Here is a 50,528-nt window from a genome sequence, read left to right as displayed (position 1 = left end):
ATAGGAGAAGAGGGGGGAGGAGAACGAAACAGAAGGAAAAGGTGCTCAGCACAATTGGAGAGGACGGCAGCAGGCGCACAAGGCTAGAAAAGGACAGAGGACTGTCCCACGGAGCATCACACTCCGGCAGCCGCCCACAAGCCCCCCCTCACGGCATCAACGAGCTGAGCGGGGAGGGGGGCACCACGAGCGTAGCTCTCATCCTGTAACTACACTTAGGTAATTACACTTAGGTAATTACACTTGGGTAATTACCAAGCCACCAACGGGCCGGACAGGGAGGGGGGATGCAATAATCAAAACTTTATTTACATTATATATATTACAGCAAACTTTAAATATAAAAATATTTATTAGAAGTTGAAGAAAATTTTAATAAACCGATTTTTCATATTAACCTAAATTTTTTATAAAATTTAAATCTGTTCTAGTAGTAGGCCTACACTAGAACAAAATTTAATTTTGCATTTATTTATTTATATATACAAAAGTTCCTACATTCTTGTACTACATTGGTATATAGTTTACAATAATCTTAAATCCTACGTAATTGGTTCAGGAAGGTTCTTATCGGTTTTCACTAAAATTTAAAAAGTTTCAATTTTTCAACTTTGAGAACATAATTTGTGAAAGTACATCTATGCCAAAGGGCGCAGGCATATATTCCTCTAGGTTGTGTTTACCAATGGTGGTCCACATGCTTGTCGGCCGCGGCCGCGGCGTGGGAGTGAATAACGGTTCCGCATGTAAAACTTCAGAACTGGTGAGCGTGCTTCTATTATCTTCTGTTGACCATGCTGTTGCTGGTGCTGCTGCTACCCAATCTGGCTGTGGCACGGTGCTCCCAGTCGCACCCTCCATGCCCCAAGTCTCACCCTCCATGCCCCAAGTCTCACCCGTCGTGCTCCCAGTCTCAACCGCCGTGCTCCCAGTTTCAACCGCCGTGCTCCCAGTCTCAGCCGGCGTGCTCCCAGTCGCACCCTCCATGCCCCAAGTCTCAACCTCCATGCCCCAAGGCTCAACATCCATGCCCCAAGGCTCAACATCCATGCCCCAAGGCACAGCATCCATGAACAAAGTCTCACCCGCCGTGCTCCAAGTCTCACCCGCCGTGCTCCAAGTCTCACCCGCCGTGCTCCAAGTCTCACCCGCCGTGCTCCCAATCTCACCCGCCGTGCTCCCAATCTCACCCGCCGTGCCCCCAGTCTCACCCGCCGTGCCCCCAGTCTCACCCTCCTTGCTCCCAGTCACAGTCTCACTCTCCGTGCTCCAAGTCACAACCTCCGTACCCCCAATCTCACTCTCCGTGTTCCCAGTCTCACCCGCCGTGCCCCCAGTCTCACCCTCCTTGCTCCCAGTCACAGTCTCACTCTCCGTGCTCCCAGTCACACCCTCCGTGCTCCCAGTCTCACCCTCCGTGCTCCCAGTCACAACCTCCGTACCTCCAATCTCACCCTCCGTACCTACAATCTCACCCTCCGTACCTACAATCTCACCCTCCGTACCTACAATCTCACCCTCCGTACCTACAATCTCACCCTCCGTACCTACAATCTCACCCTCCGTACCTACAATCTCACCCTCCGTACCTACAATCTCACCCTCCGTACCTACAATCTCACCCTCCGTACCTACAATCTCACCCTCCGTACCTACAATCTCACCCTCCGTACCTACAATCTCACCCTCCGTACCTACAATCTCACCCTCCGTACCTACAATCTCACCCTCCGTACCTACAATCTCACCCTCCGTACCTACAATCTCACCCTCCGTGCCTACAATCTCACCCTCCGTGCCTACAATCTCACCCTCCGTGCCTACAATCTCACCCTCCGTGCCTACAATCTCACCCTCCGTGCCTACAATCTCACCCTCCGTGCCTACAATCTCACCCTCCGTGCCTACAATCTCACCCTCCGTGCCTACAATCTCACCCTCCGTGCCTACAATCTCACCCTCCGTGCCTACAATCTCACCCTCCGTGCCTACAATCTCACCCTCCGTGCCTACAATCTCACCCTCCGTGCCTACAATCTCACCCTCCGTGCCTACAATCTCACCCTCCGTGCCTACAATCTCACCCTCCGTGCCTACAATCTCACCCTCCGTGCCTACAATCTCACCCTCCGTGCTCCCAGTCACACCCTCCGTACCCCCAATCTCACCCTCCGTACCCCCAATCTCACCCTCCGTACCCCCAATCTCACCCTCCGTGCTCCCAGTCACAACCTCCGTGCTCCCAGTCACACCCTCGATGCCCCCAGTCTCACCCGCCGTGCTCCCAGTCACAACATCTACCATTGATGCAGCTCCCTTTTTCTCATAATTACCGGCCTCTGTTTCCACGGTTGTGGCGGTGGTGGAGCCATCCCTTGTGCCGTTAACCTTTACTTCTGTTCCTCGAGTGGTTCTTCTCATGCTAGTTTCAGTGGACCGATATATTTCTTTAGTTACATTAGTTCCCTCTGTTTTAGTCCCATTAGCTGTCCCAATTGTGCCGAATACTTCGGTTCTCTCATCCTTCAGAATACCGGGCGATGACGAAGGCGTCACGCTTGTGACCTCTTTCCGAGTTGAAAGTGTCGAAGTTTTACTCTTGGTCTTCTTGCCAGTCGTAGAGGGAGGGGGTGAAGTGGTGACTTTGGGTACCCGCTGAACAGCTCTCCCAGATGCCCATCTGAGGAGCGCCACGCTCTGCTGCGTCTCCACTGAGCCGACGACGGACTGCATCACCTGTGAGGAGTGAACACTTCCACAGTTTCTGTTCAATATTAAAACAATAGGGGCCTTAAATCTAGCACATTTGTGATTCTAATCTAATAGATTATATAAAGTAAAAAGCAAAACTGACAACTCTGCAACAAAACTAAACAGACAAAGTTTGCAAGCTTCCATTTTAATATTATACACGCATTAGCCATTAAGCAATCCTATATAAATATATCTGACAAAAATTATGCGTCATGTCATTAGCAGAGGTCACTAATATAACATATATCCAAGCTTTCCAGCTAAAAAAAAAAACTGAACGAAAATTATAAGGTTAAAACTTTGATCAGAGCATTTGCCGTTATTAAAATAAGTAATTATCGAAAGAAGGCACCAAACCGGGAAGACTATGTAGCACCATCAAATGTGCAGGATAATCAGAGGGCGCTAAATATCACTATGGATGCCAATACGAGAACTAAAGCGCACAAGGGGGAACTTCAAAAGGTATCTTACTCACCAAGGATGCTATCGAGGGACAAGTGACCACGAGGTACGAGCGGGTAGCAAGACACACTAACTTCCTGGAAGTCTAAGACATTCAACAAGGATATGCACGACAGTAAGAGGGACAATGCGGTTTGGACAATAAGGACCAAGGCAGCGGTCCATTAAGTGCCCACGAGTTAAACGCGCATGTCCAACCAGAGTAACCTCGTAACGCGCGTAACCTCACCAGAGCCGTTTCCCGCCGACGGTTATGGTGGTAAAAAGAAGGCCATGGCGACACTTCCCTTAAGAGCACGCAGCTTGTTACCAGTAACAGAAGACCAACGACCCTGCCAACGGGCAAGGACTGAGGAATGAATAACTGGGTAGAAGTCTGAATAAGGAACACCTTTATGCGAGACGAGACAAGTGCGGACAGCTTTCTTAGCGGCAGCGTCCGCACGCCAATTTAATAAACCAATATGCCTGGGAACCCTGCAAAAATACCAATGTCTTAAATCAGCTGGAGATAGACTGCGAATGTTTAATTTCGACTACCACAAGATGGACAGAATTAAAAAAAAAAATCTTAAAGAGTCGTGAGGGCACTGCGACAGTCTACTATAACAAGAGGAAGATTGACAACGAGAAAGCAGTTGAAGAGCATGCAAAATAAAGTCCTGCCGTGAAGATGCTAGTCTTGAGGCAGGCGACACATAGGTGTGGTTAGGAATAACAACGGTAGCCGACACCGTCTGCAGATTTGGACCCATCTGTGCAGACTGAAATGGAGCGGAAGTGTGAAGTGTTCAAGGAAAAGGCATTTTAGAAGTGTAGGAGGGGTAAAAGCTTTAAGTCACGAGGGTCAAAGTTTTAGAAAACTTGGAGAATCCTCCATGGGGAAAGAACGGAACGACACGAGAAATACTCCAAGAAAGACAATCTTGTAAGCGAGACAACCGTACAGAAAGAGGGAGGTGGTGAAGGGGAACCACAGGTACGCTAATGTACTTTGACAAAGGTCAAAGTACATTAGCGAGTTTTTTTTTTTTTTTTTTTTTTTTTTTTTTTTAGGGACTATGCAAGGTAGCGATCACGGCTGTCCTGGAGAGATATGACCCCAGTGTTTACATACAAGCTTAGGGTAGGAGTAACGAAAAGTACCAAAACCGAGGCGTAACCCAGTATGGTGAAGAGCCTCAAGACATCGAAGAGTAGGAGACGCAGGCGAGTATGCAGGGCAACTGTAATCGAGTTTAGACAGTACGAGAGAGGCATGTAAAGAGGAGACTGTGCCTATCCGCGCCCCAAGAAGTATGGGACAAGACCTTTAGTTAGTTAAAAGCCTTAGAGTATTCAACTCTTGAGGCAAGATATATGGGACGATCAAGATAAAACGAGTGTCAAAGATTAACCCCAAATGCTTAGCAGAATCTTTGTACACAAGGGGGATGATCATAAAGCAACAGAGGGACGAAGAACGACCTACTTCCAAGCAAGTCATAGCACAAGTTTCAGTTTGAGAGAACTAAGCTATGATTGGTGGCCCAAGACGACACGGCATCAATCTCAAGTTGAAACCACCGTTGAAGGAAAACAGAGTCATCACCTCGACAGCAAAGGGTAAGATTACTGTAAAGGGGTAAGAGTTGGGACAGAATATGGTATCTTAAGGTGGTGTCTTGCCTTTTCCAGGTCAAAGTACAGCAACAACGGAGGTCTTCACAGCAAAAGCAGTACGAATATAGACCTCCAAAGTTTACCAAGACATCAGTCGTGTTGCAGTACTTGCGAAAGTCAAATTGAGAAGGGGAGAGGTGGCGATAGTGTTCCAAGAACCACATCAGACGGACATTGACCATACGTTCAAAGAGTTTGCAAACAACTCATAAGGGCAATGGGGCAGAAGTCCTTTGGGGATGTTCCTAGAGACCCTGGTTTCCGAATAGGAACAACCGTCCTGAGCCAGGCCTCAAGGATTGACAACGGCTCCCACATACGTTATACACATACAGTAAATACTGAAACGCGCATGGAGATGGCGGAGCATCTATGAATGTCATCTGAGCCCGCTGCCGTAGAACCGGAAGCCAGAGACGAGTGCAAAAACCTAAGGGATAAGATTCAAGAAGGGGTTTACGAATAAGAAAAGATTGAGGAAGATGAGAACCGGAGCTAACAGTCAAAAAGTGGGAACCCAGTTCGATTGCGACCGAGACTGGATCCACCACAATAGAACCACGAATGTAAAGGACTGGAGAAACATCTGGAACAAGCTTACCCACTATCTTGCGAATTTTCTTCCAGATCTGGGGCAGAGGAGTATCGGTCGTAATGGCGGAGACGAGATTTCCAACTTTCATGTTTAGCTGTACGGATGGTCCTATGGGCCACCGCACTCCTTCCAAAACAATAAAAGAATCGGCCGTCTGTCTGCGTCAGTGTTTCTTCCATACTGCATGCTCACAGCAGACAGACCGAGCAGTCTACAGTCCGCCAGGCAACGCACTTCCGCGTGCTCCGGGAGGTAGAGCGAGGAATAGAGTGAAGGGCAGTCTAATACGGTGTCAGGAAAAAGGATGGGGGGGGGGTGGGGCCACGAGAGAGAGGCAGAGCGGAGAGGTCAGAGTAGCATGGAGGTGAATAGATTCCAGTCAGCCTTGGGGAAACTGCTACCTAGGGAAGGAGGTGAGTGAAAGGAGAAAGGTGACCAGGATGGAAAATGGTTACTTATGAAAGTAATCAAGAACCCACCATGTGAAATCTAAAAGAGAAGATGAACAGTGATCAAGAAGAGGGCACGAGTGTGGGAGACAACACGAGTAGGTTCACCAGAAGTCAGAAGAGAAAAGAGGACAAATGGTTCGGGAAGGCGACCACGGGTGTTTGTCAGTGGATATGCCGACAATTAAAAATCACCCAACAGGACCACAGACTCTGGTAAGGAATCCAACAGGTGTTTAAGATTATCAAGAGAAAATGGGACATTAGGAGAGAGATAAATGGAACAAACAGTACAAGGAAGATATAAAGGCAAAGAACACTAATACCAAGGAAGATCAGGGTCTGTGAAATCGGGGCATAGGGAAATCTAGCAAGGACGAAGGAGTCAGGGAAGCGGGAGGATGGACCAGAGGCGGGCTGACAGAACCCAGATTGGGAGAAAACATTGGAGAGGGGCAGTGAAGAGAATTAAGGGACGGGGGGGGGGCGCCAAACACATCAAGGGTAGCAAATGAAAGTGAATCGAGGACCAAGGGAACCTACATAGCTGCGACAGGGGACTACCACCGAAATGTGAGGGGACGCAGAGATAGAGTCGGAAGGTGAGGAAGAGGAGAGGAGAGGAGCCAGGCTTACGTTTCTGACTTAAGGAGATAGGGTTACCAGCAAGAACGTACTGGGCGACAGCCTCCGAAGTCTCAACAGAATGAGAACGATCAACATTAAGAGTGCTGGGAGGAGGTTGGACAACAGCCTTGACAGATAGGCAGGAAGGGAGGGAAGCCAAATGACGCAGGGGATGGGCAATAAGAAGGATGAGGGGGAGGGAGAAGGGAAAGGGCACAGGAGACTGGGAAGGAAACACTAGACAGAGAACCAGGAGGAAGACCCTCTGGTTCAGAATGTGAAGGAGCAGGTGAGGTGTTAGTGGGGGTGTCCGGGTCCAAGGCCTGGTTACGGGACTGAGAAAGAGGAAAATGACAAGTGGAACGCAACACACGAGCGCAAGACTTTACAGCAAAAGAGGGGAGTGCGTACTTTGTGTCTCGCCTCTGGAAAAGACAAACTATCGCGGTGTTTCAAATTGAGGATGGCTTCTTCAAATTTGTAGTGCACACATGTGAGGGAGAAGGCAAGATGGGCGTCACCATAATTGATGCAGTGAACTTGGGAAGAAGAGCACCGTCTTGGAGTGATGCGAGTCTCCACACAAGGAGCATAGACTCGCACCGTACTTGTGCATTTGAGGGCACCATGCCCAAATTTCCATAACCTATTGCAGAGGCGAGGAGAGGAAAATGTACTCCTGAACAGAGAATCTGGCACCAGCAAGAATTATGGAAAACAGAAGGGACCTATCAAAAATAATTTTCACGACTCACAGGCTGGCTGACGTTCACTCGACAAGAGGGTTGAGTGAACGTATCAACCTGGAGGATAAAATGGCCTTGAACTTCAAGCACATTTTTAATATCCTCGTGGCAGTCTTTCGGTCCTCTAACCAGTCGCAACATAGTGAGGGAGAACTGTCAATGCTGGCATTTAACCTGGCATTTTAATGAGATCCTAAAAGGGGTCTCCTCAATGCAGAGCAACGAGGCCAAGCAGGCAGCTGCTTCCTGAGAAAGGGCTGTGGAGGGAGAAATCATCAGGACATGTTGAATCAACATGATTTAAATCCAAATGTTTAGACCATGTAACAGGATCAAACAAAGCTTGAAAGAAGAACTGGAAGGAATCGTTGGGGTGCGGAGGGAACGGCACCGAGCACCCCCAGTAAGAGGGGGTGGGGGTAAAAGACAGTTGTCAATGAGAGAAGGAGCCACGCCAGATGAGGTAGCCATCACTGGGGGCTAGGGGCTCAAGCCCGCCACACATTTGGGAGGGGAGCAGAGAGGGGTGGTCAGGAGGGTAAAAGAGGCAGTTTGGTCTGGGCCCAATGTAGCGGGGGATACAAAGCCCGGCCTTCCATTACAGCCCAACTCAGGTGCCTGGTCACCCACCCCATGAGACTGAGAAGTTAGGTCAGTCATCAGCTTATGAACAAAAAAATTCATCCACGAATAAACCCTCATACTCACCATGGCACCACTATTAGGGGATAGGACACCCGGCAAGATGCCCCCCCCCCCAGGGGTGCATCGTAGGTATACGCCCCGCAATCGCCACAAGAACCGTCAGTCCGTCGAGATCGGGTTCAGCAACGAAGGCAAAGATTAACAGTAAAAGCGTCCTTTGCTCAAACCGTCGGGTAACAGTTATATGGACTAGTGCGCGCCTCCCCAAACACCCGGGTGTCAAAACAGAAGTAGTCTGAAAGAGTAATCAAGAATGGCAAAAATTCTGCGGGAAATGACAATCAGAAAGGAGACTAGTAGGGAGGAAAAATTAAGCACAAGGAAGAAGGAAAGGTATCCAGCACAATTAGTGAAGACGGCAGCAGGTGCACAAGGCTTCAAGAGGACAGAGGACCGTACCACGGAGCATCACACCTGGCAGCCGCCCACCAAGCCCCCTCACGACGACATCGGGCAGGAAAGGGAGGCGTGTCATTAACAAAAGAAGGCACCAAGCTGGGAAGACCGTTTAGCACTAACGTAGAACAGCGAGTCAAGAATGTTGCTTGTGACACGTGTTGCTTGTGACACGTGGCACTTTAAGAAGCACCATGGGAGGCTTGTTAGAACATACTAGTCTGGGTCTGTTTAAATCTCTCCTCATTGTCCAATCTTGTTTAAACTTGTTAAACCTTTTGTTCTATGAGGCAGCCCATTTTTCTTAACCATATTTCTAAACCAATTCTTCCCAATATCTAAACTTATTTACCTATCAAAATATTGTAAACATTTAATGGCAATAGTTAAATGACGAAGAAATTCTTATAGAAGATAATACATGTATAAATTTATTGTAACGTTCACTTTCCAGATCGTGAAATTAAATAGGAAAGCGGTAATTTGTCAATATCAAGGCGTATCATTGCTTCACTAGTTGCCACATCTTGATACAAATGGGATTTCAGGTAAAACAAAGTAATGACATTGCAAACCGTTTACACTTCAGGAATTCCCAGCCAATATTATCAAGAATCTAAAAAAAAAAACAGGAATTTAGGAGAATTCTTGATCACGTACAGTAATTCATAATATAGATGCATCAGCGTCTCCAAGCAATGGGTTTGAATAACAACCCAAGTATCAAGTAAAAGATTTAACCGGAAAATATGGACAAGGAAAACGGGCCAAGAACCCACTGGCTGTCAGCAAAATTCAAATAGAATCTAGTACAGGCAGGAGTTAAGAGTGATTCCACTTAAAGTTTCTCGCAGATTTAAAAAAAAAAAAAACTTACACATTTCCTAATATGAAAATCTTTACCTTATCAAGCTGTGCCAAGTGGTCCTTGACGAGGGTGGCCGCCTTGACGCTGACCATCACTATCTTGGCCAGGGTTCCGTCCAGGAGGTCAGCGTGGAGGTCCACCCGGTAGCAGCTGCATATCGCCGTGACCAGAACCCCAGCTAAGGAAGCCATGTTATCCTCCACACCAGACGCCCACGCAATATCTTCGGTCAAACTCAACTGAGGGATATTCTCTGGCACCGTGCAAGAGGAATCTTGCCACATCTCTTGCAAAATATAATTCGCAATTAAAGTAACGGAATGACCTTTCAATTTGTTTGAAAGACTTATGTGCAAAGGATCATAATTATCTCTCTCGGTTATTATATTATCCGTCATCTTTAATTTTTTGTGCCAATTTCCTTCCTTGCTGACAATGAGAGGCGCCGCCTCGCCACTGCTGTCTGCTCCATCTGGTACATGCAAAGATGGCAAAGGCGCTTTCTCATGTGCCATATTTACTAAATCTCTTATAATTTTTAATTTCTCTATATTAATATTCATCATCTGTACAATCATTGCCCGAGTTTCTGGCGTCGGGGAAGAGGGATTTGGCGCGTTTAGCACTAGTGGTGCAATGTTGACGGGCATCTTTGTTGATAGTTCATCTTCCCGAATAAATTTATCAGTTTTAACAGTATCTGAATTCTTGAGATACTGTTCAAAGTCGCCAACGGTGAAGTAAGCACTATCTTCCAGATCTTCAGTAGGTTTATGTCTCGTCATCTCCAGATTATAGGGGTCAGACTCGTGGGTTGTATAATCAGTAGCCACAGTGTGTGGGGTGGTCACCGGGTCACCAGCAGGCTCATCATCATGGGTAACGCCGCCCGCCAAACCATTCGTTGCTACGCTTGACGTTACCAGTTTATTTCCATGCGTGTTGGGCGATGGTTCGCTGAGCGAGGGAGACGACCTAAACAATTGGTTTATCCAAGAACTTATATCCGAGATCTGAAACAGTGAGGGCAGATCTTCCCAAGATTGTCCTTCGGTAATAATAGTTGTGGCAGCGTCGTCGTCTTCCTGTGTTACAGTCTCTAATTCAGACTTTGGGTCTTTACCAGACACACGACACTGACACCCACTTGGTACCAAGGCCTTCACCAGTCTCAGTACACTGGAATTTAACGGGTCTTCGGCATACAGATCTTGCATTTTCATTTTCTAGAAATAAAAACTTTTAGTTAACACAACAAATAACTAAAATAGATTTGTAGTTTCAAGTTCAGTCTGACTTGTAAAGTATCACTATGCATGTACATCAATACAATACGGGAGGAGGGGGGGGGGGGGTTACATTCTAGGTATATAAATGTATACCGGTACTTTATAAATTTAAGTCTGGATAAAAAAAATCTCTTTAAATATTCCATTATTATTCACACGTATCAATGGCGCATCCGTTTTTTTTATTATCTATGGTTGTAGGCCAGACGCTCGGGGCTGGCCTCCAGCAACCTCCCACATTAAGCATGTTGGGTATTGGTGTCACAGGCCAGTCGGGTTCGGCTCTGTTTCGACTTAAAATATTGACATCTAAAAACACCCCCCCCCCCTCCCCCTCCTTTACCCGATTTTAAGCGACATTCGTTTTGTTAACACATTTATTTAGCAGCGAGTTTCTACATATTTTGAAGGGGAGGGGGGGGGGGGAATGAGGAGGTCGGGAAGGAGACTGAGCGAGGGAGAGGCTTTGAGAGACCGGGTTACCCCTCCAATACTCTTATAAACCAGCATGTAACATTATACCTACATCTGAAGCTCTATGCTAGAACTGCTAATAATCCGGGTCTTGCAAAATTATATAAAACAATTTTCAGGCGAAAACCTGTCTGAAACTACTGATGTTATCCTAACCGAGCCCACGTTAATATTTAGAATAGGCTAAATATTTTACACAATCACACTATTGACAAGTGTCAAGATTAAGACACTTGTACAGTATGGAAATGTGATCGTTTTTCTAAATAGTTTAAAAAGACTAGTGCACATTTGAAATCATTGATCAAAAAGGCCTCGCCTGAATGTTATCACTTTCTCTATAACTTTATTTAGTTAAGTGTTGTATCGCCATTATGTGTTGTCCCCGTTGTAAATTTGGTATGAATTTTAAGGAGTCAGAATTATCAAGGCCGTGAAGGTCACCAAAATATTTATATTCACGGAGAAACCAACTCTCCACTTTTACCAATATAAAATTTTGTGCTGGCAGCTAAACGTGACGTTACCTGGAAGCATTCTACTGTCTCCGAGCGAGGGCCAGGGAGGGAGCAGGTGTGCTGTGTACAAAAACCCGCCAAGACAGGTTGCATATACCCATGTATGTCTTGCACCACTGTGAAGTTCTCTCCTGCAACGGTGTTATCACGTTACTGCAATGGAACTAAATTATCAAGGCAATAACATATTGAAACCAGAGAAATAAAGGCAAACCCATTGATTAAGACATGGGACAAGCATCATTATCTTTATAGGAATAAGTAAAGCAAGACCAATTATATCTATATCTAAATAAGAACCTTACCTGGCCTCATTCTCAGCTTAACCTGTCAAGGCTAAAACAAGACTGTAGGTAATTAAATGTGTAATGGAACAGTTTCATATGGAAGACGATACATAGGAAAGGTTCAGGTTAGGTCTGTGCAGTCTGAAAAATCTAGTAGAATAGTCAGAAGATTCTAAAGAGCAGGTATATATATATATATATATATATATATATATATATATATATATGCATTTTAGAGTTTACGTTAGAGATGATACAGATGGATATGATAGAGCTGCATAAAGACTAAGGTGCAAAGGCAATCCGTCCCATGTCTATCTTCATTCAATCCAGCAGTCGACCCCACAGACGCGTTCAAAATACGAATTCTCACAAATAGTTATATATAATAGCATGCTGTGCATATTTAGGTCTAGGGAGACCCGGGTCTCCACACAACAGTCACATTGACACACCGCACTTGTGCACCTGAAGGGATCATGGCCAAATCTCCAGCACCTATTGCAGAGCCTAGGAGATGGAATGTTCTACTGAACAGAACATCTGACACCAACAGGAATGATGGAAGATACCTATCTAAAGTGACCGTCACAACGCGAAGAGGCTGACGACGACCACCACCACCGCGAGGAGGTCGAGTGAACGTATTAATCTGGAGGATAGAATGACCTTGGGCCTCAAGGATTTAGCTAATGTCCTCGTGGCAGTCTTTCAGTTCTCTATCACCTGTCACAACATTGTGCGGGAGAACTGTGCCAATGCTGGCATTTAACCGAGCATTTTTAGAGATCCAAACAGGGGTCTCCCCAATTGAGGACAACAAGAGTAAGTAGGCAGCCGCTTCCTAAGAAGGGGCGGCAACAGGGGTATCAGTGCGGGTGGGGTTAAAAGTGACCGTTTCCACCGAATCAACGAGGTGTTTATGGAGAAATAACCAGGACTAGGAGGAGCCAACATAACCGAGATCAAAATAATTAGTCCACGTGGCAGGACCAAACCAAACAAGGAATGTAGTAGAATGGAGAAGGAATCGTGCGAGTGCCGAGGCGACAACGCCGAGCACCCCCCCCTACCCCAGTAAGAGGGGGTAAAGGACGCAGTTGTTCAAGCACGTTTGAGAAAATACACCTTAAAAGGGATAGATACATCTGGTGATGAGGCGGTCACCACTGGGGGCTTGGGGATCAACCCTGCCACAGAGGTGGGAGGGGAGCAGCGAGTCTGAAGCACAGGGCTCAAAGTAGCGGGGGCTAGAGCCCAACCTTCCAGGACTGACTTTGGGGCCTGGTCGCCCACCCCAGGAGCCTGGGAAGTTAAATGAGGGTCAGTGAATGGCATAACAAACCGGTAAAAAGTTTGTCTACGAATAAGCCCCCATACCCACCATGGAGCCATAATTGGAGGATAGGACACCAGACAAGACGGGCCCCGGACCCCGCCGGCCCCCGCCGCCCCCCTCCTTTCAGGGGTGCATCGTGAGTATACTCCCCGCAATCGTCATTTTAAGAGTAGTCAGTCCGAGATTAGGCTCAGCAACGAAGGCAAAGATTTACGATAAAGTGTGTCTTCGCTCGACAACGTCGGGTACCACAGTTCTACGGGTGAGTGTGTGCCTTTCCAAACACTATTCCTCAAAAGGAGGCTCCTGTTTTGACGCCTCCCCGGGCGTCAAAACAAAAAAAAAACACCGAAAAAGAAATATCGACATCAGCATCACACTTCGGCAGCCAAGCCCCCTCACGACGGCAACGGGCTGGAAAGGGAGGGAGTTACTACATAAAAACGGACTGGTACTAGGTAACATTTGGTAACGGCTAGTTCTAGGTCATCTTTCAGTGACTGACCTAGAGAAAACTAAGGAAAGTGCCGCCTTTCAAATGTGGTTCCCTCCTAACCGCTCCACAAATTCCGGCTGTCCAAGCCTACAGTGTGGGCTCCTGTATCAGGTTAGGTCCACGTCGGTATTTGAACGTTTCTCTGAAGTGCCAGCCAGTTCCTCCATTGTTAGGTTGTGGGCGCCAGGTTCCAGACCTGCTCAGACGAATTGGTCCTTTATGGATTTCTCTCTCCTCCATTCAATCATCTGTGGGTCTTGTGGGAAGTTCACCCAGGAGGGGTGTTCACCGTATGTCTGCCTCATCCAGATCCACATGTCCGAGAGCTTCCGCCGCAGATTACCCGCGAGACCAGGAAAAAATAAGGTCGAGAGACTACCCTTTATCCTCCACTCGAGGGGCTGGGGGCTGGAGCAGCTGTATTCTAGTCCTCCCTCGTAGTTTCTCCTGGGCATGTTTCAGCATTTCCTCTGGGTATATTCCTAAACATCTCCCAAAGGTCGTCTAATTGTGGGTAGAGGGTTTCGTCTCTACTGTTTATCCTCCATAGCGTAACCCTAAAGAAAAAGGTACATTTCTTTAGGGCTAGCGGTTAGCATGAATCTAACTTCAGATGTGTGAAGGTTCGTCGGCTTATAATAGTAGGCCTTAGTGTGTAGTGCCTGGTTGTCGTCCTCGTATACTGTGGTGTCCAGGAAATTTATCGTGGTATCGCTGTGCTCTAGGTCTAGGGTAAACCGTTTCCATGGACTTTTGGTCCAGGAGAGAGAGAAAAAAAAATTCGTGGGGTCCCCCCCCCCTCCACCTACCATAATTCCAAAAAAATTATTACACATCCATGTATATGTATATAATATATAATAAAAAAAATAATAGGGGTGGTAGGAGAGGAAAAGATTAAAGTATTCAGTGAGAATCCACAAGGTCTTCTCTTAACACTATTTTCTTCTTCGAGGATGTGGGTCCCTTTAATTAAACCAGTGGTGGTACCCCTAAATTATAAATATAATATATAATATATATTATAATTATATATAATATATAAATATATATTATATATATTATATACAATGACTTTTTTGGAATTATGGTAGATGAGGTCTGTTATACCACACGTTTCCTCGAAATCTTATTTCTTGATGGGTTTACCCACCCAGCTCTGAATCTGTCGATTGTCCTGCCCTCCCTGGCTTGCCCTCGAGTCATCTCTTTGGCGTGCTCGTCTCAATGGGCTGCTCCTTCGGTTTAGTTCTGTGGCCTGGTTGGGGTTCGTAGGTTTAAGGGGGGGGGGCATATTGTCGAGTGTCCATTTCTTGATACTAGCCATTTCGTAGGCTAGTATCATCGTCATCCGGTAGCTCGAGTACCGACCTGGGGTCTGCCTGGGCTTCTTACTGCTGAGGATGTTGGTTCACAAGTTGCCCTTGGTTCAGCGCCCTGTTGACAGCGTTCAACAGGCTCTGCATTGTACCTTCTTGGAGGTTCGAGAAAAACTAGTTTTACTTGTGCGACGTTTGCCCTTATCTCATGAGGCGTCCGTCGTAGGGTCTTTCCAGGTCACACAGATCACAGTAACGTGATGCATCAAATAACCAAATCCACAAGGGCCGTGACGAGGATTCGAACCTGCGTCCGGGAGCATCCCAGACACTGCCTTAATCGACTGAGCTACGACAGGGTAAAAGGGTTGAAATCGAAGTTCAGGAGAACTTACTGGATCCCGTAGCCTCTCCAAGGCACAAACCGAAGAAGAGGGAGAACGGCCTATTGACATAGCTCGGGTGCAGGGGGGGGGGGGTTGTGTAAAAGCCTGGTTTGTGCCTCGGAGAGGCTACGGGATCCAGTAAGTTCTCCTGAACTTCGATTTCAACCCTTTTACCCTGTCGTAGCTCAGTCGATTAAGGCAGTGTCTGGGATGCTCCCGGACGCAGGTTCGAATCCTCGTCACTGCCCTTGTGGATTTGTTCTTCCCAGATGTCTCCGCTTCAGGGCCATCTTCCGTCAAAAAACCTTCCCATAGGGTGGTCTAGCTGCTTCTCGTCTCTACCTTTCATTAGGAGGGGGGCTACAATGTGCTCAATTTTGGTCATTTCCCTTGGGTGGGGAGGTAGCAGAAGAGCAGCGCCATGGACGCTCTAGCTTGTGTTAAGTTTACCCTATTAATGAAACTGCCGAGGCCTGGCAGGATCGGGAGACCTACAGAAAAAGTTGAAAACGTAGCTGCAGGGCCAGGTGGTCCGGGACTATTTCTAGTCTGGTTAAGCACTGAATGTGAGCGAGCGAATGTCGTTTAGGTACTATGGTCGTAAAGATTAGTTTTACGAGCGCTATAATCTCAGTTTCCTCTGGCAGGAAGAAACTGTAGACTTCAAAACGGGTCTCCTTTCCATGATTGTATGTACTTGTTATGTTATGACGTATACTTTGAGTAGGTTCTCTGGGCAAGGGAAGAAGGGGAGGTACATCAATGTAGTTAAGCCTGCCCCTGTCCAGACCCGCCTGTGTCTCCAGACACCGTGTAGGGTGCCTGCCGGGAGCAGTGGACCTTACTAGTACCTGAGCAGGGTTTCTTAGTCCGTTGTCTCACTTCTCCCGAGTCGTGGGAGAGAATCCTTGAGGGCTTCAATCACGTCTAGTAGGAATTCAGAGACTGCTGTATGAGGGTCAGTTTGTCGTTTAGCCTTCGAGGTCGAGCGTTAATTCGGCGAAGGTGCACGTTCCCTCTTCGTCCTTGATGCGTCGCTCTCCATGTTGCCCAGATTGGTGGCTTCACAATTCATAAAAAAAAAAATACACACTTGACACGGAATTGGGGCGGGGGGGGGGGGGGGAGAGAGAAAGCGTTTATAGGTTTGTTCTTCCGTTTTTGGCTTCTAATTGTGTGAGAAACGTTGAGGAGAAACCAAAGAATGATATTCCTATCAGAAACGATTCCGAGTCCCGCTCACTCCAAGAGGAGGCCCGCTCACTCCAAGAGGAGGCCCGCTCACTCCAAGAGGAGGATCAGGGGAAAAAGTACTGCCTTAACTGGGTGAAAGCTTTTATTTGCCCAGAGTTTCGCCCTTCAGAATCCCCTCCCCCCCCCCCCTGGTTAGAGGAGAGGGAACAACCCGTCTTCATAAACAAAGGCCAAAGTCTATGGCCATGAACCTGCCCATTATCTCGGACCAAATCCATTCCATCCATCCCCAAAGAAGCATTAGAAAATTGTAACATTCTGTTCATTCAAGAGGAATTTTCAAATATAAATTGATAATGTTACATATATTAGTATGTTTAGGCATTAGGTTAGGTGTTTAGGTTCTGTTTGACAATTATTTGTAATTGTAGCACGTGGGTGAAGTATTTACAGCGTTGTGGTTCTAACAAAAGTCGTCAGCGAAGAACTTGTTTTGGACGTCATCAGTTGCGAGTCTTGTAAACCGTTTTTTTTTTCATTTATAAACAGCTGGGGGTTGGCGGGTTCACGGAATGGACTTTAGCCTTTATGAGGACATGCTGACCCGCCAAACCATATTTATGGATGAAAAGTGGTTTACACACGACTCGACTGATGACGTCCGAACACTTCCGGAACAAGTTCTTCGCTGACTACTTTTGTTCGAACCACAATGCTGTAAATACTTCACCCACGTGCTACAATTACAAATAATTGCCAACAGAACCAGAACACCTAAACTAACCAATGTCTAAATATACTCAAAATGCTAATATGTAACTATCAATTTATATATATATCATTCAAGCATACCTGGAGAGGGTTTCTTGAGTTGTTCTACTCTGGAGCCCGGCCTGAGGCCAGGCTAGACTTGTGATAACTTGGTCCAACAGGCGACGTCACCAACACGTCATGAGACCTAGACGTGTCGATCATTACCACGATCATACGAAACGACGTTGGACTTTATTTACACACTACGAGGACCAGGCGTCTCCATTACGACGTGACGTACGACGCGACATACGTCACGAGGCCCAAGCGTCTCCGTCATTTGCCTGCTCGTGTTACCAGCGTTCCTGCCTTAATAGAGCAATCTTTACTTTATGAATCTTCCGATTTACGTGCCGTGTGCCATGCGATTACCTATCACTACTTTCCTATCAGTGTCGGCTGGAAGCGAGGTCTAGCTCTTTATTCATTGTTGAATTTATAAGAGAAAATTCCTTTTTTTGAATGTTCATGTTCAAATTTACAGATGCATCTTTGGGGGTCGACCGCTGGATGGATTGGACCGAGAGGACGGGTTGTATTATATTAGTGGTAAAGTTTCAAATAAACTACTGTTAAGCTTCATGCGGCGTTTCCGTTGAACCTCTTATAAATACAGACATTCTTATTGCCTGTTAATCACTTGACTATGAATGTGATGAGCCTAGGAGTCCCTTAAAGGGACTATTCCAGCGAGATCACCACGACCAGCGTCGATCAGGACCCGGTGGATCAGGAGATTACCATGACCAGCGTGGATCAGGAGACCACCAAGGACTCTACCGTCCACCCAGGCCCTGTAACGCTTCCTCTTCTGTTGCTGGATTTAGACAGCTTTGCAAAGCGTCTGCCACATTGGCGACGTTGCCCGCTATTTCAGTCAGGAAAAAACAAACCCCCCCCCCCACATGCAGCAGGGCGCCCTCTCCAGTTGCCACAACGGGCAGAATATGGTGTACTAAACACCTGAACCTGACCAAGCTACCCACGTATAGGAAACGTTAATGCGAGTCGCTGTGATTTATAGTACAACATTTTTCCGTATGAGATCATGTCATGTCAAAATGTGGTGGTATTCGAGAAGACAAGTTGAATGAAGATAGTGATTAAGACTATGCAGTGAACCTAATTAGTGATGGTGGTGGTGGTGGTGGTGGTGGTGGTGGTGGTGTGTGTGTAGTGAACACTGACTTCATCCGAGGATCGCCGGGTCCCTCCAGTGGGACAAAAATTGTCAATGACAAAATGTAACTTGCAGAGTCAAATGAGAAACTGACAACTGGGTAAACCGTTTTGAAAATTTTTGTTGTAGAATGTGGAACAAGTTAAAATTGATTTGCTGCTCAGTGTCTTTTAATCTGTTTGATACAGGACCTCGTCTGTAAACTGTCGTCACACGGGCCAGCAGGTCTGCTATTATGTTATGAAGGAGAGGCAGCAGCCATGCATGTTCCAGGAATAATGAAGGGAGTTAGTACACATTACCGGCAGGTGTAGTGGCGATTACGGGCAGCGTGAGATTTCTATCCTCTCTACAGCAACAGTCTTCAGACCTGTAAATACAAACTGTTTACAAACTTTGTATATACGTTACACCAAACCTACCACATAGTACTGTCTATATTGGTGTCCACTTTATCGTCAATGAAAATTTAATAAATAAATTCAGACCCAGTCTCACTGTCCCGGTCAGACCATAACCAGCCTCACCTGTCTACTTTAGGAGTTTCCTTAAAGCGTTCCTCAAGTGCTAGATATTCCTCTTTAGACAAGGCACTTTTTGCCAGCCTCAGGGACTCACGGGGAAGATACTGCACGCACTCCTCGCCTCCAGCCAATTTTCCTATTTCAATGGTGAAAATTGTGTTTTCTGTACTAAATTGAGAGCATAGGCTACACTTACCAATTATCCCTCATCTTAACTGCCAAAGACAACTTACTAATGACCTTCCGTGCAAGGCGTGTATCCTGTACTTTACTGTCATGCATATCCAGGCACTGACAAGATTTATAACCAAGATTATAAATGCCCCAAAGCTGCAATTTAAAAGTTTTAGAAAATACTGAACTAAACACCTAAATCCCACCCTCTCCAGCCATGCTAGCTGCTCCATACATTGTAAACTAAAGTGTCTTGGTAGAGCTGCATCTTTATCACACGCCAAAATAAAGCCAATTGCTTAACCCTTGGACGAGTGTTAAGTCAAACGATGCATTGGTGCATCTGAAGTGAATACCGAACATGTCAAGTTCCACCCATACTATAAAATGTTAAGTAAAACTGATTCTTTATAAATTCCAACTACTAAGACTTGCTACCTCTGGCATCCATTACTCTACAAAGTGTATCAAAGCGTTAGCGTTATTTATAAGTGAGCATCTGGCACCATAACCCCCCCCCCCAAGGAATATTAATATTAGTGGTTATTGTTTCAGATTCAGCTACTCGGAACAAAAGTGCCAAGTAGCACGGGCTATGGTGACCCCCTTGTGGACTTTGGAATTTAACAATTGTTTATATTTCTCTGGAACGTTATAAAAGTAAACTACATTTACGTTAAATCTTAAATATTTCATACAGATCCATATTAATTTATATACCTTCTTGATGGGGTTCTGGGAGTAGTTCTACTCAACAAGCCCGGCCCGAGGCCAGACTTTACTTGTGAGAGTTTGGTCCACCAGGCTGTCGCTTGGAGCGGCCCGCAGGCCCACATACCCATCACAGCCCGGTTGGTCCGGCACTCCTTGAGGAAAATAATCTAGTTTCCTCTTGAAGATGTCCACGGTTGTTCCGGCAATATTTCTGATGCTCGCTGGGAGGACGTTGAACAACCGGGGACCTCTGATGTTTATACTGTTCATCCATGGGCTCTCTGCCTATGGCACCTCTGCTCTTCACTGGTTCTATTCTGCATTTTCTTTCATGTCGTTCACTCCAGTACGTTGTCATTTTACTGTGCAGATTTGGAACCTGTCCCTCTAGTATTTTCCATGTGTATATTATTTGGTATCTCTCCTTTTTTAGTGAGTACATTTGGAGAGCTTTGAGACGATCCCAATAATTTAGGTGCTTTACCTCTTCTATGCGTGCCGTAAATGTTCTCTGTATTCCCTCTATTTCAGCCATCTCTCTTGCTCTGAAGGGGGAAGCGAGTACTGAGCAGTACTCAAGACGGGACAACACAAGTGATTTGAAGAGTACAACCATTGTGATGGGATCTCTGGACTTTAAGGTTCTCGTAATCCAACCTATCATTTTTCTGGCTGACGTAATACTTGCTTGGTTATGCTCCCTAAACGTTAGGTCGTCGGACATTATTCCCAAATCGTTCATTCGAAATATATTCAAATCGATTCAATCGTCCAAATCCTTGACATGCTGTTTTCCTACTATGGGCAGATTCGATTGTGTTTTGTACCCTGTATTATGTTTCAGATCCTCATTTTTGCCGTACCTGAGTACCTGGAATTTATCACCGTTAAACATGTTATTTTCTGCTGCCCAATCGAAAACTTTAACATCTGTTTGTAGTTTATCAATGTCTTCAGCAGAGGTAATTTTCATGCTGATTTTTGTATCGTCTGCAAAGGATGACACGGAGCTGTGACTTGTATTTTTGTCTATACCTGATATGAGAATAAGGAACAGTGGTGCAAGGACTGTACCTTGAGGTACAGAGCTTTTAACTGTGCTCTGACTATTTTACTTTATTGACTGTGTTCTGTTAGACAGAAAATTGAGTATCCAGCGTCCTACTTTACCAGTTATACCCATTGACATTTTGTGTGCAATCACTCCATGGTCACATTTGTCTAATGCCTTTGCAATACCTTTGTATACGACATCTGCATTACGTTTTTTTCTAATGCCTCAGTGTTTTTGTCATAGTGGTCAAGTAGCTGTGCGAGGCATGATCTTCCTGCTCTAAATCCATGTTGGCCTGGATTGTGGAGGTCATGGGTTTCCATGACTAAGTGACCTGACTCCTGATCACTCAAATACTTAGATGTGGGACGTTAGTGCAACTGGTCTACAATTCTTTGCCAATGCTTTGCCACCACCCTTGTGTAGAGTGGCAATGTCTGCCGCTTTAAGCACATCTGGTATCTTCCCTGTGTCCAAGCTCTTCCTCCACACTATACTGAGTGCCTGTGCTACTGGCACTTTGCATTTCTTTATAAATATTGAATTCCACGAGTCTGGACCCGGGGCATATCGTCAATTTCTTTCAAAATCTGCTATGCTTGTGTTGATATCGGTTAAATTTACAGGTGTTTGGATATCATTCATAAAGAAATAGTCCGAATCTTCCACTTTCATGCTGTGTATCTGAGTGCTAAACATGTCCTCATACTGCTTTTTTAGGATTTCACTAATTTCTTTGTCATCCTCGGTGAATGAACCTTCACTAATGCGAATAGGTCCAATACTGGCAGTGGTTTTCGATTTTGATTTAGCATATGTGAAGAAATATTTTGGGTTTTTCTTTTTTTCTTTAATTGCTTTCTGTTCTAGTTGCCTTTCTTCAGTCTGTTCGATTTCTTTAATCTCCCCGTTTAAATTATTTCGTCTTTGTATGGAGAGTCGTGTCTGCTTAAGCATTTCCGTTAATTTCTTCCTCCTTTTGTAATGTCGTCTGCGTTCTCTTTCTACATTTGACCTCTTTCTGGCTTTCCTCAAAGGAACATGTTTCAGACAGACTTTATACGCTTCCGAAATCGTATGCTTCAGAAGTCAGTTTTTCTATTCTTTGTGTAGGATTTTTATTTCTTAGAACATTTTTCCATTGAATGTTTGTAAGCTCCCTGATTATTTTCTCCCAGTCTATACTTTTATTATTAAAATTCAATTTATTGAATAGCCCTTCTCGCTTGTTGTTTCTCTTGGGCCTACTACCGTTATTAATGTTAAATTGCACTTCAATGAGCTTGTGGTCCGAGTACGTAGTGTCAGACAGTAATATGTCTGATTAGCTCCTCATTGTTCGTGAATATCTTTACATTCCAAAAATTATGTGGAATATTATTAATTACTATTCTGCAAATATATTTTAAAAGTAGAATTGGGCAGTGGTGATTCAGAGCCAAGATGAAAGGCTACAGCAGCTACTACACTTTGATGCACTTTTTAATGTAAGATTGTATTCGGGGGATAGGAAGGGGGGGGGGGGGTGGGAGGATGAAGTGGGATGAAGATTAGTGAAAACATTTTTTCAAAATATTTCAACACTACCTGCACCATCTGTGGGGCGTGACTGGCAGCACAAGGTAGCGCCCGTGTCGTCGACAACAGGGCACGACAACGGGTCTCCCACTGTAACCTCGCCAAGAATCGCCTGTAAGAATTAGATTGTTATTGTTTTTAAATCAAACATTGTATAAATATTCACGAAGATGGTTATTACACCAATTCCCGGGCTCGATATTAAGCATGATAGCAAAGAAACAATCTAACAAGATTTTGAAATATTTGATATACCTAGCTATTGCAAAGCCTAGGAGACTGAAAAGCCAAATTAATAAGATAGTTAATAAGAGTCGCTATTGTTGGGGGGGGGGGGGGACTAGGCTGCACTTTACAACACCCAGGCACAGTAACCTAATGACTAAAAGTTTAGGACGGGTTAGGTACACACACAGAAATCACATTGTCGTGATATGAGAAAATCCACCGGATTCTTTATTAACTATCTGGTCGAAAGTACCAGTAAGTAGTAATTGACCAAAAAGTTGAAGTTTTGGTATTGTTGAATATGGCAAGCTTTTTTTTTAATGGCAAATATAGCACCTAACCTAGTCTAGCAATCATGGGCCTAATACATTCATTAGCCTGGGGGGGCCTCGTAGCCTGGTGGATAGCGCGCAGGACTTAATTCTGTGGCGCGGGTTCGATTCCCGCACGAGGCAGAAACAAATGGGCAAAGTTTCTTTCACCCTGAATGCCCCTGTTACCTAGCAGTAAATAGGTACCTGGGTGTTAGTCAGCTGTCACGGGCTGCTTCCTGGGGGTGGAGGCCTGGTCGAGGACCGGGCCGCGGGGACACTAAAAAGCCCCGAAATCATCTCAAGATAACCTCAAGATAGCCTAGTGTGCGTACTATACTAGGCCTATTAATATTCAAGTTTGGTTTTTAGTTTGTTTTCCAAGACAAAATTAAAAAAGTGCAAAAATTGAATTACTAGTATTCATTCACTACATACTTACAACCAAATAGTTACTTTATCAATAAATACGGTCTTTTTCAGGAAGATTGGGTGGTCCACCTAGATGCGTACATCTTCCAGTAGCGTGCGCGGACACGCACAACAGTCTGAACTGGTACTGTCAGATTAGTCGCCCCGCTACCACCACCACACGGTACTCTTGCTCGACTCCAAACTCTGGCAACTAACCCTCACTGGCTTTATTTAGGCGAGATTTTAGTGTTTCTGTAGGTAAGAGTCAAGGCACAAAGCAAAACCCAGAAGGCCAACTGGGTCCATGCCAAGGGCTTCATAGGTCTCTGCGCCCACGAACTAATCACACAGCTTGTTGATACGCTAACCCCAGTCAGTACAGCGGCGTACCTTTACCACCCGACTATAGATGACCAATCGCTATGTCCAGAATGTGGGGAAACTTGTGCTAACAAAAGGCAGATCGCTACACCAACATCTTTCCCAGGCAATCTCATACCACGCAGAGGCTGCAGCAAAGTGTGGCGGGAGCAAAGAGGTAGACCGAGGAGATCATCATCCTTGTCCGGGAAGAGACGTTGTTATAGATTCAGCTACTCTGAACAAGTTCCAAGTAGCACGGGCTATGGTGAGCCCGTAGCTTACCTGGCACAGGAGCAGGAGGAAGAGACGACTGGCAGCAGTGCCCGCCAGACCGAGGGGTCACAACTAGTGCCTGTACAAGAGTCTCCCGACGCTAATTAGATTTAATCAAGTGCAAATGACGTTCGGAAAAGGTTGTGTATCAGTGTGCAGAGGATACAAGCCCTCCCAGGTGGAGTTTTCTAATGACTTTTCTCTTCCATACCTTCCGGGCCGGACCATATCTTCTTAAAGTATTCTGCCCCCGGCCCTGCTAGTACTGCCATCCACCTCAAGGACATACCTGTCAGGGTGCTCACTAAACCTCAGTAAATCTACTACCACGACCATTTCTCAAATACAGAACCAATACCAAAAAAATACCCGATCCCGAAAATAGTGTCGCCTCATACCTATCCTCCAAGGTCTCAAGGCTGCTTCACAAGGTATTGAGCAGCAGACTGCTAGGGTAGTCTGCTGCAACAAGAGCTTTCATCCCCATGGATAGTTGTGCTGAAAATTTGGACGTTGGTCTGGTTAAGGCCCGTGCACTTAATCTTTCCCTTGAGTGAAGATTGAGCGCACCTTTCCTCTATATGGAGAAGGCGTGTATCTCCCATCCTGGTATACAAAGGGTCATGGAGCCAAAAGGCATGCAATGTCGGGCTATAGAACAATCCCGACCACCAGAGGAGCGAGAAACACGAAACTAAAAAAAAGTCGCCCTATTTATTCTAGGGGCAATTATTCTAACAGGCTTCTAACTAATACGAAGGCATAGGGCTGGGGATTGAACTGGGCAAGGAAAAGATACCAGCACTATGATAGTTTAAAGTGGCCTTGTACGTGCCATTGTTTGGCACACTGGCACATGCACGACTTCGGGAAAGCTCAGCAAAGTGCCGGATATTGAGCTTTAGAAGTGGAAAAGAGTCAAAAAAAAAGTTCGTTAATGAAAGAACATTTCAGATTAATACCGTGGCTTTTTAGACTGCATATTTGACGAGAACAAGTACTTCTGTACACTAGTTTATGATAAAGGTGATTAAGGAAGCCTGACAACCGAGTGGACAGCGCTTCGGATTTGTAGTCTTGAAGTCCCGGGTTCGATCCCCGAAGGAGGCAGAAACAAATGGGCAGTTTCTTTCACCCTGATGCCCCCTGTAACCCAGCAGTAAATAGGTACCCGGGAGTTAACCAGCTGCTAGGAGCCGCTTCCTGGGGATATGTAACAAAGATGAGGCCTGGTCGAGGACTGGGCCGCGGGGACGCTAAACCCTGAAATCATCCCTAGATAACTCCAAGATAACGGTACCGTATTGAGGGGTGGCGAGGGACATTAGGACCCCCCCCCCATCCCAAAACCCCAACAGAGGTTACACGCACGCCATCAGATTCAGAAACTGGTCATCATTCAGTTGTCTCATCGGTAGATGTGGCAGGCTATAGATAAAGATAAAGGCAGGCGGTAGATAAAGGCTATTTGTAGCTGGCTGCGGCTGCCACAACAATTTTTCTTCCGTGGAGACTGACGGAGGAGGACTAGAGTTTCCCGCTTTCTACAACATTCTGACTGCGAAAGAACACGCAGCTGCGAGTGATGCTGCAGTCTGGGGACCCGGAGGTCAGAACAATAGCAGACCAACACTTTGTTAGTTTCAAAGCGTTATATGACAAAGAGTGCTGGGAAGACGGGACACCACGAGCGTAGCTCTCATCCTGTAACTACACTTAGGTAATTACACTTAGGTAATTGTTCATTTGATGCATCACGTTAGTGTGATCTGTGTGATAATTTCATTGTGTCGGGGGACAAGAAGTTTCTATGTATTCATACAGGTTAGGCTTATATCGAGGGGTTCCCCCTTCCTATTTTTTTTTTTGGGTGGGGGGGGGGGGAGGAAAATTCGTGCGCGGGCCCCGAGCCTCTGGCTGGCCCACTAAGTGATGCTTGTTTCGGTTTTACTTAGGCGGAGTGTGAGTATTTCACAACTCGTATGGTCGCTTCAGTAAGATTTTGCCCCATGTGTGTTACAATAACTTCTGCTCTGTTGAATCCAAGATTAAATCTTATTGGGTTTGTAACTGTGCACTGTGTTAGCTGTTCCAGTGGTCCGTCGGGCACTTCTCCAGTGCCGACATTCCCTCTATGTCGAATTACTGACCCCGCCCAGGATGCAACCCCACAACAAGCCAACTCCTGATTACCTACTTACTGCTAGGTGAACAGTTACATTAGGTGAAAGGAAATGTGCCAAACCATTTCTGTCCCGCCCAGGATTCGAACCCGGAATTCGAGAACGAACCCGACTATTACCGGGACCCTACAAGGCAGCCCGTCCTCCAAAGATCTAAAAGTGATTCCATGCACCCGCCAAACCCCCTGTTTATGAATGAAAAGCGGTTTACACACGACTCAACTGCTGACGTTCGAACATATCCGGAACAAGTGCTTCACTGACGAATTTTGTTCGAATCACAACGCTATAAATGCTTCACCCACGTACTACAAATACAAATAATCGCCAACAGAACCTAAACACCTAACCTATCCTATGCCTATATATACACAATTTGCCAATATATTACAAAAATTTATACTTGAGAAAATTCCCGTTTTGAATAAACAGCATGTTAAAATTTATTAATGCGTCTGTGGGGTCGACCGCTGAATGTAATGGACTTGAGTCGAGGACGGGTTGTACAAGGAGAGGACATTTTGGCGTTTATTTGAGAGGATAAGAAGAGTGTAAACACCAGCACCACTGGGAGCAGCACCAGCAGTGTGAACCAGAGTACTATAAAGTGTTAGTTTGTCAAAAGGCGAGTTTTATATCAAGGAGGAGGAAGGCATTAGCGAGATTATTATTAAAGTAAATGTGCCATTAAGGTTAAGCACAACAGTGTTGTGCCAACTAGTTGCAACACTAGTGCCAACACTAGTGCCAACACTAGTGCCAACACAAGTAGTATTGGAAAGTTTTAGAATGAAAATAGTTTTAGTCTGATAAGAGGTAACCAAGGCGTGAAACACTTGAGAATAAAACAGGGTTACTGATGCTTAGGACTCTGAGGAGGAGATAAGAACACTAGTTTACAGAAGGTAGATGTAGGAATAGTGAATTTACATGCCAATGTACACCGGCTTGCGGGAGACGTGTGACGTCTAGAGAAGGAAGCCTTTAAGAAGGAAGACAACTTTTGAAATTAATTGGAGCAAGTTTGTTCAGAGAAAAAGAGGAAAGGCTAGATAATACTACAGAGGATATATAGCAAAAATAAAGCGAAGGTAGACTAGGGACGCACGTGCTAATAGTGGGAAGAACAGTTTTAAAGTACTCTATACAGAGATTGGCAAGAACAGGAGAGAACCCCCATAACGTCACAGATTAGCATTTTGCACTGAAAGAGGAGTCACGTCAACAGTCTGAACACCACCACCTGTCGCCTTTCGAGTAATGAAAAATCAAGGGGAACGTTAGTAAAAATACTCAACAAAGACCAACATCTTACAGGAGAGAGATAACTATCAAGGGAAAGCGCCAAGCCATTACGACTATATAGCTCTTGGAAGGGATCAGGATTTGGGATGGGAGAAAGGAATGGTTCCCAGCCACTTTGACGGTCGGGGATTGAACGCCGACCTGCATGAAGCGAGATCGTCGCTCTACCATCCAACCCAAGTGGTTGAGCGATCGTACAGGAGGGCTGCAGGTGTAAACACTGAAGTCCTCACTGACTAAGGTGGGCAGAATAAAAGGTACCAGGATAAGGAGCGAGAGTTGTCAAGCCAACAGCAAGAGGGTAGCTGAGAGCCTCTAAAATGATAGAACAAAGATGAACAAGCCCAGGTTTAAGTTGGCGTAGACCGTGAAAATAGGAGAAAAATGTTGGACTACATCAACGACGAGGAGCTGTTCACTTGAGACAGTTAAGCAAGTCCCAGCTGTGTCTGGGTACAAGTGACAGGATGAACAACCCAGCGGGTTTTCTTCCTATTGGGGAAGTGTTGTACATGCTGCTATGGTGGTGTGTCCACTCAAGATGAGTGGCGCTGCCCAATACTGTCACTATGGCGGCGTGTCCACTCAAGATGAGTGGCGCTGCCCAATAAACTCGCCCCTCGGGGCAAAATTAAAAAAAAAATGAAGTCAAAAGGACAGGGACTAGTGAACTTAGTTTACGGTGATACAGATTATTAGAACCAGACTAACAATTTAGCCCAAGGATTACTGGAAATCAGACGAAGTTTGTGTATCGAGGAAGCATGGTTGAAAGAGGAGAGGCGAACAGTGTCGAAGGTCATGCTAAACAAGATGGCAGGTCACGGTAAGACAAGACTACGTGTTGGTCACCGTGACTAGTCGCCTCCCCAGGATGTAGCCCCCACAACCGTTGTTCAACTCTGGTACCCATGTAGTGCTAGGTGAACACATTAGTGGAAAGAAAACTCCAAACATATTCTGCCCCGCCCGGGAATCTAACCCTGGATCACCGATTGAGAGGAGAATGAAGCCAAGAGACCCATAATTAAACCAGGGAGAACAATGACAACTTTACTCTGCACGTCAAATTCCACCCGATCTGGTTTCAAATACTGGATCATTTCCACGTATACACACCACGTCCAACTATTCCACGTGTCAATTAGCCACACCTTAAGAAAAAGTGCATAAAGGATTTGAAATATTTAGCAGCCCATTATACACAAGACTTCACTCCGACACCCTCAAATGTTCAAACCCAGAATGAACAAAAAAAATCTTAAGTTCTACAAGTTGCTTTTGTCGCCACCGGCAACTTGCAACACTCACACAGCGTAGTTCTTAACCATCCGCTAGACACTTCACGTGGGAAGTGTTCCCGCCACCCGGCACTCTCCACACCTTACACCGACAAACTGCTAACATAAGTCATCTCTGCATTAAAGTTAACTGGCATTTAAAAGGTAATACAAGATACTGGACCGACTCCTAGCAAACTAACTTGTTAAAAGATAATTAGTACAGACCTAATTATCCAAAACTGCGAAATCCAACCAGTTCTCCCCCTCTCCCCCCCCCCGCATGCCACAGGCATTATATAACTAGTATCGACAACTAATTAAACAATCTGTCTCGACCTCCACCTTCCACTCTGCAACGAAAAATTGCTAAACTCCCCCCCCCCCTCCACTATAATTTATAATTCAAAACGTTCCGTTACCACCGTTGTGTGGACCGTTACCACCGTTGTGTGGACCGTTACCACCGTTGTGTGTAACCCTGTAGTGCCATTTTAAAGCAGGGATGGAAACTACACAACCAGGGATATATGTTCCCAGTGGATGTGCATATTCTGTACCAGTCAAGAAAAAGTTAACAAATTTGCAGTGACTTAAGTGCAATCCAAGTGATAACAGGCTGTACCTAAACACTACGAGCTAGTCTACTCTTCAGCTCGTTGAAGAGTACTCTCCCCGAGCAACTTTACAAGTACTTACTGGAGATCCACACATTGGGTTCCAACACAGTGGAATACTCAAGGAATTAAAGAATTACCATCAAAGACAACGCATCACAACGTCCCATTAACACGAAAGGAAACCTTTAAATTAAAGCATTTACTAATATATTCTGCGACTTTTACTTCTTCACTTGCACCTTAAATCGAAGTTTACCTCAAGTCATACAAGATATACCACATGGCGTTAATTACGAAATTATATAATTCAGTCACGCGGTCAGAGCGAAACTTAACAAGTGGTCGTTAAGAAATACACGAACCACCGTGTCGGACTAGTCTGAACAGTTGCGAAATCTTCGCCTATAGAGACCCCGCACAGTTTACCACTTACCAGGATAATGGGGCCGGTTACGTTGGACCAACTCGCAGTGGTAATCTTATTACCAAACCAGACATTAAAACTTGTCAAAGTATACTAGGAGAGCGAATTATTGATAAATGCCCCCCCCCCATATAAGCAGCATTACATCAAATTTATCGGGCAAAAGGTAAATCAATTCGTCCCCTCGCGAGGTTTACTCTACACTGTAGGTATTGCTCCATGACCAAGAGAATCAAGAACAATATTAAAACCAATCGAGCACATTCAACCTCCACCCCTTACAACAGGTTTGACAGTTTCTCAAAACTATGACTTAAATCAAATACAACTTTTAAAATTTGTCCTATTATAAACATGATAAAACAGTTAACTAACCATCAAGAACAAGTAGCACAGCATGGCACACTGGCCCGGGATCGCCAGTCAACAAATAATAGTTGGAAAACAGCCGACACGACCCGCTAAAATCTAGAGGCAGACTTCAGTAGCCGACAAACGCGGCTTCCACACACACACACGCAGTACTGCACAGAAAACGCAATGAGAGCCTCTAGGAAGCGTCGTGCTGACCCCCTCGAAGCTCAGCACTAACCTGACGCCCACCACTGGTCAGCTCGGGAAAGATGCGACCGCGGAGCGAATACGTCGGCTGGCAAGTCCTGGTTATACCCCAGCAGGAACATAGATGGCAGAACCTTCGCTCTCTCTCGCTCTCGGTATTGGGTGAATAATTGCGCGAGTCAGGGCCAGTGTCTTGACTGTCAGGGCAGACATAACCAGCCATGTTCTTTCTGCTTTTTATGGCTGAGTGAGGTAAGGTCATGGTAATATGGTTAGTTTGCCAGTGTGGTGTATAGTGATGTGAGTGTTAATGGCTACCTACCTTGAGGTGCTTCCGGGGCTTAGTGTCCCCGCGGCCCGGTCGTCGACCAGGCCTCCTGAATCCAATGGCAACCGATGATGGTGCAATAGAGTAGATCTATAGTGATGGCTCCCACAAAACTGGTGAAAGTGTTAAACACCGAAATATATACGGTCCAATAATGGTATATTGAAAAAAATATGTTGACAGTGTACTAGTGTGGTGATATAGTGAGATGCACATGAATTCAAATTGTGATATGTTTTGACAATATGGTGATTCATATTTCACAGTGAGTACAGTGAGGCGCACAGTGAGTACAGTGAGACGAACAGCTGCTCCAAGTGAGGTAAGTGTGGTGATAATTATTTGTTGTTTATTTTGAGCCAGAAAAGTCACCAGTCCAAATTTCCAAGAAAAGTTTCCAAGTCACACCACGCTCCTGTGCCAGGTAAGTCCACAATGGGCTCACCATAGCCCGTGCTACTTGGAACTTTTTTGTTCAGAGTAGCTGAATCCAAAAAACAACAACAATAGTGACTATATAGTGACAAATAGTGACTATATAGTGACAAATAATTACTATAAGTCATATGATAGTGTCTTAGTGAGGTGTACATTAATCAAAGTAATGATCTAGAAATATGGTGATTGACCTGGCACTATCCTACTGAGGAACTTGTGTCTGGCAACAGTATCCAGAGGGGTATGGTGATGTAGCTGGGTACAGTGTCTGCTGGGGTATGGTGATGTAGCTGGGTACAGTGTCTGCTGGTGTATGGTGATATGGCTGGGTACAGTGTCTGCTGGTGTATGGTGATGTAGCTGGGTACAGTGTCTGCTGGTGTATGGTGATATGGCTGGGTACAGTGTCTGCTGGTGTATGGTGATGTAGCTGGGTACAGTGTCTGCTGGTGTATGGTGATGTAGCTGGGTACAGTGTCTGCTGGGGTATGGTGATATAGCTGGGTACAGTGTCTGCTGGTGTATGGTGATATAGCTGGGTACAGTGTCTGCTGGTGTATGGTGATGTAGCTGGGTACAGTGTCTGCTGGTGTATGGTGATATAGCTGGGTACAGTGTCTGCTGGTGTATGGTGATGTAGCTGGGTACAGTGTCTGCTGGGGTATGGTGATATAGCTGGGTACAGTGTCTGCTGGTGTATGGTGATGTAGCTGGGTACAGTGTCTGCTGGTGTATGGTGATATAGCTGGGTACAGTGTCTGCTGGTGTATGGTGATATGGCTGGGTACAGTGTCTGCTGGTGTATGGTGATGTAGCTGGGTACAGTGTCTGCTGGTGTATGGTGATATGGCTGGGTACAGTGTCTGCTGGTGTATGGTGATGTAGCTGGGTACAGTGTCTGCTGGTGTATGGTGATGTAGCTGGGTACAGTGTCTGCTGGTGTATGGTGATGTAGCTGGGTACAGTGTCTGCTGGTGTATGGTGATATGGCTGGGTACAGTGTCTGCTGGTGTATGGTGATGTAGCTGGGTACAGTGTCTGCTGGTGTATGGTGATATGGCTGGGTACAGTGTCTGCTGGTGTATGGTGATATAGCTGGGTACAGTGTCTGCTGGTGTATGGTGATGTAGCTGGGTACAGTGTCTGCTGGTGTATGGTGATATAGCTGGGTACAGTGTCTGCTGGGGTATGGTGATGTAGCTGGGTACAGTGTCTGCTGGTGTATGGTGATGTAGCTGGGTACAGTGTCTGCTGGTGTATGGTGATGTAGCTGGGTACAGTGTCTGCTGGTGTATGGTGATGTAGCTGGGTACAGTGTCTGCTGGGGTATGGTGATGTAGCTGGGTACAGTGTCTGCTGGTGTATGGTGATATAGCTGGGTACAGTGTCTGCTGGTGTATGGTGATATGGCTGGGTACAGTGTCTGCTGGTGTATGGTGATATAGCTGGGTACAGTGTCTGCTGGGGTATGGTGATGTAGCTGGGTACAGTGTCTGCTGGTGTATGGTGATGTAGCTGGGTACAGTGTCTGCTGGTGTATGGTGATATAGCTGGGTACAGTGTCTGCTGGGGTATGGTGATGTAGCTGGGTACAGTGTCTGCTGGTGTATGGTGATGTAGCTGGGTACAGTGTCTGCTGGGGTATGGTGATGTAGCTGGGTACAGTGTCTGCTGGTGTATGGTGATGTAGCTGGGTACAGTGTCTGCTGGTGTATGGTGATATGGCTGGGTACAGTGTCTGCTGGTGTATGGTGATATGGCTGGGTACAGTGTCTGCTGGTGTATGGTGATATAGCTGGGTACAGTGTCTGCTGGGGTATGGTGATGTAGCTGGGTACAGTGTCTGCTGGTGTATGGTGATATAGCTGGGTACAGTGTCTGCTGGTGTATGGTGATATGGCTGGGTACAGTGTCTGCTGGTGTATGGTGATATAGCTGGGTACAGTGTCTGCTGGGGTATGGTGATATGGCTGGGTACAGTGTCTGCTGGGGTATGGTGATATAGCTGGGTAGTGTCTGCTGGTGTATGGTGATATAGCTGGGTACAGTGTCTGCTGGGGTATGGTGATATGGCTGGGTACAGTGTCTGCTGGTGTATGGTGATATAGCTGGGTACAGTGTCTGCTGGGGTATGGTGATATGGCTGGGTACAGTGTCTGCTGGAGCACTGTGATGTGGTTGGTCACAATGTCTGTGACCAATCACATCAGTGTCAGTGTTGCAGCATTATCACTCAGCACATAAATAGCTACATAAATTGTTGTAATTGTAATAATTACGCCATAGTTGTGATGACACTCTGCCTCAGCCCAAGACCAGCGCTCCTCTCTACCTTGACGGCCCAACCTGGCTATACGGTGGCCTTACAGTGGGGCTCGTACACCACGGTACTTGAATCTGGTTACATAGTAAACTTGAGACCCATTATACGGGTGACTCTTGCGAACAGCTCAGACCCCGCCGTCTGTGAGGCGGGGGCCATCTATTCAGGATAGTTTTTTGTTCTCTCAGTCGAGATGACTTGGCCGAGATCCTGACATGTCTAATATAGAGTTAGAAATGTTGTGGATGTTGGTATACCCGAGTTATACATCATTACATCATGAGCGCAGCTAGTGATGTGTTTGGCAGACCTCGTGGGCTCAACCTTTAACACCACATTGATTAAACATTAAACAGAGTAAGACTAAAGGTACCCACCTTTTGGAGTGCCCACTTCAACGTCCGCTGTTACACTGGTGCTCTTGGAAAAGTACAGATGTCTTATCAGGTATCAACCAGTTGTCTTGCTAGATAAATTACCTTCCCTGCCAGGTAGGAGCCAGCCTGCAACACCCACTCTGGCCAGTGTCGTCATAATGACACGTGCTTGGCAATGTCTAAGGCTGACTTTAGGTCTAGCAAAGTGGTATGTGACTTTCCAGTATGAAGGGTGAGGAAGGCGGTAATAAAATGCTGCACGCTCCTTCCACGTGTGAAGCTACTGTATATATTTGGAAACACAATAAATCTCTAATTCAACGATAGAGACGGTTTAAAACAATTCTCTCAAGAGTCTTGCAAAGACAACGAGTGAAGGAAATTGGGAAATTAGGCAAGTTGGACTTAGGAATGACAATAATGAGACTGTTGGTCCATGAATTAGGAAGCTCCCCATTTACTTAACTCATGTTGTTCAAGTTAAGCGGAATATTTCCAGCCACTGGAAGAAGCACAGGCAGTATAGTGAGTGGTTCCATCCTCCACGTTGGGGGGGGGGGGAAGGGGGATTAATTAATTATCAAGGGGGGGAAAGCGCCAAGCCTTACGGGGGGAGGGGGGAGTGGTTTATCTTTGTATAGGGCACAGTTTAGTTCGCCACACTTGGTCCGGGAGACATCTCCCGTCACGCAGGGTGCAGTTGCGCCTCCACAGATCTCCAGTATCATCTTTTGATACTGGTAATGGCTCGAAAGGGCCACCACTTACGGGCTATTCATGCCCGTGCCACCTCTTGGGTGGCTTAATCTTCATCAATCAGTTTAGTTCACGATCGGTGAAGAGCATGGGGGACCCAGTCTGCCAGCCTCGGCTTTAACACGCATTCCCTGGCCGCCTCCAGACTTACGGGCTATTCATGCCCGTGCCACCTCTTGGGTTACCTTGCGATGCGAGAATTTCAGGGCTCAACGACGTTGGTCTCTTTTAAAGCGTTCTGCTTTGTGTCTGGAGAGTTTCTCATGAGTAGGTTGGCCGTTTTTTTGGTTTTATAGTAAATCGTCAATTGTATCTTCTGATTTTTGTCTGTAGGGATAACGTTCCTATTAACAATATCTTTCAGGACCCTTTCCCCCGTTTTATGAGCTGTGGAAAAGAAGTTCCTGTAAAATAGTCTAATAGGGGGTACAGGTGTTGTGTTAGTTGTCTCTTCAGAGGTTGCATGGCGTTTCACCTTCCTTCTTATAATGTCTTCAACGAAACCATTTGGGAAGCCGTTGTTGACTAGGACCTGCCTTACCCTATAGAGTTCTTCATCGACTTGCTTCCATCCTGAACTGTGGCTGAGAGCATGGTCGACATAAGCGTTAACAACACTCCTCTTGTACCTGTCTGGGCAGTCACTGTTGGCATTGAGGCACATTCCTATGTTTGTTTCCTTAGTGTAGACTGCAGTGTGGAAACCTCCGCTCCTTTGCATGACTGTTACATCTAGAAAGGGCAGCTTCCCATCCTTCTCCATCTCGTAAGTGAAACGCAACACAGAATTTCGCTCAAATGCCTCCTTCAGCTCCTGCAGATGTCTAACATCAGGTACCTGTGTAAAAATGTCGTCAACATACCTGCAGTATATGGCCGGTTTCAAGTTCATGTCGACTAAGACCTTTTGTTCGATGGTACCCATGTAGAAGTTCGCAAACAGGACACCTAGGGGAGAACCCATGGCGACCCCATCTACTTGCTTATACATGTTACCTCACCACAAATGGTGAGGTAACTGACAAAAGCTTTTTATTGTCGATAAGTGCAAGACCTTGCATGTGGGGCTCAACAATCCACGTTACAACTACCAAATTGACAGCACTACCTTACAGCAGATAGATGAAGAAAAGGACCTCGGAGTCAGAATCTATTATTCACTAAAAGTTGGACAACAAGTGGGAGCGGCAGTATAAAAAAGCGAACCAAACCTTGGGAATTATCAAGCGTACCTTTACCTTCAAGGAAAAGAAAGAGTTGATCAATTGAATAAGTCACTGGTGCGCCCCCACCTGTACTACTGCGTCCAGACATGGAGTTCTCATCTTCAGAAAGACATAGCTGCTCTGGAGAAGGTGCAACACCGGGCAACAAAATATGAATTTTTCAGCCAGATACCAGAGCTTACCTGGTAAGCCAGATACCAGAGCTTACCTGGTAAGCCAGATACCAGAGCTTAGTCGTATCAGGAACGGTTGAGGGCCACAGGGCTAACAACACTGCAAACCAGGCATGACAGGGAGGATCTCATAGAAACCTTCAAATACTAAACAATATGGATGATATCGATCTGGACAGTTTCTTCAAAAGGAAAAGAGAGTCAGATGTAACACGAACGAGGAGCAACGGGTTCACTCTCAACAAGCCACAATGTAGGACAGAAAACAAGAGATGCTTTTTCACCCACAGGGTTATTAGCCCGTGGAACTGCTTTCCCACCGAAGCCGTAAACGCCCAAACTCTGCTGAGTTTTAAAATACAACTAGAAAAGATCATCAGGGCAAATGGGGGAACCTTTGACAAGCCGCCGACTTCCTGTCCTCGTCGAGGCCACTAGTGTTGGTGGCCCTCAGGTAAATTCAGGTAAATTTAGTCTGCATACAGCTAAGACGGTTCACAAGACTGAACTTGTCACTAGGGACATATAGGTTAGAATTATTGAGGACAGTTTTTTCCACAATGGATTGTGAGAGTACAATCCATGTACAGTCTTACAAAGCCAGTTTTAGTTTAGTTCATTTATTATGCACCCCATACCCATCCTGTGGGTGGTAGTGGAAAGGGTTGCTGAGGCATATAATGGGCTCAGAGACTGAACCCCAAACTATAGCGTTCGGCAAGTCCCAAAGCTATACAAGAGATGGATATTCAATAGTGAATACAAAATAAATGTAATGATTGGTTCATGGTAACAGAAATTAACTTCACATAATTGCTACATCTATTTAAATCCATCTACTATGATAATGAAGCACTTCATTGCTTTTGGCTGTGAGAGGCTGGTGAGGGAGGTTTTAACATACAAAATAGAACAGTTACATATTTTAGGTTGTAGGCAACAATGGAGGGAATTTTAGCAACCTGTCCTCCTGCAACCTGTCCTCCTACAACCTGTCCTCCTAAAAAGAACGTCGCTTTTCCATCGTCGTCGTTACATAAGGCCAAAAATTGTCGTACTAAAAAATGGAAGCGGCTCGCGAAAGTAACGTACTGTCCCGTTTTCTGTTTTGGGTCCTCTGGTAGGTTAGGAGACTTCACATTGACCGTTTTCTTGACGTTGGGACACCTTAGGAGGACGGGCTGAATTTAGGGGGTGGAGAGCCGGTAGGAACTCTGCTACTCCTGCACTCCTGAATGGAGACGACATTAATGGCTCGGTTGTCATTGTACTCACCTAGTTTAACTTGTGGGGGGTTGAGCTCTGGCTCTTTGGTCCCGCCTCTCAACCGTCAATCAACTGGTGTACAGATTCCTGAGCCTACTGGGCTCTATCATATCTACACTTGAAACTGTGTATGGAGTCAGCCTCCACCACATCACTGCCTAATGCATTCCATCTGTTAACTACTCTGAGTCTCTATGATAAGGAAATCTTTTTCCTGGGCAACGCAGTATCCATCTGAGGATTCGAAAATCGGCTATTTAGGGGGGAATTTAATAATTTAATTCATTGTGTTGCGGGACAGGCCGCCTGGGTGTATACATGCATGTTAGGCTTATATCGAGATCCCCGGCCCCCACGAAGTCAAATTACTGACAACTCCCCCCCCCCCCCCTTAGGACGCAACCCCACAACAAGCTACCTAACTCTTGGGTATGTACATAGTGCTAGGCGAACCGGAGCATTAGGTGATAGGAAATGCCCTCAACCATTTGTGTCCTGTCCGGAATTCTCGATTGCGAGTCGAGAACGAAGCCGGCTCTTCGACTATATTTTCAGAAGGATTAATATTTAAATTTTAAAATTTAAACACAGAGCATTCACTGGGTTATTGTTTTCCTAAATATTACTTGTGCCTTTCTTAAGGAGGCAGAGGGAGGGAGAGAGATCAACACTCCAGCTGACCAATAAGCTGCCTCTAAGTTTCAGCCAATTTTAAATAATTAGAACGTTGGTTTTCAAGCTTTTTAAGAAGTTGCTTCAGGCAGGCATTAAAGAGTATTTCGGGCATTTCCCGTGTTTAAGATCTGACGCATGGAACAAACTTGTTAGACGGAAACTGGTGATTTGTCCGGGAAGTGATGGTACGTTACCATTTATGCTACCCGTAGCTGGGAAAGATGAGTGGAGTCGCTCACTCATCATCTTTCTCGCCTGCCACTTCATTATTTCCCCTTTACGTCCATTTGGTTTTCCCAGACTACAATGACTGTGTTCTTATACCTTCTTCAAGTCATGCTTACAGTTGTACACAGTTTCAATGTGTACATCTATGTACAAGAATGTAACAACTCTTGTATATATCTCAAAAATCTCTTCCTCATCATCTTCCTCCATCGTCATATCTTGTGCAAGATTGTGCGCTGTGTGATGGTAAATGATTTTCGCCCAAAGGATTCTCTCCAGTCACCCACCATTGTCCCACACGGCGTATAGAATTAAGGACAATATTGAAATTTGTAATAGAAAGTGTCTTAATTTTTTAGCTAAGGCTGTAATTCAAAAAACATTTTTGTTACCCATAGATATATTGTTTGAAAACGAATTGTTTTTATAGAAAACTTAAAGTAGAATGACTAACTTAAATAAAGTGCAAAAGCGCGCACATCTTTTTTTTTTTATATATATATAAAATGTATAGTTATATGTGTATAACTACAATTAATTCGTTTTGTCGGAGAACGGAAGCTTGTGAGTGCATGTATGCTTTAGGCTTGTATCAAGGTACCCCCAAGGTCAACCTACTGACCCTCCCCAGGATGCAACACTAGAATTTCTTGCCCTAAACGCTATGTGTACTAGTGGCTTTAGGTATTGTATGTACTACCTCTATCTTTAAATCTAACAGAATGTTTGTACTCTAACTCTGCAACTATGTATGTACTGTTGCTAAATAAATTATTATTATTATTATTAATACCCGAAACGCTGTGCTTATAAGTGGCTTTCGGCATAGTATGTACTAGCTCTACCTAGTAGTCCAACACTGTAACTCATCTTATATGTACTTTTACCGGAATAAACATTATTGTTATTATTATTATTATTTTAACTGGGTGAGAACAATAGTTGCCCAACTCCTTGGGTAACCATTTACTGTCAGGTGAACAGAGGCATTAGGTGAGAGTAAACGTGTCCAACCATTTCTGTTCCGCCCTGAAATCGAATTTGGGATCTTTGCTTTATCATGTCGAAACCAAGATCAGATCTCTGATCTCGAAGTCAACTGCAATAAGATATATTTGTTGGAGATAAAGTGGGAGAGTCTTACGAAGCCACCAACCAAGACGCGTCTTTATCTTATCTTTGGCCATTTTTGTTAGTTTAGTTCATTTATTATGCACCCCATACCCATTCTGTGGGCGGTAGTGGAAAGGATTACAGTGGCACATAATGGGCTCAGGCAAGAGCATGTTCCAAAGCCTTTTTAATGGCTAGCATCTCTATTTGTAGAGTTGAACACCCGTTTGAGAGTCTCTAACTGTTTACAGAGTTTCCTGGTTTAACTGCAGCTCCTGTTTCTTGTCACTGCTGGTCTACTGATCCATTTGTGAAGTATGTGAAGCTGTCAGATGCCAGGCTCAGGGACTGAACCCCACAATTCATTTAGCTAAGCAAGTTACAGTTTTGATGAGATAGTTACAAAATTTAATGTTCATATTGTTATATAAACAATTACTGAGTTAGAGATCGACCACAAGTACAGTTGCTAAGCTAAGCAACTGACATATGGATACCTAGTTTCATAATTATCTTTATTTATTTTTTATTTATTTATTTATTTATATACAAGAAGGTACATAGGGTTTATGGGAGTATATCGAATTGATGTTTTACATTCTTGTAAAGCCACTAACACGCATATAGCGTTTCGAGCAGGTCCTTAATCTAACAGGTAATTATAAGTAGGTAATTTGTAGCAAAACTTAAATAATATTAACAGGTACATTGTAAGAAAATTTGAAGAAACTTAATAGGTACTGTCACGTAATTCCCCTGCATAGCTGTGGAAAGCTGGCTCTTCCTACCTCCCTCAACACCTTCATGTTGAGGGAGGTAGGAAGTACCTCCCACAGTACAATACATCCTCTACGACAGCCACCCCAGACAGCCACCCCAGACAGCCACCCCAGACAGCCACCCCAGACAGCCGTCTACCTGGGTCACCCTACCAAGCCCCCAGCGACCCCCAGCCAGGTGTTCTCGCTGGCGCGAGTTACGCAGCCACCAACTGCTCTTTATGTCGTCGACTACTCACCTTACCGCCAGACGTGACGTCGTTGTTGTTTAAGATTCAGCTACTGGGGAATAAAAAGTTCCAAGTAGCACGGGCTATGGTGAGCCCGTAGTGGACTTACCTGGCACAGGAGCAGAGCGGTAACTGACGAGGCGTCACCCACAGACGTGTATAAGCACCTGCAGGTGCCCTGGAAGAAAAAGACGAGAGATTTGTGAGATTACGAGCTCACCATAACCTGATACTTTAACTGTTTGTTCTGAGTAGCTGAATCTAAAACAACAACAGCCCTGGAAGAGACAGAGGCAGACAGACAGACAGACAGACAGACAGACAGACAGACAGACAGACAGACACACACACACACATACATTTTTTGGCCTGTCGGAAAGCCTTTGACACAGTACCCCATAAAAGGCTGATGCATAAGCTGGAGAAAGAGCCAGAGCTCAACTTCCGCAAGCACAACTAGGTGAGTACACACACACAGTTACCGCTCTGCTCCTGTGCCAGGTAAGTCCACTACGGGCTCACCATAGCCCGTGCTACTTGCCCCGCTCCTGTGCCAGGTAAGTCCACTACGGGCTCACCATAGCCCGTGCTACTTGCCCCGCTCCTGTGCCAGGTAAGTCCACTACGGGCTCACCATAGCCCGTGCTACTTGCCCCGCTCCTGTGCCAGGTAAGTCCACTACGGGCTCACCATAGCCCGTGCTACTTGCCCCGCTCCTGTGCCAGATAAGTCCACTACGGGCTCACCATAGCCCGTGCTACTTGCCCCGCTCCTGTGCCAGATAAGTCCACTACGGGCTCACCATAGCCCGTGCTACTTGCCCCGCTCCTGTGCCAGGTAAGTCCACTACGGGCTCACCATAGCCCGTGCTACTTGCCCCGCTCCCGTGCCAGGTAAGTCCACTACGGGCTCACCATAGCCCGTGCTACTTGCCCCGCTCCTGTGCCAGGTAAGTCCACTACGGGCTCACCATAGCCCGTGCTACTTGCCCCGCTCCTGTGCCAGGTAAGTCCACTACGGGCTCACCATAGCCCGTGCTACTTGCCCCGCTCCTGTGCCAGGTAAGTCCACTACGGGCTCACCATAGCCCGTGCTACTTGCCCCGCTCCTGTGCCAGGTAAGTCCACTACGGGCTCACCATAGCCCGTGCTACTTGCCCCGCTCCTGTGCCAGGTAAGTCCACTACGGGCTCACCATAGCCCGTGCTACTTGCCCCGCTCCTGTGCCAGGTAAGTCCACTACGGGCTCACCATAGCCCGTGCTACTTGCCCCGCTCCTGTGCCAGGTAAGTCCACTACGGGCTCACCATAGCCCGTGCTACTTGCCCCGCTCCTGTGCCAGGTAAGTCCACTACGGGCTCACCATAGCCCGTGCTACTTGCCTCGCTCCTGTGCCAGATAAGTCCACTACGGGCTCACCATAGCCCGTGCTACTTGAAACGTTTTGTTCCGAGTAGCTGAATCTTAAGCAACAACAACCACCCTGGAAGAGCAGACTACTACTGGTTAGTGTAGTTCATTTATTATGCACCCCATACCCATCTTGTGGGCGGTAGTGGAAAGGGTTACAGAGGCACATAATGGGCTCAGGGACTGAACCTCATAATTCATTTAGCTAAGCAAGTTACAATCTTGATGAGCTAATTACAAAACTCAGTATAAGTCGTCACATCAACAGTGGGTTCGAGATCGACCACAAGTACAGTTGCTAAGTTAAGCAACTGACATATGTGGAGAGCTAGTGTCACAATTGATATGTTTGTCCTGAACACCGCCCCCCATCCAGTGGGCAGCGGTGGATAGGTTACAGTCACTTAGTTACTACCTACAGTTAGCAAACTGGGGATATTTGGCTAAAATTTCTGGTAGCAGATCATTTTGAATGAAATATTTACACATCGTTGGAGCATTGGATATAGAATTGTCTCCGAATTCACGTATCTTTTCGCACTCCATCACTGACTCGAACCCATACTCCCAAGAGCAACGAACCTGGTATCTACAGGACGCCTTCAAATAGCTTCGGCTATCACTTCCTTATGTCCGGTCGTGATGGTCAAGCGGATTAAGGCGTCCTGTAGATACCAGTTGCGTTGCTCTGGGAGTATGGGTTCGAGTCACTTCTGGGGTGTGAGTTTTCAGTCGCATATAGTCCTGGGGACCATTCAGGCTTGTTTGCATGCATACATACATACATACATACATACATACATACATACATACATACATACATACATACATACATACATACATACATGCATACATACACACACACGTAGCGGTGTAGTGTATATGTATGTCATTCTTTCACGTTTAATACAATACAAATAAATTGTAATTCTCTAGCGACACATTGACAATGTATGATGGAATAATAACACGGGCACAACACGGGGTAATAACACAGGCACAACACGGGGTAATAACACAGGCACAACACGGGGGTAATAACACGGGCACAACACGGGGTAATAACACAGGCACAACACGAGGGTAATAACACAGGCACAACACGGGGGTAATAACACAGGCACAACACGGGGGTAATAACACGGGCACAACACGGGGGTAATAACACAGGCACAACACGGGGGTAATAACACAGGCACAACACGAGGGTAATAACACAGGCACAACACAGGGGGTAATAACACAGGCACAACACGGGGGTAATAACACGGGCACAACACGAGGGTAATAACACAGGCACAACACGGGGGTAATAACACAGGCACAACACGGGGTAATAACACAGGCACAACACAGGGGTAATAACACAGGCACAACACGGGGTAATAACACGGGCACAACACGGGGGTAATAACACGGGCACAACACGGGGGTAATAACACAGGCACAACACGGGGGTAATAACACAGGCACAACACGGGGGTAATAACACAGGCACAACACAGGGGTAATAACACAGGCACAACACGGGGGTAATAACACGGGCACAACACGGGGGTAATAACACAGGCACAACACGGGGTAATAACACGGGCACAACACGGGGGTAATAACACAGGCACAACACAGGGGTAATAACACAGGCACAACACAGGGGTAATAACACAGGCACAACACGGGGGTAATAACACAGGCACAACACAGGGGTAATAACACAGGCACAACACGGGGGTAATAACACGGGCACAACACGGGGGTAATAACACGGGCACAACACGGGGTAATAACACGGGCACAACACGGGGGTAATAACACGGGCACAACATGGGGGTAATAACACAGGCACAACACGGGGTAATAACACAGGCACAACACGGGGGTAATAACACAGGCACAACACAGGGGTAATAACACAGGCACAACACGGGGGTAATAACACGGGCACAACACGGGGGTAATAACACGGGCACAACACGGGTTAATAACACGGGCACAACACGGGGGTAATAACACGGGCACAACACGGGGTAATAACACAGGCACAACACAGGGGGTAATAACACAGGCACAACACGGGGTAATAACACGGGCACAACACGGGGGTAATAACACAGGCACAACACGGGGGTAATAACACAGGCACAACACAGGGGTAATAACACAGGCACAACACGGGGGTAATAACACGGGCACAACACGGGGGTAATAACACGGGCACAACACGGGGTAATAACACGGGCACAACACGGGGGTAATAACACAGGCACAACACGGGGGTAATAACACAGGCACAACACGGGGTAATAACACGGGCACAACACGGGGGTAATAACACGGGCACAACACGGGGGTAATAACACAGGCACAACACGGGGTAATAACACGGGCACAACACGGGGGTAATAACACAGGCACAACACGGGGGTAATAACACAGGCACAACACAGGGGGTAATAACACAGGCACAACACGGGGTAATAACACGGGCACAACACGGGGGTAATAACACGGGCACAACACGGGGGTAATAACACAGGCACAACACGGGGTAATAACACGGGCACAACACGGGGGTAATAACACAGGCACAACACGGGGGTAATAACACAGGCACAACACAGGGGGTAATAACACAGGCACAACACGGGGGTAATAACACAGGCACAACACAGGGGTAATAACACAGGCACAACACGGGGTAATAACACGGGCACAACACGGGGGGTAAACAACACGTCCCAAAACATTAATAATGGTAAAAACACGTGTAGGGAGGTCCCCGAAGAGACACGTGACCTGTCCGTCACTTTGTTAATGTGCACGTGTTGGCCACGCCCGCTGCTCCCCCTGTCTGTCTGTCTGTTGTCTCTCTCTCTTTCTCTGTTTCTCTCTGTCTCTCTCTGTCACTCTCCAGGCTGACGCGTGTGTGGGGCGGGCTGAGGGCCGGGACGGGACTCAACACACACAAGTCTCATCACACCAAAACTACGACAAAATGTTTCACAACTGCTGGCTGACGATTTTTAGGATAAATGTTTAGTAAACAAGGAATGTTTACTATACAAAAATTATAGTAAACTTTCCCTGGCAGGGTAAGGCGAGAGTCTGAATGTTGGGTAATATTCCTAGGCGTGGTAAGTAGACCTTCTGCTGGTCAGTCACTAGTGATAGCATGATACACTCGGTGTTGTATAGAAGTGAGGGCTGGAGCCCAGAGGGTTATGTTTATATTATTTGGTTATATTCACCGGAGGCGCCATGGAACTAGATTTTGTGCGATTAATCTGTGCTTTAGTAACTGTAATACATGTTTCAATACATGTACATATATTGAAGTACGAGTACATACAACAACATGTATTGTAACTACATACAATTACAACATGTATTGTAGTTAAGCACATTAACTATAACACTTCCATGTGTGTTAATTTGACGTCAGCCCTAATACATAGAGTGTGACGTCAGCCCTAATACATAGAGTGTGACGTCAGCCCTAATACATAGAGTGTGACGTCAGCACTAATACACAGAGTGTGACGTCAACCCTAATACACAGAGTGTGACGTCAACCCTAATACACAGAGTGTGACGTCAGCACTAATACACAGAGTGTGACGTCAGCACTAATACACACAGTGTGACGTCAGCCCTAATACACAGAGTGTGACGTCAGCCCTAATACACAGTGTGTGACGTCAGCCCTAATACACAGTGTGTGACGTCAGCCCTAATACACAGAGTGTGACGTCAGCCCTAATACACAGAGTGTGACGTCAACCTTAATACACAGAGTGTGACGTCAGCACTAATACACAGTAATGGTTGGGTTACTATCAAGTCACCAGTCATCATTATAATTATCATTACCACCTGTTTATCCCTCACCGGCGCCCACAACAACGTTCACCACACACAGTCCAAATATTAAAAAAATTATAGATAGGAGGTACTAAACTACAGACCGGTGTCACTGACAATTATTCCATGTAAAATGAGAGAGTAATCAAGTGGAGAATGGTGGCTCAGCTGGAGAGGTCCGACTATGTGACGAAAGGTCAGCATGGATTTAGGAAGGGAAAGTCGTGCCTGACAAATCTCACTGAATTTTATGACAAGGTTACTAAAATAAGACGGGAAAATGAAGCCTAGGAAGACTGTATTTGTCCCTAGATTGTCTAAAAGCTCTTCCCGCGGTTCCCTACGTTGTGCAAGACGGAGAACTAGACTGGGTTAACTGGGAAAACGCTGAACTGGCTATGAGGGAATATCTGAAGGACAGAAAGCAAAGAGTCACAGTCAGAGAGGAGGTTTCAAGCTGGAGGAACGTAACAGGTGGGGTGCCACAAGGCTCTGTCCTGGGACCACTGCTGTTCCTAATTTATGTGAACGACCTGCCCGAGGGAGTGAACTCAGACATGCCAATGTTTGAAGAGGAAGCAAAACTGATGACGAATTCGAAAACAAATGAGTACTGCAGGAAGTTGCAGGAGGACTTTGACAAACTTCAGAAGTGGTCAAACAAATGGTTGCTGGAATTCAATTCCTAACAAATGTAAGGTAATAAAGATGGGAAAACGAGAGAGAGGAGGCCAGAAAGCACCTACACCATACAGGGAAGGCAGCTACAGGACTTGGAGAGAGAGAGAAGTATCTGGGAGTGGTTATAATTCAGACACTCACACCGGAGGCACACTTAAACAGGATAACATCGGCAGCACATGGGACGCTGGCAAACGTAAGAACATTTTTTAGAAATCTAAGCCAGGACGCTTTCAAAGCAATCTATACAACATTTCTTAGACAAATACTAGAATACGCAGCACCGGCATGGAAGCCGCACTTTGTGAATTATAAAGCCTAAATTGAAAAAAGAGCAAAGATTCTAACAAGATTGGTGCCAGAGATAAGAGGGTTAAGCTACGAATATAGGTTAATGGCACTAAATCTCATCATCCTAGAGGGTAGAAGGAACAGAGGGGATATGATCACAACATATAAGATACTGGGGGAGATAGATAAAATGAACAAGGAATTGTCTCTTCAGGCTGAGTGAAAGCAGGACAAGAGAACACAAGTGGAAACTGGAAACACAAATGGGCCGAAGGAACGTAAGGAAGTAGTTAACAAGAGGAATGCTCTAAAAGAGGATGGTGTGGAAGCCACCTCCATCCACAACTATAAGGCCAGATTCGACAAAGAAATTGAAAGTCAGAATAGTACAATTGAAACGGAACAGGGACAAGGTTAGTAGGCTGAGTATGAAGAGCTAGACCTTACTTCCTCGTAGACACTGACTGGTGATAAGTAATGATAGGTAAGTACCATTACCACCCTTACCACTACCTCTTCCCCCCCCCCCCTACCAGCACCACCATTGCCTCTACCACCACCACCACCACTAACCACCACTACCATTACACATGTGCATTCAGTGAAATGCACTAGGAAGTCATGTGGCTGAGGCTGACACCATACACAGTTTCAAATGTAGATATGATAGAGCCCAGTAGGCTCAGGAATCTTTACATCAGTAGATTGACGGTTGAGAGGCGGGACCAAAGAGCCGAAGCTCAACCCCCGCGTAAGCACAACTAGGTGAGTACTTACCACGACCCCTACCGCCACAGGCAATAACCCAAGACGAACAACAAGGGCGGTGTAGCAGAAGCAGAACATTTGATAGTGGGCTCCAATACCTCGCGGGGCGGCGGGCGGCGTGTGATGGGAGGGAGTCGCCTGGCTGGCTCTTGTGTTGGGGGCCAGCCTCCCCTACGGATATTTGTCCCGGGGCACTTCCGACCTCCCTCCAGCTCGCTACACCTCATCTCTCACCCATGTGCGCCTCTGTGTTTGTGTACCCGCTCCTTAAACATGCTTGCAAGTGTGAGGAGATGGTTCACCAGCTCACTTACAATAGTGCTCTTATGCCTGTGGGAGCCAGTACACTTGTTAAGTGGGCGGACTTAAGTTTGGTAACCAGCAACCGAAACATCTAGTGTTTGGGCTCATGTGAGAGCCCCAGTCATCAGCAGTCCATAAATGTTACCCTGGCCGGGGTGGCATGTCTGTGGACAGTGCTAGAGCTGATAGCATCATCTCATTGTATGGCTTTGAGGCCAGACTCAGCTTTGCGCGGGAAACAGCTAGGCCGCCGGCGTGGGTGTGTGGGCCTCCTGCGCTCGCTCGCTGGCCACTTGAGTCGTTGAAATGGAAACAGCCGCCATCTTAGAAACATCTTGAGCCGCCATGTTGGTCGGCCATCTTGGAGTTGCCCTAGGGGCTATGCTACACCGTCGCTGATTGGATGAGAGGGGTAGGCCGCTGTATGCCTTCCTCTCATTGGTTATTTCGAGAAGGACGCGGGGAGTAGCAGGTGTAGCATCATTCTGAACATAGCCGCCACCTTGTCAAGACGCTCTCTGTACTCAATTCGGCCAAATTGAAGTATAGGGCGTCGTGGTGGCTGGACTACTCAACTGCTGATGCTTCCTGCTTCGCCTACGACAACGGTCGTCACAGAATCCGGCCGAAGTCGTCGCTTGGAGGGGTTTAAGACATTTTTGTGCAGGGGGTAGAGGTACAGTGATCTCGGATCGTGGGGAATGTGCATACGAGCAGCAACAGACTCGTGGATCCCATACCAGTGATGATTAGATTTGCTAGTGCTCTGTAGCAGTCGATGGGAACGGGGAAATTCGTGTCAGTGTTAAGGCAAATTGCCCATGTTGTGGGAGACGCTATCGTTGTGCGCGTCACCTGGGTATGAACGCTTCACTTCACCGGTGGGTCGAGGGTGCGAACTCAGCCGTGTTGAGTGGGAGGGGTTCGAGTGTGCGCCAATTTTCTGTATAAGTACCACGTAAGGTACTACCGCTTACGCCACCCGGAGCGAGCCAGCCACCGGAAGCGGGGTGCCTGATGTATGGGAAGGTGTAAAGCCGGCAGTGTGAATGAGTAAGTACCTATGTGTGTATTTCTGGTGATTAGTAGTCTCTAAAGCTTGAATTCGAGGTCAAGTATTCCGTCACATTGTCACGCAGCACCTGTTCAGGTGGAGTGAATTGTGGGCGAGGAGATTAATCACCTGTGTTGTCATCTTGTCAGTTCAGAGGGACTTAAGTCTGGTGTACACAGACGTACAGTGTGTGTGTGTGTGTGTGGGTACACACGGGAACAGGGGATACATAGATTAGCCAAGGACTGAGAGGATGTCCAGGTAATAATTATATTATTCCATTGTGGTAATCATTTTTGATCGTCCGTGGGACGGAGTGATATCATTTCCATGTGTGGTCTTGCAGGTGTGGAATTCCAACACTGAGCGCTCAGGTATGTGTAACGCCAGTGATTCCTGGCAATGATTATTGTGGAGTGTACCACAGTGTGGCCTTAATTTCTTGTATTGTTCCCAGGGCCGTGACAAGTGTGATTTATATAAATATATATTGTGGTTGCAGTATTAATTAACGTAATTTTGGTGAGTTTTGGTGAGTGACGAGGCCGTCTAGAGAGACCGCCCCCCGCTCTGTCGAGTAACGTAACTCTCGAGTGTTTATCGGCATGCGTGACCGATAAATCACTCACCCATGTGATTTAAGGAGTGTGAGATTCTCCTTAGTGTTCCCAATAACGTTTGATAGCTGTAGGCTACATGTGTCAGCAGTAATTATAATTATATATATATATATATATATATATATATATATATGCGAACAAGCCTGAATGGTCCCCAGGACAATATGCAACTGAAAACTCACACCCCAGAAGTGACTCGAACCCATACTCCCAGGAGCAACGCAACTAGTATGTACAAGACGCCTTAATCCACTTGACCATCACGACCGGACATAATGAGGTGATAGCCGAAGCTATTTGAACCACCCCACCGCTGGCACTCGGATGGTAATCTTGGGCATAGCATTTTACCAAATCACCTCATTTTTTGGGGCACACGTGAGGAACACAAATGCGAACAAGCCTGAATGGTCCCCAGGACAATATGCAACTGAAAACTCACACCCCAGAAGTGACTCGAACCCATACTCCCAGGAGCAACGCAACTAGTATGTACAAGACGCCTTAATCCACTTGACCATCACGACCGGACATAATGAGGTGATAGCCGAAGCTATTTGAACCACCCCACCGCCGGCACTCGGATGGTAATCTTGGGCATAGCATTTTACCAAATCACCTCATTTTTTGGGGCACACGTGAGGAACACAAATGCGAACAAGCCTGAATGGTCCCCAGGACAATATGCAACTGAAAACTCACACCCCAGAAGTGTGCGTTGCTCCTGGGAGTATGGGTTCGAGTCACTTCTGGGGTGTGAGTTTTCAGTTGCATATTGTCCTGGGGACCATTCAGGCTTGTTCGCATTTGTGTTCCTCACGTGTGCCCCAAAAAATGAGGTGATTTGGTAAAATGCTATGCCCAAGATTACCATCCGAGTGCCGGCGGTGGGGTGGTTCAAATAGCTTCGGCTATCACCTCATTATGTCCGGTCGTGATGGTCAAGTGGATTAAGGCGTCTTGTACATACTAGTTGCGTTGCTCCTGGGAGTATGGGTTCGAGTCACTTCTGGGGTGTGAGTTTTCAGTTATATATATATATATATATATATATATATATA

General features: G+C 46.1%; 1 protein-coding gene across 5 annotated transcripts; it reads right to left on the bottom strand.

Moving 5' to 3' along the window:
- Positions 1–291: 291 nt before the first annotated feature.
- Positions 292–30,578, bottom strand: LOC123753957 (mucin-19). 5 transcript variants are annotated; one of them, XM_069307982.1, is made up of 8 exons: positions 30,383–30,578; positions 22,616–22,718; positions 19,090–19,222; positions 18,865–18,932; positions 11,558–11,679; positions 9,303–10,493; positions 919–2,736; positions 292–876 (listed from the first exon to the last, which is right to left on the bottom strand). In XM_069307982.1, exons 1-8 carry the CDS (start codon positions 30,404–30,406, stop codon positions 598–600), a joined length of 3,738 nt encoding a protein of 1,245 aa, XP_069164083.1. In that variant the 5' UTR covers positions 30,407–30,578; the 3' UTR covers positions 292–597. The 5 variants fall into 5 exon arrangements, with proteins under 5 accessions (XP_069164083.1, XP_069164089.1, XP_069164077.1 ...); XM_069307988.1 differs by having other exon boundaries at positions 940–2,736; XM_069307976.1 differs by having other exon boundaries at positions 292–1,392; positions 1,435–2,736.
- Positions 30,579–50,528: the final 19,950 nt, after the last annotated feature.

The sequence above is a fragment of the Procambarus clarkii genome, chromosome 6, assembly GCF_040958095.1.
Source record: "Procambarus clarkii isolate CNS0578487 chromosome 6, FALCON_Pclarkii_2.0, whole genome shotgun sequence".
Classification (NCBI taxonomy): domain Eukaryota; kingdom Metazoa; phylum Arthropoda; class Malacostraca; order Decapoda; family Cambaridae; genus Procambarus; species Procambarus clarkii.
Note: the sequence above shows the minus strand (reverse complement) of the source record. Positions and strands in the feature narration are given on the sequence as shown.

Excerpts from the sequence above, each read along its gene's own strand:
- LOC123753957 (XM_069307971.1), bottom strand. The coding sequence starts at position 30,406 with ATGCTGTGCTACTTGTTCTTGATG. Across the intron at positions 22,719-30,382 it reads TGTGCTACTTGTTCTTGATG|GCGATTCTTGGCGAGGTTAC; the intron begins GTTAGTTAACTG and ends TAATTCTTACAG. Across the intron at positions 19,223-22,615 it reads ACGCCCCACAGATGGTGCAG|GAAAATTGGCTGGAGGCGAG; the intron begins GTAGTGTTGAAA and ends CCATTGAAATAG.